Here is a 60,948-nt window from a genome sequence, read left to right as displayed (position 1 = left end):
GTATTTCTAACCGTATGCATTAATATTTTTAATGAAGACTTTGAAAGCATACTTAAACGCTATGAAGGACTAACCGCGTAAATCCTTTTTATCCTTCGAGGTAACACCAATCTTAGAAAGACGAGAGAAGGAAAGGAAAGCGTTTCACGGCGCTTCGACCCAATTTGCTTGCGTAAATCCTTCGAACCTGTAAGTCGCGGAATGGTTTTAATACACTCCACAGGAATAGAGATAGAGAATTTCGTCGTAACATGCGTCTCTTGAGAGAAACAGAGAGGGAAATGGCATTACGTTGTAAGTTATTCTCTCTCTCTGTACGTGTTAAAGATACACTCTCAGAAGGGCCAAGAAAATTTCCATAAAAGTATCGTTACCTGAACGTTTTACTGCCTGTTTACAAGCACTCGGAAAAGAATAACTCCGCGAGAATTTTTACATGAAAATTTTCAAATTTTCTTTCACCTACCCATATCTGGCTTTAAAATCGTAAGTAGTAGAAGATAAGTCGAATCGTTTCGAGGATAAACTATATTGGTTGTGTATGAAAGGCAAAGAAATCTTTGAGACATCAACTATGATAAAGTTTCTTTGGAAATTAAGGATGAGGGGGTTTTGTATATAAGGTACGTCGTAATATCAACGGCCAATGAGCCATGCTCGATAGAATTCTTGGTCATTAAAGTGCCATTAGCCTGTACATGTCCGTCATGAAAATTAATGGCAGTTTGTGCGTATCGGACGAGACCTCCACACCATACCACGATTCCTCTTTTCTCTTCCTCCCTCCCTCCCTCCCGTGTTTACGACTTGAGTTTTCCCCAAAACGAGGACACGTTCAGCGAAGCGTCCTTCTGGTATAACTTATTTCAAGCGAGAGTAGCCATGCAAGAGTTATAATACTACTTGCTGACGACAGTAGCAAGAAAAGATATAGATAAAGAACGACAATATAATTAAAGATATTCATTATATTTATATGAACTGATTCAAACGAGATTTTACTCTCTATATTTGATTTTTACACCAAGAAAAAAGGAAATATTCGTCGAGATTAAAAGATCAGTGGAAATAGAGAAAGAGAAAGATAAGGAGATACGAAAAGCTACGATGAGCTTTCGATGGGAACGACGATGAGTTCTCAAGATTCTTCGAGCGAGTCTTACGGTTAGTAAAACGGTTATAAGGGCAGTCGAGCATTTTGCTGGCGCATCGACGACAAGGTCAAGGGTAAAAGGTGTCTCCAAGATCCGGCGACGTGACGCTGCCGCTTTAAGGTCGCTCTCGGCCAAACTCTGTGACCTCTGATATATAACATACCATACTCGTGATAAGATATTGATAAGCCATATTGAAGCATTTTCAAATTCTCTCACAGCGGCTGAGAAATTTGAAAAATTCAGAGTCTATTTTACTTGGAAGAGTATAAACGTTTTAACGTCGAACGAATTAAAGGACGAGCGATCGAGGGAAATGTCGTCGAGAGGCGGTGTAGCAGGCGAGGAGCCGGCTACGTGCGTGTATATATATACATATATATATACATATATATATATGCACATGATGAACAATTAATACATCGGCACCTTAATACCAAAATACTCGCGAGAAAAAAGATGGAGTAGACCGATCTAAAAAAAGAACTTTAAGAATGACTCTTCTTGGAAAAATCTTCCTTGCTTCTCAAATAAATGTCTCACCCTGTATATGTCTAGGCGTCGCGACGCTTGCGCGAGTTTCAGCAACGATCAGCTGGCTGGAAGCTTCTAGCTGGCGAGGGAAAGCGAAAGAGAGAGAGAGAGAGAGAAGAAGAGAGCGGGAGAGAAAGAAAGAGAGAGAGAGAGGGAGAGAGAGAGAAAAAGATGGAGCTATATACGTAGGGGTAGAGAGAAAGAGAAAGAAGGGGGAAGAGAGAGAGAGAGAGAGCACGCGCGTACACCCATTTAAAACACATCAGTAGAGAAGCTGAGGGCAGACTAGTCGGGAGAGCTAGGCACGTTTTTGGCATTGTCCTCGAGCATTTTAACTCGTCTTCCTCCACTGGCAATACTCCTCTACAGTTAAAAGCGGTAAATCTTCTTTACAATGTTCGGTTGAACATCGTATTTATAAGTCTGGTTTACGTTCAACATAGATCGTGATCATCTCGTGGAAGTGGTAGTTGATCGTGCAGTGCTGCCGTGACGGTCGATCGAAACACGCCACAAGGTGGGTCGTATTCTTCAACGAACCCTGCTCACTTTGGGACACGATGCCGCAACGCCGACCTCGTCATCGTCGATATCTACCGTCCTTCTCTTATATCTCATCCTCTTTTTCGTCATCGTCACCGTCGTCGTTCTTCTACTACTCGTCGTCGTCGTCGTCGTCGTCGTCGTCGTCGTCGTCGTCGTCGTCGTCGTCGTCGTCGTCGCCGTGGTCGTCGCCGTCGTCGCCGTCGTCGTCGTGGTCGTCGCCGTCGTCGCCGTCGTCGCCGTCGTCGGCCATCTCAGCGCGACTCCCAGCATCTAAGAAAATTGTCTATCGGCCTGGACCGGCGTGAACCTGTCAAGATTTCCCTCGAAGATCATCGGCGAATTTTCTGACACGGCATTTATTTGGTGTATCGTTCGATTTCTTTCCTTTTTTCTTATTTATCCGTTGTGTTGATTCATTCATCCGTAAATTTTGTTCGAGTGCCTGAAGACAATCGTACGGATTCATACGTTAAGTGTTCATCGGTAGCCTTCCTTGAAGAACCTAGCATTATACCGTACCGGGAAAGGAGTGATTACTAGAGGTAAGATATTTTCTACCGCGTTCTCCTTGAACAATATACCGACTGCTTTAACTATATCGATCCTATTACAGTCTTACGAAAAACAAAATCGGAAGATGAGTATCACAGAGACAATGAAGTTCCTAAAGGTGTTCCTTCTCAAGTTTATCTCATCCGTTATTTTTTAATAAAAAGAGAAAGAAAATACAAAGTCTGGCTCGTCGTTTGCTTCTGATGGTAAAAGAACCGAGTGAAAAAAAGTACGCGGGCGGAAATAGTAGCGCGTCGACAGCATCAGGATCGACGTCGTTGGAAAAGAAACCATCAAAGGACCCATGGATTCGTCAAGAAGCCTATCGTTCGCTCGCCTCCTTGTCGCTCTTCTACTCCTTCTAAATTGTCCCGAGGAAAGTCAGGCTGGTCTTATAAATCTGGCCAAACGGGATGTACAAGATCAAAGGAGTAGAATACCGAACGATCGATACGCCATGCACGGACCGATCGTCGACGACGAGGAACTCCCGAGAAACCTGCACGAACCCTATCCTGGAAGTAGTTTCGGTCCAATGGGACCACTCTACGAGTTCTCGCCCGACGAAGTCTCAACAAGGAGTCTCTCGGTATCCAATACGGCCAATATCGACTCCTCTTCGCCTTCTGAAGACGATCGAGGAGTCGATAAACCAAAGTCTGAAGTAGAGTACCACATCATGTCGGTCGAGTTCCATCGCGTGGAGACACCCTTCGTTATTGGCATCTGGATATTTTTCGCTAGTATCGCGAAAATTGGTAAGAAAATAGACATCGATGAAAATCAATCTTTCGATCCTCTTTGGGTACCTATCGAACGTAGGGGGCTTGACCGTGTTCTATTTGACTCGGCGCGTCACATTATATTTTTAGTATACCTTCCTACGAATACAGTATGAACAAAAGCGATCGACTGAGCTGACTCTGCCAAGTAGAGACCGATGCCATTTATTTCCTTTGGAATTCCTTCAAATTCCTGAAAAACAAGTACGAATGAGTCTCGAACAAGTACGAACGTCGCGAATTAGTGACCTCTGTCCGCTTTGTTTTGTTTGCCGATTCGCAGAGTTCACTGATCGCTGAGCCGGCGTTAAGTAATAGCCAAGATATTATGCCAGTATGAATATAGAGGACCGTAAGTTCGTTGGCACGTTTTAAGGACCAATATATAATAAATAAATTTCTTTTTTCTCGGTGCAGGTTTTCACATGGCACCGAAACTGAACAAAATCTTTCCGGAGTCCTGTTTGTTGATCGTCGTTGGAGTCGTCGTCGGACTCCTCCTGTTCCAGGCCAGCAGCGTCCACGTATCGCCTCTGACACCCGATACCTTTTTTCTCTACATGCTGCCTCCGATCATCCTAGATGCTGGTTATTTTATGCCGAATCGATTATTTTTCGATCATCTCGGCACGATTCTCCTTTTTGCAGTAGTCGGAACCATTTTTAACACCCTCTCGATAGGTTGGTGCTACGAATAATTCTTTCTTATAAGCCGCACGAGAAGAAGAATTTAAAAATAAGCATCTCTGCGCGCATAATATCTAGAGAATAGAGAGGACCGTGAAAACACGTGTAAAAATAGACGCTCGCACGCGTGCGCACTTTCCTAGGGCGCCAAGAGACGAACGGCCTCTCAAGATATGACCTTTCTATGTCTATCCTTGTTATCTCACAAACTTAGCTCCGAACTTAGGCGAATCTTCGTAACCGACAATTGTTCCTGTTATAAATATAAACGAGATGAAACAAAATCATGTAGAAAAATATCGAAATCGTATATATTAATTAGATCTATGGGAGAACGTTTATGATTCGTGACAATTCTGGCTCTGGTCCATTAGTTCGACGTTGAAGCATCCGAAGAAACAATTAAGATGATTAACGAGACTTCAATTAGAGAAAGATGATAGGGCTCTTCCGAGAAGTCAACGATGTCGCATCTCGTTTTATTTATCCGAATGATTCGTGCGTTTCGATCGAACGTGAAGTAAGTGTCCTCGTCGATCATCGCACGTGTGATATTTTTGTAACAGGTGCATCCTTATGGGTCGCTGGGAAATTAAATATCTTCGGCTGCGAGACACCTCTCCTCGACATGTTTCTTTTTTCGGCATTGATCAGTGCCGTCGATCCTGTCGCCGTGTTGGCCGTCTTTGAGGAGATACACGTCAACGAGATACTCTACATCGTCGTCTTTGGGGAGAGCCTTCTCAACGATGCTGTCACTGTCGTAAGTATTCCTTATCTTGGAAATAGTGTATTTCGATTAATTTTCGAAAAATTATTACAATTGACACTTTGTTCGACTTCTAAGAGAGGAAAAACGCTTTAGGAAAACAATGAAAAGGAACGAATGCTTGAAAAGAAATTCGAAGAAAGTAGAGCGCGCAAACGATATATCTTCTACGGTCTAACTAACTCTTATTGCTTGAATTTCCTCGATATATTTCATTGACTCTCATCGAGGAGCAGAGTAACAGGAAATTTGCTCTTCTGTCTAGGTACTGTATCACATGTTCGAGACGTACAGCGAGATGGGACCTTCAAGAATCGTATATACGGACATACTTTCGGGTCTAGCCTCGTTTCTCGTCGTAGCGATCGGTGGCACGATAATAGGAGTTATATGGGGATTCGCCACAGGATTCGTTACTAGATTCACAAATCATGTCCGCGTGATCGAACCTATCTTCATATTCGTCATGGCTTACTTGGCTTACCTTAACGCCGAGATCTTTCACATGTCCGGGATATTGGCGTAAGTAAGAATGCTTTCTCGTTCGAATCTATTTATTTTTTGTTCTTTTTTCTTTTTTTTTTTTTGTTTAGCATCCTCAGTCATAACTCGTTAGAAAATTAAAGTGACTTACGATAAACATACCCAGTCGACACCCTGTCGATGCTATTAATGTTAATTTAATGTTAAACGGTGTCTTGAAGTAATTTCCGGAAATAATCCGTACTCGAGTAAATGATCGATCGGAAAGCCCTCTCCTGGTGTCCTGTTTTACTTTGAAATAGCTATTTTAAAAAGAAATTCTTTTGCTAAATATACGAGTGTCCGATACCGAATGACGCAATTAAATCCATACATATACATGTATACTTTAATCCATACTCCATAAATTGCGATCAAGGAGAACAATTCATTACAGGATCACCTTCTGCGGTATCACCATGAAGAATTACGTCGAGGCGAATATATCGCACAAGTCTCACACTACGGTGAAGTATACAATGAAAATGCTATCGAGCAGCTCGGAGACGATCATATTTATGTTCCTCGGTGTGGCTACGGTGAACAATAAACACAATTGGAACACATGGTTCGTCGTGATGACAATAGTCTTCTGTTCTGTCTACCGGATTGTGGGTGAGTTATGGCTTTAATGAAACAACCGATAGAGATTAGGACAGAACATTTCAAAATATTCAACTGTTTCAATGTTTTATCTTGCAAGATGATGCAACTAGTCCACTCTCTCTCTCTCTCTCTCTCTCTCTCTCTCTCTCTCTCTCTCTCTGCCAGCATGCCCATTAGAGTATATCAAATTCTCCATATAAAATCCAATGTTCCATATAACGTAATACGGAAACGATCGGTTGATGCTTAAATAGATAGTCCGATAGAAAAAGGTTTACGATAGTAATATTTAAGTCATTCTTTATTTTTTAAACATCATAAAAGCTCTACCATCTTGTATGACGTTAGTAAAAGTCACTTGCCCATGATATCGCGTTATAAAGGAAAATCAATCGAGTAGATCGTTTTTTCTTTTTTATACGCTGCAACATTGATCAACCAAGCTGAAATTCAATTTGAAAGAGATAACGAGCAAAGACGAGCGACGTGTTAACACTTACAGAAATGATCCGAGAGCTAAATAAAGAAAAATGCAGAACATAAAGAGAGAGAGAGAGAGAGAGAGAGAGAGAGAGAGAGAGAGAGAGAGAGAGAGAGAGAGAGATGGGCATTACGAAACGACATTTATTTCATTTCTTCCCTCTCGGTGAACGTTATGTCACTTTGGCTTAATGTCACGCGCTTACGGCTTCCCGTTTTAACGATAGCTTAACAGGTTCGATTGTTCGGAAATTCTAATCCATAATCGGCTCCTTATGCAACCAGTGTGTCAAACTGCGAGACTTTCCAAGCTCCACGAACAATTACGTGGAATTAGTTTAAACCGATTGGAGTCTTTTAAAGTTAATCGCTCGCTGCGTTCGATTAGTCGAGTCAAATTAAACCGAAATTTGTCTTAAAAAGAAAGGGCATCCAGCGTCGAAAACGTTAGACGTTCTCTCGTTGATATTTAGGGGTCATTGTCCTGACTGCACTGGCTAATCAGTTCCGTCTGCATAAACTGGACAAGGTGGAAAAATTCGTCATGTCCTATGGTGGATTGCGAGGTGCCGTGGCCTTTGCTCTTGTCTTACTAATAGATCCAAAACACGTGAAATTGCAACCAATGTTCGTTACGACCACTATCGCTGTCATATACTTCACCGTGTTCATACAGGTAAGTCTCTGTAAGGGAAGCACGAAGAGCTTATCACAAATTACAAAGCTTAGTACACGGGATTACCTTGATCATTCGTTTTTAGGGAATCACCATTAAACCCCTCGTTAAGATACTGAATGTGAAGAGAGCGGAGAGGAGGAAGCCTACGATGAACGAGAGAATCCATGAAAGGGTGAGGACGACATTGGGTTATATCAAAGAATTTTTTACGTTCCCTTAATAATAATAAGTAATATCATAAGAAATTGAAATTTGCTCGTTGGTTTCGCCCCATCGATCGATGTTCCTTTAGCCTTGAGCGAATTTCCACGCGAAGGTCGAGAGCCGACGGATCGTACTTTTAGATACGCGCCATAAAAATAATCCTTCAATTTTCAAACCTTCGTGAGTCATGTTCATTAGCTACACAAAAACGCGTGTCAATGCAAATATTCTGCCAAAGGATGACCAGCACAAACTTTTATCCTTCCTTTTACTGGCCTTTTTTATGCAGATAATGGATCACGTGATGGCTGGAATCGAGGACATCTTGGGGAAACACGGCAATTATCACGTGCGAGACAAGTAAGTGGAATGTGAAAGGCGAGTATATACGCAGGAGATTTTATTTTTAAAAGTGGCACGAGTCCAAATACATTTTTCTATAAAAAGGAGACATTAATCTTTCTTCATTCTTTTAAATTCGACTTCCAACGCTTTGAAAAATAAATTTGCTTCGATCGATTTACAAACACATGATCCAATCGATAAGCAAAGGGGGAAAAAAATGTATGATATTTTTTTAGATTCAAACGATTCGACAACAAATTTATTCGACCGTATCTCGTGCGAAATCATTATGGCGCCGAGCCGAAGATTTTGGAGACCTATTCAAAGCTAGCGATGAAGGATGCCATGGACTACATAAGACGAAACGCTTCGACGATCGGTAATATCAGTGGCACCGAGAGTATGTCCGCCATATTTCGAAATTACAGCAACACCGGACAATTCAACGGAAGGTAAAGGAATTGCCTGGGGAAAAAGGGAAAGAAAGAAAAAAAGAAAAGTAATAAATTCGATTCGTATCATCGTAGATGCGACATCGAAGCCCCAATTGTTGCTCATCGTAATCGAGGCAGCAGCAAGGGGTTGGGTATAATAGTATCTATCTCGAATTAGAAAGAACAGTTCGTAATCATAAAACGCAGTCTCGTTCTTCCTCGTTCCAGTCCGAGTTGCAGCCAGCTCGAGACCGGCTGGAATATCGATCTCCAGGAACTCGAGTACAATCCATCGAAGAAAGATTTGACAGACGCGAGGATACATCACCTTCTGGCGGAAGAACTCTGCAAGCCTTACAAACGGGTGAGCCTCGCGAAAAAGAAAGGCGCGTGCGCGAAAGATAGTGAAAAAATATAGAGACGAAAAAACGAAACGACCGCCTTGCGACGCTGTAGGGTAGCTGTAAGAAGGGATAGCCGATTTTAATTAAACTGTAAACCGTCTTACCGTCGCAGCACCGACGATTGAGTTACAGTAGACACGCGGTCAACGATCGGGATCTATCGACCCAAGTCAATTATAAAATGCACATGAATATACGACGTATGATGGGCGAGCACAAGCATCGGCACAAACGTAGCAAGAAGTTACTCAAGGTAAGTTGAAAGATTATATATACCAACTCCTTCATACTAAAGTATTAACATTTACCATGCACGCCTATTTCGATCCTCCTTCTTTCTCTCTCTCCTCTCTCTCTCTCTCTCTCTCTCTCTCTCTCTCTCTCTCTCTCTCTCTCTCTCTCTCTCTCTCTCTCTCTCTCTCTTCGTAATTTTCGCGCAGGACGGTAAGCAGAATCACGTGAGTTTCCCAGAGTTCCAACAAAACGGTTCGACAAAATTATTCACGCAAGGTACGTATGAAACACGATCGATAAACGACTTCCGAAGAAGTAACTTAAAGCTCCTCATACCTCCTTACAGACTACATGAATGGCGTGCTGTACGAATTGGAGAACGGGGACACCTCGAAACCTTCGAGTAAGGAAGACTGGGACTCAGCTATAACTTTCACGGCTCGTACTTCCGGTAAAAATATCATTCCTCCTTCATCGACCACTTTTTAATATTTCTACCGATGTTCCTTTCGATCATTGACTTCGTTACCTTGTTAGATTCGTCGAATGCTAATCCAGACGCGCATCATGCCACGGCTACTACCTCAATGGATACCATAAACACCGAAGATGCCGATATGAAATTCGCGCGTGACGGTAGGTAATTTGAAAAAAAAAAAAGACGAAAGAACAATTTCAAAGAAAGGTATTCCAAAAGGGTGTTCTTTTACGCCTAATAGGCGAAAGTTATAGGGTAACGACGCCAACGGCGACAGAAACCGTGTTACCTTGGAAGCGCGAGGACGATTATGATTCTGGACATCCATTGAAACAAAACGAATTTCCTGCTTGGTGCGCCAATAAGGAGTATCTCCCGTACAGTTCGCCATCCGCTACCTTCTTAGGTACGCTCTTCTTTTTTATCTCTCGAATATCTCTTCTCTATTATCGTCCTAGACGATATGGTGCGCGAAGAGAAAACAAACGAAAAACTTGATTCCCAAAGGTGCGATAGAGCAACCAAAAGTACAATCTGTGATCGGTCTGTTTCGACGCGAGAGCGTCGGTACGCCGGATCACATCGATCGTCAGGAAACGGTGTTGCCTTGGAAGCGCGACGACGACTATGAATCCGGACATCCGTTGAAACAAAACGAGTACCTCCCGTACAGCTCGCCTTCCGCCACCTTGCTTGGTACGTTTCCCGACGCAACCCCATTAAAAGCTCCCGATCTATTTGTCTACGATCTATAGGTTGACGAATAATCTTCAGGAAAAAATTTCATTCTCAAAGGTACGATAAAGCAGCCAAAAGTACAATCCGTGATCGGTCTGTTTCGACGCGAGAGCGTCGGTACGCCGGATCACATCGATCGTCAGGAAACTGTCGACGAGTGCGACGAGTACACGGTTACCGGGATGGAAGAGTTTTCCACGCCCACGAGAAACACAGGTAAAACGGAAGAATCGAAAAGTTAACACGTTCGAGCCAGGGACTGATGTTAGGCAAAAGGTAGGCAGTCGATTATCATTTTCGAGCACGACACTTTTAAATTCGTTCTTTTTTTTTTTTCTTTTTTTTTTTTTCCCCCTTCAATTAACGAGCTTTTCTCACCAAAACTTACTTTCTTTCTTTCTTTATTTCCTTCATTCCTTTAACTCTGACTATACTCATATTCATCTCTCGAATGATCTCTCGCAGATAGTAGCAGCAAAAGTTCTGTGCGAAGAGTGTCGATGATGGAATTAGGAACGATGGAAAGAACATTGGAGAGAAACGAGGATGGTTCTCGTTCGCTTCCAGAATGCTGGAATCCTCATAGACTAAGAATGTCGTCGTACATCTGTTCGGCCCAACTGCCAAGCCTCTCGACAGCCCTGATAACATCCTCTTCGGAATCTTCGGAGGAGATCGACGAGGAAGAAGAGAGAGCTTGACCCTTGCAGAGGGTCGAGAAATAGGCTTCGTCCTACGAAGACGTGCACCGTTGTTTACGTCGTCCTTGGCGACGACAAGCACGTCCTCGTTCCCTCCTGTCGTCTCTACTACGACGACCCAGCACACCGCTATGAGAAAAGAACGGAACCTCGGTCTAGATTTTATTTCATCGATTTGCCTTAGTTCGTCCAAACGCTATTGGACAAGTTTCTCCTGGGATGATTGCGAAAGAATTGAAAGAAACGAAATTATCGAGGAAGCTCTACGGGCTTCTTTCGAATGAAAAGAGAAATTAAATTTTCTTAGAAAAACTCGGTCCTACGAGATTTCGATACTTTTCCGTTAAGAAAACAAATATTCCTTTCGACGACATACTAAGGTTCCCATAGAACAGGGGAGAAGAATGATCTTCCAAATCTTCCGAGAGCAAATAAGTCGCGCTCGCTTATTGGTCTTATAGATCTCATGGATCTATAGACATCGATTAGGACCAGAGCAAGCGGTCCAGCTAATTACAAGGGATAAGCGTGTGTACAAAATTGCGATCTTTCGCACTCTGAACGCTGCTGTTGCTGCTCCTGCTGCTGCTGCTGCTGCTGTTGCTACACGAAGGATCGAAAAGGAAAATGCGTTTATCTTCTCGTGTAATGGCCTTAAACAATTCATGTTGATAGTGAGAGAAATAACCGTGAAAACCTCGTACGTGAGTTGGCACTTCGCCGTGGTATGTAAGTACTTGCACGAAGAATTATATCTTATATAATATCTGTGTGTGCGTGTGCGTGTGCGTGTACATAAGAAGAGTTAAAATAATTCTTAGGAATCAAAGTAGAAACGCTGTCGTTACGATCATATTATATCATATGAATGATGGAAGCTGTAAAATGGTTAAACAAACGAGCGAGGGGATTGTCCCTCGAATTGTCCGACATTCAGATATCTTCGGATTTCGAAGCAATGAGAGACGAACGATAACGACGATAGAATACGATGGCTATTATGGAATTGAATTTGAATTGGTTCGATTAGTTGTTTTTTCTTTTCACCATAATAATAAATGCGCCACGGTATATGAAATTTGTGAAATAAAACAAGAGCAAAATGTCTGTTAGTTAATATTTAAGGTTTCACGCATATAGAGACGATTGATCTCTGATAAAATCGAATATATCGTTCGTGCTTCGTTCACCCTTTAATATAAACCCGCAAGAACCTTTCGATAAGAGAAAATATATATATATATATATATATATATTAAGCGCAATAGCATATTTTATTCGCGTCGTGTGTTCCAAATGCCGACGCTTATCTTGCGTATCGTGTTTAGATTTTAGATTCAATGATCGAGCTGTTTCTGATCTTCTTATTCGCTAACCAAGAGGATGACTCTAGTCCAATTTTCATTGATGATAATTCGTAGAAAACGAATTCAGGACTTCCCCTCGCACGAAAAATTATTCCTCGCGGCCTCTAGCTCTCTAGACAAAAAAAAAAAAAAGGAACAAATACAAAGCGAAAACGTCGGAGACTACTTGTCTGTAGGCGTTAGTCTGTACGCTGTTGATTTGTTAATGGAAAAATAAAGTAAATGTTTATTTCGTAAAAATGTGAAAAAAAGAACTGACGCAACCTTTCCTCCTTCCATCCTCCTGTCCCTGTTTTCTAAACTGTTTTCTCGATCAAAAATCACGTTGTGATCACGTTCTGCAAACTCACAGATGTTCATTCTCTCCATTAAGATTCAAATAACAAAATGATTAACGTTAGGCTAATTAAGTTTGTACCTACGTCCGAGAAACTCAAATGTCTCCGTAGAGAAAGAGAGATTCTTTCGAACGGACGCAAAATTCGACTCTTAGTCGCGCGCACGAGATCGTACGCAATATCAAAATGCCCGGTGGTGTAGTATTTTTAGTGTGCATTCCTACTTTGAGTTACGAGCACGAGCTAGTTTTTGGTATCCCCGTGAAACCCCCGAAAAAATCTGAAGAACTTACTCCCTCTGTCGCCGGACCTAAAGTCGATTTACGATTGAAAGAAGTGAAAACTAAAGCACAGCTTCTCACGCTCGACAACGAAGACGACGACCATCTGGAGAACGAGATTGCGCTCGTTGGCGACGATGACACTGATTTGGACGTTTCATCGCGAAAATATTCACGTGCTCGGGCTGCTCTTCGTTCGAAGACACCTATCTTCGTTTCCATGGAAACGGTTAACTTTAGATATTTACTCTAATTACTAATTAATATATTTCTTTATAATATTTTTCTTAAATTCGTTCTGGCAGGTGTTGACAGAATTGCTGAAGAAACTGAAAGTGGAACACGTTGTATGGTGCAAAGACAAGGAGAACATGTACTACGAGGTAAAACAATGAATGTTCTTCTATTTATATTGAATTGCATCTCTATTTTCGTATCTATCGGATCAGGTCATATTCCCAGTTCCTGCTGGCGATGCATGTGAAAACTGTATACATTGTCTCACAGAGATGGGCATAGGAGTTAAAATGAACTCCATCGTCAGGTAAAATGCATCTACGGCGCAAAGAAAAAGAAAAGAAAAACATCAATGTTTTGGTGGTAAAATAAAATAGTGAATTGATATTTTCAGTGTAATACCGACTCAGTGTACCTATAATAGCGTGGGATCTAACGGATCGGCAATGATCAAGGACGAAATAGCTCGCAGGTAATTTCGAATTGACGAGTCCTCTTTATTACTTCATTACCGTCGTAGCTCGTCTGCGTTTCAGGAAAAAAGAAGCTCAGGATCGGAAGGATGCTTGGACTGATTTCGTAGATTCTATACGTTCAAAGTTGACGGTCAAGCAAGTGGTGGATGGTGTTCGAAGTGGCGGCGATCTTTCTTTCGATTACGTTCTACTGGTGTTAACGGCAGAGTAAGTAAAAGTATTTCGTATTATTGTACGATACAATGAATTTTTTCTTTTTTTTTTTTTTTTTATCTAGTAATAAAAAGTACAAAATCTTTAGTTGTTTAGCTGCGTTGGGTCTTGTTGAAAACAGTGCAACCAATGTGGTAGCAGCCATGTTGGTATCACCTTTGATGGTAAGAGAGATTCGTTGTTTGACGAATACACAACGCGCACAAAGTACACATTTAGTTTCTTTCAATCCCTTGACTTTATTTGAATAAAGGGACCCGTTATGTCTTTGACCTTTGGCACGATAATAGCAGATAGAAGTCTTCAATTGATTGGATTGAAGAGTCTCTTGTTAGGTATATTCTTGTCTATACTTTTTGGATTTATATTTGGCCTTATCCTTGGCACGACAGAAATGCCTTGGGGTTCCAACGATTGGCCGACCGACGAAATGAAAGGCAGGTAAGCTGTCATTGATAGAATGAAATGAAGTTACTCGAGTGAGAAAGCAATCTTTAGTCTAAATTACGAAATATCTTCCATAGAGGTAACTACAGATCTCTTTGGATGGGTGTACTGTGGGCACTTCCTTCGGGTACAGGCGTAGCCGTAGCCTTGTTGCAAGGTAGTAATGGTCCTTTGATCGGTGTTGCTATATCCGCTTCGTTGTTACCACCGGTTGTTAATTGCGTAAGTCGATAATCCAACGAAATACGATATAATCGAATTGCATATTAACGTAAGTCGTCACCTATCATAGGGCTTGTTTTGGGCTCTTGGATGCATCTGGTTGATATATCGGCCTATCAAAATGCCACACATAAAAGGAGAATCTTATACCGATTTCAACAGTTCTTACGTATACGTTTATACAGATTATCTGCCCGTGGAGTTCTTTTGCAATGGGATTATCAGTGCATGCTTGACCTTTATTAATGTAATGTGTATTTTCATCACGGCGATAATAGTCCTCAAGGTAATCCATTCGAAGGCCCATCTTCGTATTATTCTTCATATTATCTATCTTTTATGAAGTGTTATTTTAGATTAAGGAAGTAGCCGCGCCGTACACTTCTACACCGGAATTAAGACGATTCTGGGAACATGATATACGTTTGGTTCGTGATAAAAATATTTCCAGAGATAACAGTTCTCTGGATTCAAGGTGAGTGAGCGTGTAATCAAATGATACAGACAGATAACATTATATAAATGAATAATGATGTAACAGCTATTACGACGGGTTGAGTAAAAATAAACAAAAAGTATTAGAACGAACTCTAAACGAAGCCGTACGCGAGGCAATCGACGACGAGACCTTTAGAAAAGTTCAAAGAATGAGTTATGGGCATGGGGCAGAAGAGGTGAATGATGAAAATTTGTTAAAAAATATAATTAAACGTCAGTAGATCGCGGTGCAACGAATCAAAAAGATGAGAAATTTTATTAATTTATAGATCACTCCGAAACTTGGTCTTCCTATGCACGTTGGCGTCAATAACGGAGATGAAAGGTCAAGCGACGAAATAATTGATCGTTCCACGAGCATTGATCGTCCGCCAAACGGTTTACCAGATTCTACAAGTACCAACGAAGATCTCGAGGCTCTTGATAGACTGATCACATATCTTCTGGGTCAACCAATTAGTACTGCTAACAATAATTTGGATACATGGCGCCGATCGCGTCAAGCGAGCGCTAGAGGTTACAGACAACTACATGGAACTGGTGCAGCCGCTGAAGTTGTTAACATTGGTACAACAACCTTCTAAACAATTCAATAAAGTGTATATGTGTGTGCGTTTATGCACACACACACACCCACGCATGCACGCACGCACGCACACACATCATAAAAGATAAAATACCAATGTGATTAGAATTTATTACAAACTTATCTTCGACAAAAGAAATCACGTAACAAGAAGATGATTAAGAAATCACTGTAACTGTACAACTCTCCGAACGGGGGAGAAATTGAAAACTTAAATAATAAGTTGTACGAGAGAAATGATTGTACGCGCTATCACAATAACAGAGGCAAGAAACCAGTAAGATTACAAACGATCGGTTGTAATAACATAAAATTCGTTAATCGTCTATGGAAGATGGCTCGGTACCGAAATATCTATCACCAAAATTACCGATACCTGGTAGTACGTAAAATTTATTATTTATCTCTGGATCCAAAGCGGAAGTAACTATTTTCACTTTTGGAAAAGCATAGGCGATAGAATGGACACCTGATTCCGCCATAAGTAAAGAGACTAGTAAAACATTTTCTTCCGCTACGTCGTGATCGAGAAGAATTCTAATGGCCATCATAGCAGCAGCACCGGTTGCTACCGTAGCATCCATTAATATGACTCTGTAATCCTTGATATCTTTCGGAAGACGCAAATAATACAGCTATGAAAGAAGGAATTGCATCAAAATAATATTTAAGAACAGCTTCGAAATGACGTTTACTAATATAATAAATACCTCAGGTTCACCAGTCTGTTGATTCGTTTGTATTAAAATTTTTCCTATCCTTATGTCTTTACATACATCTCGAACCGCCTGTTCCATCGTTTCTCCAGCTCGTAATATAGACACGCCACAGATCTTGTCTGTCGCACCACGTTTCCCTTGATAAGGTATTCCTTGTGGTGTCTCCACCGTGACTTCCTTCGTTATTAAACGATTTGGACAAATTATTACTCTTTCCCTTTTACCTAATATCTTTATTTATTTAAATTTTCTTTCGTCGCCTTACCTCGAATGGTAACAGAGACAATGCGTACTCTATCACCAACCGTATCAAACGTTTCGAATAAAATATAAATTCATCTCTATAGGTATCCTTGTTTCTTATAAACGTATGTAGACCTTTAATTTGTGGTGTATCAGGTAGTAAATACAAAGACGTTGGCAATGGTTGACCTATGTAAGAATGGGCTAATTGTTCTCTAAGCTTAAATCCTCTCTAAAATCAAGAGAATATAATTGCGCTTAAAGAATTTGATATTCAGATCACGACAATAATGACATATACAAATGCATACCAATTGCAATTGCGTATGCACATGTTGTACAATAAGTTCTATAGCAACTTCATTTTCTCCACCGCGAGGTACAATAATATCGGCATGGACCATAAGCGGTGCTATGTAATAATAAAAGGCAGGTTGTACCATAGTACAATATTGTTTCAAGACACCTTCCAGGTCTCTTCCTCTTTGCGATATATCTCTACGTAATCTTCGTGCAAGTCGTACGTCGGCATCGGTATCAACGAATATCTTCATATCGCACATCTTTGCGATGATTATGGAAATAAAAAAAAGAAAAAAAGAAGAACAAAAAAAAAGAAAAAGAAAAGGAAAAATTCAACATACGGACTCTTACTTTCTGTTTCAAGATTTAAGATATTTTGACATCTCCTAATTAAACACTTCATTAATTACTTACCTTCAATACGTCCACATTATAAAAGGTAAATATTCCCTCAAATATAATGACATTGGCGCCATACATTGTTTTCTTATAAAAAGAAAACAAAGAGCATGTTACACTATAGGAAGTAGCACTGAAGAACGGGTTCGCATACTAGTCCTATTTAATTTAACAACTTACAGTCCTACTCTCTCTACGATGCGTTACAAAATTATAAATAGGAACTTCCACCATTCTTCCCTCTTTTAATCGTTGCAACGTAGTCTTAAGAAGTTCTATATCAAACGCATCCGGATGATCGAAATTATATTCGTTGCGTGCCGCCATTTCATGCTGTTTCTCATTTAATACCTACACATCATGTGGCAATTTAATTTAAATACTTTTCCTTTAATTAAAAATGAAAATATTAATTGTATACTGCATACTTTGTAAAACGAATCCATACTGAGGAGAGTAACCCATTGTACGCTTAACGATTCTATTATTTTCGTAGCTACTGTAGTTTTTCCCGAAGCACTACCTCCGCATATTCCTAAAACACATTTATCGCCTTTTTTGTATGGACTTTAGTTAGGGCCTAAATTCCACTCGGGCAGAAAAATTCCTTACCAATTACGAAGGGTTCTACCTGCTGTCCCGCGGAATTATACCAAGGCGGTCTACCAGCCGTATATATGGTTCCTCTCTTACTTCTAATGATAGATTCCGCGGATGTCTTTTTACTAGATTGCGTCATACTTGTAGTACGTTGCCTTCTCGAGCGTGGTGATTTTTGCAAATCTGTTGTATCAAATATCGTACGATTTACATCGATACAGGTTTGTGTCCTTAATAAGTAGAGAAATTACTAATGATAATCATTTTATAATCGTACGGTAAATAAGGAAAGAGGAAAATAATAGAGGGGGAGGGGAAAGAGGAAGGAAGGCATTAGTACTTGTAGTGGAAAAAGCTGTCTTCTTCGAGAAAGTAAAGATATCTGTTTGAAATAAATGATCATCTGATTGTTGCCATATGCGAGTACTCCATATTTCTTTGAAGCAAACTCTTTCGCAACCTTAAACATTAAAAAATAAACGAGATAACGAGATCACACGGATAAATCGGAGACATACTGTTGAGGGAGAGCGGATAGAAGAAGTATAACTTACAATGGAAGAAAATGAATTCATCGTAAAGACTTTATCTTTGAAAGAAGATATATAAAAAAAAAAAAAAAATACGAAAAAATACGTTCGTACCAGTGGAAGGTGGTCTTGGCGATTGGGACGTGGGTGTTGCTTCGTCGCAAATTTCATCGACGAGACATTCACAATCGTCCGAATAAATTTCTTCATCCTCGCTAGATAAACGAAGGAAAGATCGAAAAAAAAGATAAACAACGTTAGTTGATTCGAAGACATGGAAGAAAGGAATTAAAAAGGAACATTTGAAGAATTTACCTCTCTGAACTCGCCGAGCTGAAGGGGTCGTAATGTTTTACCTTCGCAGCCATGTTCTCTCGTCACGTGTCGTCTTAAACCACGGTGCCCGGTGCAAAAGAGAAAGACGATATTTTTCAACGTATCCGTTGGAAATCCATCGACGATAAAACCCCCATACAGCTCGAGGAAACTGCATACTACGTTGTTGCGAGACAACAAATGACGACTAGCGTTCATAGCGCCGTCTTACGACGACATTCCGAAGCTTCTGCCCTTGTCCCTCGCTTGCGAGAAGAGAGACACGCAAAAAAAAGTCGTACACGTATTTCTTACGTCCTGTGCGACATTCGTATGCGTTCTTCGTCGATTACACCGTACTATATACTATAGGCTATAGAGGAGAACGATGGATGAAATTCAACGCGAAATCGATCGTTTCTATAGTATAGTATAGTATAGTATCGTGGTTATAAAGTTAGCGTGCATTTGCAACAAAGGCGTAATATACTTTCCTATCGCGTTCCTTCGTCGCGAATCCCCATTCTCCTCGAATCTCTACAAGAATATAAACGAGAAAAATTTCAAAAAGTAACATAATTGATCTGCGATTAAATCGAATGACGCAAAATTAGAGACGACGACGACGACGACGACGACGACGACGACAACGACGACAACGACGACAACGACGACAACGTTGATGTTACTGGCAAAAGAAAACGAAGGAAAAACTCGACTCTATTTTTACGCTTTTTCTATGTAATTGTCAAACATGTGGATCGAACGAACGGGGTGACAAAAAAAGAACACAGATCGCTTTGTGCTCGGGAGGAGAGAGAGAGAGAGAGAGAGAGAGAGAGAGAGAGAGAGAGAGAGAGGGGGGAGAAGACCGTTGTTTAAGTTCCAAGATAAAAAAGATGAATAGTATGAGAATTGCTAGTGACATCCCGTGGTAACCAAAAGGATCTTTCTACGAACGATCATTGAGACGCATCATTCGTACTTATACACATAGATAATACATAAATATGATAGGGGAAGTTGTATAATGCGTTAAAAAACATACACGTCGTCGTGGTCGTTGTTGTCGTCGTCGTCGTCATCGTCGACGAAACATGTCGCTTGAAAAGACGATATAGATATAATCGTATTCCGACGATCTTAGGAAAAGCAAATTCGTCATCGTTTCGCGAGCGCAAAGCACGAAGTCACCCCAATGCCTTTCATTGGGCGCCGCATCATCGTGCGTCGTCGCGTCGTCTTTTAATAGTTCTCCCTGTGACCGGTTTTCCCGTCGTACCGAGACACTCGTTTTACCTCGAAGACGCGCCCTCGTTCGACCTTGAAATTCTTCTATATCGGCACGTAAGCGTTCGATGTTCGAAACATCCTCGATCCTCAGGATATCCTCTTCCTTTTGTGCACTATCACGAGCAGTCGTTCTTTTTCCCTCTTCAATTCGAAGTATCCTTAACGAGAAGCAGCTCCGTGAAATGGCGAAAAAGACGTACGACCTGTTGTTCAAGTTACTCCTCATCGGTGATTCCGGAGTCGGCAAGACTTGTATACTCTTCAGATTTTCCGATGACGCTTTCTCTACGACCTTCATATCTACCATAGGTGAGATTTAAAGCGATTAATCACCTTCGATCGGTCGTTTTTTTTTCCATTCGATTGTTTCCCAGAACGATTTTCCTTCGATCATTTAGGTTAGACTTTAATCGTCATATTTTTACAGGTATTGATTTCAAAATCAAGACCGTCGAGTTGAAAGGGAAAAAGATCAAATTACAGATATGGTAAGAAACGTCGTAACTTGTTATACAATCCCTTGATACAATCCCTTTTAAATGGAGATCTCTTTGTAGGGATACCGCTGGCCAAGAAAGATTTCATACTATCACGACGTCCTATTACAGAGGTGCCATGGGTATAATGCTTGTTTATGACATAACAAATGAAAAAACATTTGAGAATATAGTTAAATGGTTAAGAAATATCGATGAGGTAAATATTCTTTTCCAAAGTTTTTTTTTTTTTTTTTTTTTTTTTTTTTTTTTTTTTTTTTTTTCTTTATAACGCAACATCAATTATTTCTCAATCCTGTCATATTTCATAATCAATACTCTTGCAGCATGCAAATGAAGATGTAGAAAAAATGATACTTGGTAACAAAAGTGATATGGAAGATAAACGTGTTGTTAGTACTGAGAAAGGGGAAGCAGTAAGATAAATATTATATACTTTAATCAATACCAATAGCATTCTAACAGTCATGTTGCTAATAAAAAAAAAATTGTTCCTTTTAGATAGCAAGAGAGCATGGTATTAGATTTATGGAAACATCAGCGAAAGCTAACATTAATATTGATCGGGCATTCAGTGAATTAGCAGAAGCAATTTTGGAAAAAATTCAGGGAAAAGAACCGCAGGATGCTCCGGATAGAGTAACTGTCGATAGAAGGGTGGAGAGAAGTTCCAATCGGTGCTGCTAATTTTATATTATTTATTTAATGGCGCATAATAAACTATCTATATCTATCTATCTCTATACATATACATATATATATATATATATATATATATATATATATATATACATGTATATATGTATGTATATATATATATATATACACACACACAAACACACACACAGACATACACATAAATATATATATATATAAACGCGTGCCACTTGAAATAGATTTGTGGATAGATATAGAACATAATTTAAAATATAATAGCATAATTAAACTCTTTGTGACACTGCCTGATCAAAACTGATTCAGTTAATTGGATGTCAATTGTGGTAATAACATTGAGTACAATTTAATGAAAGGTTGTCTACAAATTATCCAACTTTATTTTTCAATGTAAAATTCTTTCATTATAATCCACAGGCTTCGGAGAATGAACTGTAAATGCTATTTTATGCATACATAAATATATTTGTAAGTGTGTCTAATGCACGTATACAGACTGAACCACCGTTGATGAAGAAAGCTAATATAAAATATCTATAAATATTAGCTTTATCGATAAGGCTTCATTTTTTCATACGAAAATATGCATTAGTGGTCGAACAAAGTTATATCATATCGTTTGTTACAAAGCAAAAATTTGTTACCATAAGAAGCATGAGAATGAATGCTAACATTTTAAACATTTTTATCTATTATCTATGTAAACTTTAATGCTTTTTCATATGAATGTTGCACATCATATGGCTTCTTTACAATTAAGTTCCAATTGGATCCTTTTTAAGTTTAAATTAAACCAAAAGCTTTTATCCTATTTGTGTAAGAATAATTTACTATAAATATAAATATTCAAGATTTCGAAATTATTCTATTATTGCTCTATGATCCTTTCAGTACTAATATCATATACTATATTTCGATAAATCGAATTATGCGCGTTTTTACGAAATATTTTACAAATACGAATGAAGTCTTTTTACCATATACAAATACAATGAGAAATAAAATAATTATTTTGTATCTGTAACTTTTATTATTCAAACATGAACAAAGATTAAACATATTGAGAAATATCTATATAAATACATAAAGAGTCTAGAATTTTCTATTAATCGCTAGACTGCATATAATACTTACATATAATATATAATATTTTCCTTATTAAAGTAAGAAGTAATAGTATTAATAGCATCAGCAATTGTATCATTCAATTATAAGGTACAATTCAATTATAAGTCCTATATAAGGTGCATAACAATAATGTTACGAGTACCCGAAGGAACGGGCCGTGAAGGTAACTTATAACTTGGTATCGGGGGGGAGGGGGAGGGGGGAGCAGGGGAGGGAGAAAAGAAAATATAAGTAGAGATAGTTTCTAATTAAAATTTTTAACGGGAAAAATGAATTGTCAGAGATGAAAGTCGTCCCTGAGAAATGACAGTTCTCACTTTGCAAGAGGATAAATAATCGGGGGGCGTGAAAAAAAAAACAAAAAGAAAGAGTAATCGAAACGAATTAATTAATAAAAATGAAAATTATTTGCATGCTTTATACGAAATGATCTCATCTAAATAATCTTTATCTTTAACTTGATTGAAATTATAATAATGATTGAATGCGCAACAACTAAATTAACGAGGATAAAATGATTATCGATGATATTCATATTAAAGATCGAGAAGAATTATATAATACACATAATTTCAAAGTAACAACAAGATAATAAGAAATATTTTTCACTAAAGTGAAAGACTTTAAAACATAAAAAAAATTCAGTCAGATGGTAACCAATCTTTGTGTTCTTTCTGTTGTCCATGAATAGGAAAATATGTAAAAGTTAATTCTCTTTAGACAATAAAGATTTGCTTTACACTTCTCCCTTCCCTCACCTGTGGATGTACTCTCTAAGAAAAGGTATAGAGAGTCAAAGCGAGGTGACGATAAATTAAAGCCTACTAGCCGCATTTAGTAGAAAAGTTTAATACAGCGGAATGCTCAAGTATTTTCTTTACATTAATCCCGAGACGCGCCAATGATAGTAAGAATGTCCAAGAAAATGTTAATAACATCTAGATACAAATTCAATGCCGCAAAAATGTACTCTTCGGGAGAAGTCGAATACTTGTGTTTACCTCCAATTATCATTTGAGTATCATAAATCAAATAGAATGAAAAAATAAGCGCACCTAACGATGCGTAAACAAGCTGCATGATCTTACTAGGCCAGATCATTGCAATAATACCGAATATGAGTAAGACGACAACGGCTATGAATAAAATGGTATGACAGCTGGTAAAATCGTATTTCGTTTGAAACGCAAAAATTGTTAGCGCTAAACAAATAGCTGCCGTTATTCCGACTGCCATCAATACCTGAGAAGAGAAAGGATCGCATATTAATAATACTAAACTAGTTCTATGATAAAGGATAATTTCCTTCTTAAAATGTAACTTACTTCTTCTGATTTGTAAGTAGATGCAGCCATCGCTAATAAGACTCCCTCCGCTAACGTAAATAAGAAAAGAAAGATGAAATTCATCGGAGCCTTACGTCTAACAGTGGTACAACAAGCCATACAAATGATCAAAATTATTGTCGCGGCAAAACAAATCCAAAATATTTCTCGATGTTGCATCGCCCATCTCTGTGTTGGTTTATGATACAGAAATGTAGCTATCAATGATAAAGTAATCAATAGCTGAATCATTAAAATGGAATATACTTTTCTGTAAATAAAGAAAAAAGTAATTATTTCATTCCATGAATAATGACCGACAAGAACGCTGATTAATGTTTTAAATATTAAAATTAATACCTAATAAACCCATTTCGTATTGTTTTGTCACTAAATTCAAATCCCTTTACATCGTCTTGTAAAGGATCTTCTGCATAACTTGAACCATACATTCCTGGCTGTGGAGTTACACCAAATGGTGTTCCAGTGGTAGGTGGAACGTGACCGTAAGGTGGTACCCCTGGTGGTGGTACAAATCCTGGCGCTAAAATAAAAGAAAATATAATGTAACCAATATAAACGTTTAGACAACTTGTCTATTAAACGAATTTTCTTTACGTGGCGGAACGTTTCCTCCAGAATACGGAGGTGGATATCCTTCCTGTGGCGGTGGATAACCAGGATTTTGTGGTGGGAAAGGAAAACCTGTACAACAAATATTGAAAAACATGAATGAAAATATTCCAATAATATCCTCTATATTATAATATAAGCATGCATTATTGTGAAGAATTATTATTACACGATTGTGATAAACATTAATACATTGCCTGCCACATTATACAAAAGATATGAATGACATATTTCTTTCTTGCAGGACCACGTTAGTCATATATCTATGATAAATGTCGTTTACTAATCGCCCAAAATACTATGCTTTACAGAGAAACTGTATTTGACTATATTGATACGGAGAAACTTTTGGCACATATTGCATTAATATCTTTAATCTATATTTCCTACAGGGTCACAAGATGCTGGCATATTTTATATGCACATATATACATATATACATATATACATATATATATATATGCATATATATATATATATATATATACAGATTATGAGTAATAAAAAACAAATGTAACAATTTCTTTAATGACATTAGTTAATCTTAATGAATACGGGTTTATATATATAAATATCATAAAGATGAGATGAAACGACAAATGCCGCTTGAAGCATTATTGTAGTGCATTCTGCAGGTTGTGCTTATATGCTGTATTAATACATCAAATTAATATAAAAAAGAAGTATAATTTTTGTTAACGTAAAAAAAATATTAAGACCTTGTTGCCCTGGATAGTATCCTGCACCTGGTGTGTTCCAAGTGGTCATCTTTTCGTTTGTATTAACTGAAAAAGAATCTATCATTATAACCAGTTGATATTGTGTAATATAATAAGAAAACGGCAGCATAAGAATGTATCAGCAACCTTAAAGACGTAAGGTAATAACACGCTAATAATATATAAACATATATATCGTCTTACATTATAATCGTGTGTGTGTGTGTGTGTGTGTGTGTGTGTGTGTGTGCAAGCTGAATAATACAGAGTTAAAAAAACGATGAATACAGCTAAATTCTTCGAATAATGTACATCTATCTTATCTCTAATAAAATCTTTTGTTATTATTTGATGGAGATAACAATTACTAAGAAATATACGATAGAATACCTAAGGCTTATTATTACTATAGATGCATTATAACCGTTAATTATAACAATTCGATGTTACGAAGAAAATACGTTCGTCGAAATGTTAAAAGAGAAAAAATAATTAATTAATTATTCGCAAATAAACAACGAAGAAGAATTTGTAAATAAGCGAGTACAACGACAATTATCCAAATATTTAGCATTCAAATCGATATTTACAAATCGTAGACAAATCTATGTATAAGAGATATAAGACGTAGTTTTTTAATAATTAAAACGAAGCTTAAGGTAAGACGTCAATCCCAGATATTTTCTGGTTATTTCGGCTTTTCCGTGAAATTGTCGAGATAAGTCGAATCAGATACGGAAACAGTACGAGATAAGTATATTATGTGTACCGCTCGATCGTTGCGACACTTTGAGCAATAATATACTTTTGTAAAATTCGATAAATATATTATAAAATGTTGATCGAACGCATACGTTAGTAAAATGATAGCAAGTACATGCCAATTGGATGTATCAGATTCTAGAAGGTACCTTCTAGAAATAGTTATAATCAATAATAAGGCACGTACGTGCGACGAATGCAATTTGTATTTATTTACCTTATTATTTTGGTTTTGACAACTCTTTCCCGTGAAAGAATAAGATGTAAAAGATCGAAAACTCGTAACTTGTAAGAAGAAAAGTCTTCGACTCGACGAAAAGCCAATTTTAAACTGTTCTCACGCAATTCAATTGTTAATATATATATATGTGTGTGTGTGTGTGTGTATATATATATATATATATATATATATATATATATATATCTTCCAACGTAGCAGAATGAACAACGCACTTCGGCAAGTTTTAATGCTTTTCTAACCAAAAGTAATTGATATCAAGTAGGATGAACTACAGGGGCGTGACGTTGCTTTCTTTTAGGTTAGGCGCCTGCGCGAAATGCATTTACCAACAAGAGAAAGGATACCTATCTTATTATATTTAGGTCATATATCCATAGAATGGAAGATTAACAATTAAAGAGTTTTCGAGCTGAAGGGTCTTCATCTTTAATAAAAAAGAAAATCGATAAGAAGAAGTATTTCCAAATATTTCCAAGTAGCGACAATCTCTTTCTGTAATAGCTCTGTTCTCATTGGCTAACGAGTCGCGTCGAACTATTGGCACAATTATTCGTTTAATATATCGTTTATGTTCGATCGATATCTCGCCGATCAATTAATTATTAAATATTATTATCATTAATTAATTGTCATTTCGTTTTGTTAAAATAAATCAATGATAAAAATGAAGAGAAAAAATCTTGCTTTTCATTGGTTCTTCGGATGAAGAATCTTACACTACGCTAGTAATAACACCATTGTACATTGGCGTAATAGTTCGAATACCACGTGTGTCTGATATTTTGTTTGAATTTAAAATCTTTTTATAAATGAATGAAAAGTAAGATATTTTAATGAAACATGACAACGTTTAAAATACATAATGTTAGATTTTATAATCTTGAACCTAAATCTGCTACTTGCTTGTGTCACGAGCCAAAAACGAAGAAATTAGCACTTGCCAGGTTAGTTTGTTATATAGTTAAATGTCGTATGAAAATGTTTCTTACATATATTATTCTCTTGTTATTCGTAGAAACGATAATTCGATAGAGGTATGGAACGTTGGAAATGCACCGTTTGTCGAGTGTACAATCCTTGGTCATTCTGAAAATTCTGTGGAAAGCATTCTTTGGATCGGTTCAAGACTTTTCTCGACTGGTCTTCATGGTCTAATCGTGGAATATAATTTAATCACATTGGGAATGAAATATAAGGTAGCGGTCACAGGTGGAGCAGCATGGTGTATGGACGTTAATCAGCAAAAAACACTTATTGCCGTTGGTACAGAGGATGGATACATTAATACGTTTTCCATCGCAGAAGATACGTTAATTTATGAACGGATATTTGACAAACAAAAAGGTAGAATTCTATGTATTAAATGGGATAACACAGGAGAAATGATATATACTGGATCGACGGATACCATTAGAGTTTGGAGCGCTGTTTCAGGCCATGCAATTCATAAAATGACTACTTCTAGGACGGAAGCGAAAAAAGAAACTATCGTATGGTGTCTCGCAGTGACAGACGATAATTTAATTATTTCTGGGGACTCTCGTGGTTATTTGTGCTTTTGGGATCCTCATATGGGTACTTTAATCGAGTCCCATGAAAGTCATACCGCTGACATATTGGCAGTCACATTGTCTCATGAAAAAAATGTTGTTTATTGTGCGGGAGTTGATCCTGTCGTACGAAGTTTCTGTAAAGTTACTTTAAAATCTAGTGGAAAACCACAGTGGGTAAAGGGTATCGAAAGGAGATTACATTCTCATGACGTTAGAGCATTGGTAGAGGCAGATGGTAAATTATACTCTGCCGGAGTAGATGGATATTTAGCACAGTCGAGTTATCCTCCAAAAATATTAGTTAAATATCCACCTTTACTTCAGCCACCTTCCGTTATTCTATGTAAAAGGTCTAGATGTGTATTGTTGTGTTATACCAATTATCTTGAATTATGGAGACTCGGATCGTCGGTCAAAGCATCTTCAGAATCTGTAAAAGTGGGCACGTTACATCAATTAGATGAAGAACCTATAAAATTATTAGAACTTAAAACAAAAGGAGTTGAAAGTATTTTATCTTGTGCCATTAGTAAAGATTCAAAAACAATTGTCTATTCAACGGATACCCATGTCAGAGTATTCAATTTTGATGTAGTAGAGGGAGACGCTTTGTTATTAAAAAATGATACCGATATATCTGCTAACAGAATACAGAAAATGTTGTTCAGCCACAATGGTAAACTATTGGCGACAATTAACAACGATGGGAAAGAGAACGTAATAACACTATACAAGTTGAATAAGAAAAGTTTGAGGCACATTGGATCATTCCAAACGACGAATGAATCTATTGTAAATGTTAGCCTTGTATGTTTTTCACCAGATAGTAAATATTTAATATGTGCGGATCGTCGAAGCAGTATTGCAGTATATAAAGTCGATGGAGATCTTACGCAAGAATCTCTTCAACCGTGGCAACTACCTAAGTATAGTTGTCCACCAACGGCTATGGCCGTGCAAAAAGGTACATTAAACCTCGTCATTGTATACTCCGATCATAAGGTAAGAAAAATAAATTATAAAATGTGACACAGGATTATAGTCCTATTATTATATACATGGCTACAAGCTTTATATGACATATAAATTTAACTTTAATATATCGTGTTATATTTTTAGATCGTCGAATATAATATACCCAGAAAACAGTACACCCAATTTTCAAATTACTTGCAAAGTCGTATTCCGAAACAATGGTTGGCACGTCCGTTTCCGATAATAAATATTTGTTTTGATCCATACAATGAGAACATTATAATAATGCATGATGATTCTACGGTATATATAATAAATAAAGCAAATGAATTGCCAGAAAAAGAAGCGAAAATACCAAAATGTGAAAATGGCGATATCACGGAAGATAGCAGCTCTGCATTAAGTTTGCAATCGCAACATGCTTTCAAAGTTGCCAAAAAGTATAAGGTAATTTTTAATATCCATCCCCAATTTATATCTCTTATCATTTATTCTTTTACAAGAAATTATATTATGTGGATTCTATAGCACCTTGTCTATTTGAGCTGGTTGAACAATGAAGAAATGGTCGCGGTCGAAGTTAATCCAATTGCATTGACAGAGAAATTACCACCGACTTTAAAACAGAAGTGGTTCAGCGTATAAACGGGGAAAAAACCAACGATATAGTACAATTGAAAACGTCATTTTTTATAAGGTTTTTCGACATTTTAAAATGCATTTACAAATTAAACGAATCGTGAGAGTCGTACTCGCATTTAAAATCCTATCTCATTATATCTGTAATACTTACCGTTACATCTTCATTTTAATTGATATTAATTGAAATTTATGTGTGTATGTAATACGCACATATACAGATATGTATATACGTGTATATATATATATACACATACACACACACATACATTCAACCGAGAAAAATGAATCTCTGTTGGGCCAGATAATTTTCTATATCCGTGGACGAACGAACGGTCAATTTTGGTGAAATATATATAGGGCCGGTGAACTCTAGATTGTATTCCATGCGAGAAGATCTCCAGCCGACCATTGCGGACGCCGTTCTGGGAACGGTCGGCGAAGGTTTCAAGGGAATTGGTGAACATTTAGTCGGGTCTTCCGGCGGTTTTCGCTTGAAAGTATCCGCCGGAAGTGCTGCTTTTCTGCATTCTTCGGCCAGCACCTGCGGTCAGTGGCATTGGAACTCGTTGAAATTCGTGACCGGTCGGCCGCACGATTGTACGCACGAGTATTTTTATGGTACCTTTTGAAAATATTCTCTGGACAAACATTCGTATCTCGCCAACCATTTCCGTTCTGCCTCTCGTTCGGCTTTTATCACCTCTTTACTAAAATTCACAAAAATGTCAAGATGTTTTATGTATTTATTTATTTCTCCTTTAAAAAAGAAAAAAAAAAAAAAAAAAGAAAAAAAGAAAAAAAAGTACAATCTAAACACGTCAACGTACCTAATCCTGTCGAAAATCACTGGATTTTTTATGTTATTATAACGTTTTATGCCAAGCGTTCTATCGACTTTCTTGCTCTCCTTGTAGTCTTGATTTAACTCCATTATTTTTTATTTTTTAAAATGTCTCATTAATTAATTAATTATTAAAGCGACTCTCGTTCTAACTCACCAACGAACATATTCTATCTTGTTTGTTCAATATAGTTACCACGTTAGGCGTTGCCAACGTATTTGTCACAAGATTTAAATCCTATTCTTAATATTTTATACCAGGTCGAGTAATCGATGAAAAAAAGAAAAAGAAGAAATTTTTATGTTCTCTTTTCACAAAGAAAATATCTTTTTTTCTCTCTGGGAAGCACGAAGACATCAGTTGTTTACATCGAATATCGACCAATAGCGAGAGCTAAATATAGATGAATCAAGCCATGTTCCTTAAGAAAAGCCGAAGGCTAAGGGATACCGCGGACTCGTAAATCGAGAAAGCGTTTAATCTTCGCCGCGGTTGTAACCCGTTGATAGCAGCGAGGCGAGCGAGGGCGTAGACTTGGCTTAAGCCTCTAGGAAATAATCAAAGCGGCGATATAAGCACCGACTAAGCTGGGTATGTGTATGTGTTGGAAGTTACGAGACTCGGTGTTATATCGGTGCGACTTCGTCGTGTAACACACGAAGGAAGCACGAGGAAGGTCGCAAAGGAGGAGAAGGAGACGTCGATAGAGTTCTCTCTCTCTCTCTCTCTCTCTCTCTCTCTCTCTCTCTCTCTCTCTCTCTCTCTCTTTCTCACGACGAACATAAATGGTGAGAGGAAGAGAGAGGAAGAGGAGAAGTGGATCTGCAGAGTGCAATGCGCCGAGATTACGACTAATCTGCGCCCGAGACCGCTCGGAAGCGTAGTTTCTGTAAGTTACATTGCTTAAAGCGTCAGCTCGTTGAACCCCTCGAACTTCGACGACGGCTACAACCTCCGAGCTTCCTCCTTTAACTCTCTTCTTCTTCTTAGTAAGTATAACTTTCTCTCTCTCTCTCTCTCTTGCTCTCTTACTCTCTTCTCTGTTCGACTTTATGGTCGCCATGGCATTAACGAGGACCGATTCCTCTGGGAAAATTGCGTTCTCGAAACTCACCAAGTTCGACGTCGTACGCACCTGACTCGTGTTCTTCCTTCCTACCTTTCTTCCTTAATTCTTGCCTCTCTCGAGTCCCGGCCGGAGAAACTTTGTGTTCTCTCCCTTTCTTACTCTAGGTACTTGGAGGTGGACAAGAGAGTTTCTTTGAAGGTCGAGTCTAAGGCGATTCGGTCGGTTTAATCTCGTAACGATACCGTCTGAGAAAGTGCGTGCTCTTTTCGTGGTCCCCAAGAGCTAAAAGTTACGATCCTGTTAACAAACACCATCCCAGAGTGAAATTTTCCAAGGAATTCAATTATTTTCTAAAACGATCAAATGGGACCGAGCTCTAATTAAATTTAAAGAAACGACGACTAAAATTTCTCATCAAGAGCATTGCATAAAAGATTTATTTATTACAATTTGAATCAATTCAAACTGACCACGATTGGTGGTTGCATCTTAGCGTGATAACAACAAAGTTGTATAACTATATCTTGTGGGGCGAGTTTACACAGGAAGACTAGCTAGATAGGAGAGAGTGTAACGAGACGGACCAAGATGGAGAAGAAGAGAAGGAGAGGAAGTTGGTAGGTTAGAGCGAGCGTAGAAAGACACGGTGGGGCTTGCTGTAAATTACAAGCAGTACGCCAAGCTGCCTACAGTCTATCTCTCTCTCCCTCTCTCTCTCTCTCTCTCTCTCTCTCTCTCTCTCTCTCTCTCTCTCTTTTCTCTGGTGTGGCGCAGGGGTGTCTAGACGTATAGATAATGCCGAGTTTGTGCGGGGCAGCGCAAGCTAGACGGTCCCTGGTTCATCCAGCCAGCCGAGCCAGCCAGCCAGCCAGCCAGCCAGCCAGCCAGCCAACCGGGCTAGGCTAGACACATCGACCATGCTCCGTTTCTCTCTCCTCTTTCTCTCTCACACATATACGCATTCTAGCTCTATCTTTCCTCCCTCTTCCTCCTTCTCCTTTCGTTCCATCTCTTTTCCCTCCACGAGAGCTCGTCGTATTCGCGCATCCGCGAATATATGCCCAACCGGATTTACCATCGTCCTCGTTGCACCAGCACTACTAGCAGCAGCAGCAGCAACACGAACCAAGTTCCTCTGGCATTCGGCACAGACAGGAGATGTAAATCCTCCAATAGCATCGCCCGGGAGATCCGAGATCCCATTGGCAGCGATCGTGACGTGGATGATTCACGAGCCTTTCGTCTCTCACTCTTTCTACTTCCTTACTCTTCGTTTCTTCTTCTTCTCTTTAAGTATTCACCGAACGATTTGTTGCTATATCACTTTTTACCAGATTATTCTACTCTTTCTACGGCACACGAGATGCTAAAGAAAAATGTGAAAATTACTAATTAGACAGAAAAACAATTCATTGATACCTGCCGATGATCAGATTCTACGGAATAGTGCCTATATGTATATAATCGGTTTGAGGATTTTTACGAGTCCCGAGTTTCCAGTCGTGGTGAAAAAGATGGGAAGGGTGAGGGAGTAGACTGTTTATCAGAGCAAGCTATTATGAAGGATTAAGGGTATCGTGCACTCCGCCAACCCTCTCATCCTTGTCGGCTCTAGTCGCCACCGCTTCTCTCTCTCTCTCTCTCTCTCTCTCTCTCTTTCCCTCTCTGTTTCCCTCTCCATTTCTATCTCACTTCCACTCATAGCACCCAAACCTCATCGCCACCCTTTCGCTTGGTCCTCTACCACGCTCTCCCTACCCCCCTCTCCCTAACCACCGTAGTGTTTTAATCGGCAGACTGCAATGCATAAATCCCCGTTAAATAATACGGCAGTTAACAGTGCCATTAAGCCGTTCGAGATACCGCAAAACCGGTAGGGCGCCGCTATGCGCGAAGTCTGTATTTATCGGCGACCGGCGCGACGGTGCTAGGAAATATTGTTCACCGTTCGTTTTCCACGTTCGTTTTCTATGGTACTCGATTCGTTTTCCGCGATTGGGTTTAAAGAGAACGCAAAAATTTGATCCCATGTGTACAAGGATGTTTGTCTATAGGAGATAAGTCTAGCCATCGTCTAATCTATTCTTTTTTCTATTTTTCTATCGTCTAGTCTACCTAGACACATACCATGTATGTGTCTGTGTATGCTCTAAGAAGACCTGGCGTACGCTGTAGACATTCTCTCCTTCTTCCTTTTTTTTTCTTCCTTCAACGAAGAAAGTCACCGAATTTAAGCACCTCTTTTACAACTTCGCAACCTCGCTTTATATGTTTCAAAGCGGAAAGGGGAAAGTATGTGTAATGAGCGCGAGGATTCCTTTGATACGCGTAACCAGGGCTTTGGAATATTTCAGAGAAATCTCTTAAGGCTTCAGACGGGATACAAATAAAAGAACGCGAAGGAGAGAGAGAGAGAGAGAGAGAGAGAGAGAGGAAGAGGGAAATATATTTCCAATCTTCAAGTTTGCTGAGAAATAAAGAAGAAAAAACAAAAAAGTTAATTGGAAATTTGTGGTAACGACTGTAGAAAATCAGTCGGTATTTTAATCACTGGAACCTTAATTTACGTTTTTTAATTAAACTTCCTGTTAATTTTCGATATGTTTAAAATACAGGTACGTTCACTGTACGTGCGCATAAGAGAGAGAGAAGAAGAAAGAATTTAAACGTTAAGTTCGATCTATGCGCGCTAATGGAAGTATCCAATCATTGTCCGAAACGCATCAAGAAGGGTGCATACAAATGGAAAGCCATGCAGAATGCGTTTTTCTCTGACTAAACTCTGACGCAGCGTATTCGATTTGACGTTTACATTTCTAACATATTTTATTTATACTTTCAATTAGAGAATTCTCTCTCTCTCTCTCTCTCTCTTCTTTTTACTTACTTTTGATTAGGTAAGAAATAACACCAGTCTTTGTTTTCTTTGCCTCTTCCCAAGGCTCTTTCTCTAGTCTTGCCTCTGTTTACTCGGCGCTCCTCTCAGACGCCGGCGGGTACACGTGCTAATTGCTACGGTATTCGGCCTACTAAATCACTTAATTAAGCAAATTTCTAATTAATTAACTGGCGCCGTGATGATACTTTGATTTAATCATCGACTACTATACTTGGAATTCCTCGATTTAAGACGAAAGCACTTTGTCGCTATCGTTGTTGTTGTATTGGTAATTATCGACGACAGAGAGACAGCAATTCACTCGATTGGTGCACGTAATGCCGGTATGCTTGTCGGCTCTTAAATCCCTCTAATTAACTCATGCGCCTATTACGATGCTCCTAACGGTTATCTATCGCCCACGCGTTACCTCGACGACTTTCATTGCTTTCTCTTTTCTCCCACCCAGTAAACAAAAAAAATTGCCAAGTGAAATCGTAATCGTAAATTATTAGATACAAAAAGAGAGATCCCTTTGAACGTCTGCTTCGTGACAATAAATGAAATATCCATTGAAAAGATCTAAATTTTTATTTGTTTATTTGTTTTTTTCAATAATCAAGTTCACGACCGTGTGTCATAAATCGTTCAAGTCATAAGCGCTGAAATACTAAATTAAATCGTTAATACAATTTTCAAAAGCAAAAATGATTTCAAGTAATTATAAGACGTTTTATTAAACACATCTAATTAGTCAATTTCTATTTAGGTATTCAATGTTTCTACCTAGGTTCGAATACTTTTCCTCCTTTTAACGAGCGTAAAGACGAGTAGACGCAGCGATATATCGTCGCGAGTACTCATCTCACGACCCAATCTCGAAGAAGAAACTTTTTACGAGGAGAGAAACGCGGAGACGGCGAGTGTCTCTTTCACTGCAAATTACGTAGAAATGGCAGCTCCTTTCCAGGGACATTTTTCTCGTTGTGGGGTATCACGAAATGAATCACTATTTCCTTCGAGCTCCTACTGTGAAACGTAACTGCTCGTGGTCCATTACTCTTATTTAGAGATGCGTTAGAAAAAGTATAACAGATCGGTATACTTAATCCAACTTGGCCAGGGAACGATCAAGATCAATCTTTGAGAAAATCACATAAAACGTAAAGTTTTGAAAAAAAAGCGAGCGAGGAAATTTCAAACAAGCTGTGTCTTTTATTTACCAAGCAGCGTGAAGGAAAAACCTAGACTTTACACTACGAGTACCTCTATCTCTTTCTGCAAGCTTTGTGGTACACACGAAACACGAGCAAACACACTTACACAAAGTGTAAGTATACACGTGCTCGAGGTTGCGACAAAACCTCATGGCACGCACGTTGCAGTATCGAGTCTGGATATATGGAGTATAGACGCGACTGTGTGCGAATGCATGTAGGGACCTGTATCTGTGTACAAGTTTGAGAGAGAGAGAGAGAGAGAGAGAGAGAGAGGAGCGTGCAGACGGGTCGAGCCGATGGTAGCGAAGCAAACAAGGCATCCAGGTCAGACCGTCTGCTCGCTGGCTGTGTCATCGACTGCTATGAAGCGCCTTCCGCGGGTACACATATCGACGTCTCGGTGTTTTGTCAACACCGGCTGCTACTACCTTTGGATATATCGTCTCGTCAACAACGTCTTTCTACGCTTTCCTTCGACTCCGACCAACCGCTTTGCATCTCCTTCTCTTTCTTCTCCTCTCTCTCTTTCTCACCCTGTCTGAAGGCGTTGTAAAGTGTACACGTTGTTCGCACTGCCAAGAAACGTCAGAGCGTTTCTCCTCCTGCAAACTCAAACACCTATCTCTCGAGAGTTTTACATTGACGTTATGCAAAGACATGATTCATCTAAAAACTAATTCTATATGAAATCAATCCTTTCTATTTCGTTACACCATTATTCCACTTGTGTCTTTTAATCGACAGTTACAATGAACCCATGACGTTTCTGTTTTTCCACGAGTCTTTAAATGAGTTTAGATTCGTTACTTTATATATATTTTCCCTATGTTGGTAATTGCGAGACACTGTAAGACACTTAACGTTTTTACCTCCTGGTTTTAATGAGAATTTGTACAGGGAGGAATAACGGAATCGTAAGAAACACGATAGAAACGAAGCGGCTGCTTCGTCTGGTAAAACATACCGAAGAAAGAGAAAGAGACGGTCTCTTCCGTTTGTTCTTTCTTTTTCGTTCGTTCGTTCGTTCGTTCGTTCGTTCGTTCGTTCGTTCGTTCGTTCGTTCGTTCGTTCGTTCGTTCGTTCGTTCGTTCGTTCGTGCTACGATAAAAATTTCTTGGTAGGTACGGACAAGATCGTAATTTGTAGCTCGTTTTTCTTTCCACATTCGCATTTGAATTTTTTAATCCAACGTAGATACGCAAAGCTCCTCGCCATTGTCATCATCGTTATCCGTGTCAAACGACCCTTGTTGTTTCTGCAACAGAGTAAAATAGAAATGATAAAGAACGAGGTGAAAAAATGAAAAATGTTTAAAATGACGGGAGAATCGTAGACGCAACCTGGGCGTGATTTCATTCTCGAAGCGAGTCGAGCGCGATGAAAGGGTGGTTGGGGGCGGAGGGAGGATGGGTAGAAAAGTTTTCCACGGTAACGCAATGAGAGAAACTGGTAGAATACGTGGGAGGAAAGATAAAAAAAAAGGGGGAAGATAGGTGAGGACTGGAAGGGAGAAGGAAGAAGGAATGGATAACGCAGGCAGCAGACGGGCGCGGTCATGGCGAACGGCATTTTAATAGGTTCCTGTGGTTTCGACGAAAAAGTTGGGAAACAAAATAAAATCGGCGAAAGCGACGGTACCTCCTGGCTCGACTTCGTTCTTCGTTCGTACGTAGTTACGACGTTGGCTGGCTAGCTCCGCTAGCTAGTTCGGCTGGCCAAGCCAGTCGGGTCATGCATATTCACGCGTGCCATTCGTACGCACGGAATTAAGCGTCCAGGGAATTAAAACGCTTTTTGGTTCGCGAGCGTAACATCCCGTTTGCCTCCCTCTCCAACCGCCAACCTATTCCACGGCCGATTACGTTGGGGACTTTTCTGCAAGGACGGAACTTTTCTGCATTCATAAAGAGGACAAAATTCTCATGGATTTCCACAGTCATTTCCCTTTTCTCCGAGATTTGCGAGACCAGTGATATTCCTCGATGAATTTACGAGTTGTCAATAAAAACGATGGGAAAGGGCATTGGAATCGCGAATTGGCAACGCGAGAGAGAGGTCTCAACGCGAACGTTTTGAATGTATCGCTATTAAGTAGAAAGCTGGACATTGTTTTTAGATCGTATTTTGTTATCTTTCAAAATTACTTCTTTTTCTCTGCATCGATATATAGATTGGCTAGGCGAGAGGAGAAGAAGACGAGAAAAGGAGACGTCGGAATAAAGGCCGCGAAACCTCAAACCTCTAGGAATCTCCAGCAGCGTAGTATCGCGCGTCTGTTCCCTTCGGCACCGCACCCTCTGTCAGTGCAGGACCGTAACGACACCCCTTCCATCCCTCTCCGAACCCAGCTACCGTTTTCATCTCTCCTTTCACCCTTCCTCCTACTCTTCCTTTTCCTCCCGTCTCGTCTCCAACTCTCCTCCTCCCTCTCTTCCTCGTCTCCAGCCCTACGAAGCCAGCATTCGCCTATCCACCCTTCTCTCCTTCCCTACTTCCCTCACACACCCCCCCAATTGCGTCTCCTGAAACTCGTCGGCACTCCAGACGACGGCGGCTCCGGTAACGGAGACCCCTTGAAAAGCCGAACGAGCGCGTTACGCCCGTTTTCTCCTAGACGATCGCATTAAGCTATATACTCGTCGCCGACCGCTGGACGAGAGTTTGACCTTTCGATCCCTTTTACTCACTTTCCCACCTTGCAATTTTCATTTCTGAAAGAAAAGAATATGTGGCCTCTCTGCAAAGGAAAAATAAATAAAACGCAAGATGGGGTAGCTACCTGACACGAGTGAATGGAGATGAAACTTTATGCAGTAGGATGGATGGCGGGTCGATTCGAGTTGACGCGCAACCATGACATTGAAACGTTACGTCAAAGTCTGCGTGCACTCTCTTTGGTACAACGTCGACCGTCACCGTTGTCGTCGTCGTCATCGTCGTCGTTGCCGTCGTCGGACAGACGGCTGAACGATTAGACAAGAGGGCTGACGTCATGACTCTTCGCTGCTTCCCCTCCCTACGGTCGGCGAGGTTCACTCCCTTCTGCCCCTCGGCAGCTTTACTCTCGACGACAGAGCGCTACAACTCGCGGACCCCTTCGTTTTTGATGCACGACGATGGCCCTTCAGAATGCAACTTTATTCACCGTATCGAGAATCGAACAATGAACGAATTCTAAGTGTTAACGTTGCCCCTCGAGGCGTCGAAAACGTACAACAGAGTTACTCTTTTCTCAATTTTTCAAAATCAGTCTTCAAGTTTGATAAAAAAGAAAAAAAAAAAGAAAATATTAAAAAGGATGAACGAGTTCTGGATTCGGTCAGAAGGAAACGAAAACGCGCGAAAACTCTTGCATGATCCGTCCTATCTTGGACCGATGGAACCAGTCCAAGTGGAACGTTTCCAATTCATGCCCTCGCACGGTACCGCTTTGCAGGAAAATATCGCATAAATTATTCTCCAGTCGCATAGTTTTCCGCTTGCTCGAATCGATCCTTGAATGTCTTCCTTCCTTTCTTCTCTCGCATTCCGAGAGCTTGCTCGACCAAGAGATATTCATCTTTTAGATCTACATCCTGCTGTAGGATAAACGGTGCGTTAAATGATCTTCTTGGAGCGCAAACTGATCAACTAGATGAAATGAAAACTAGCTAAAATTCAAATAATTACATGTTAATGCTGATGAGATAGAGAGGGAGGTAGAGAGAGCATTATTCAGTTACATCTCGTAGACGAGGTGTTACGCCTTGAGACAAGGGGTCAGCAGCTCGCTCGCGTTATATTCCTCCCGGATCTCGGGAATGTTCACTTTCGTATGCGAAAAGGGGGAGGAACAATGGCGTAAGTGGCATGCACGACCGCACAAGCGGACAGACGGCTCTGCGGGAAATTGCATTGCACGCATCGGGCGAACACGAAACTGTACCCTCTCTCTCTCTCTCTCTCTCTCTCTCTCTCTCTCTCTCTCTCTCTCTCTCTCTGACTTGTAAGCGAACAAGCTAGTCCATCCGTCTGTCTCTCGCCCCTCGTCAGAGCCCGGGTGTCCTTCCTGCCCACTTAGGATCGTCGAAGAGCCACCTGTCCCTGCGTATCCTATCCATCCGTCCAACCATCCGTTCGTTCGTTCGCCAGACAGCCGACGCTTCGCACTTCCGGAGACTCGAGTAGCGTTCTCGCGATGCTTCGAATCGACGATATTGAGTTGACGCCATTGGCAAATCGGTTAAATTCACTTCAAGAAGTTCGAAACGAGCGATTAAACATCTTGATCTATCTGATCTATCAATTCTATCCATGATTCTGAAACAAGGTAAAACGGTATAACAAAAATCAAGGAAGTTTATAGATAGTATTCTGAATAAGGTAGACACGTTAGACGTGTTTCCAAGTCGGTCCTTGTCTTGACAAAGACCGAGAGAAAGAGAGAAATAGGTTGCTTTTATTCGTCGTGCTTCCGCGTAATCGGTGCCAAAGATGGTTTCAGGGTCCGTAACTGATACTAGGTATCGAGGCAGTTTTAACGAGAAAAAAGACATGTCCTTCTGTGGTGGTAAAGACGAGAACGCAAGCGAAAAAGGAGGGAGAGAGAGGGAGAGCCACGTAAGGCGGTGGCAAAGCAACGAAGGAGTCGGCAGGACTTATCTATAAGGAGGCAAAGAGAACGGCAGACGCCCTCTCGTCTAGACTCGCCTCGACTCGACTCGACTCGACTCGATTCGACTCGACTCGACTCGACTCGACTCGACTCAACTCTCTGCAGTCACTCGATAAAAAACAGTCCGCCGCTTTCCTGGCCGTCCAATCCATTGGCGTAAAGTATAGTGGCACCCTATACCTCTTTTTTTTCAACTTTCACATATATTGAATCCTATATATCAATTTGAAAGAAATTGTCATTGAAAATTTTTTAAGAAAATTTTCTTGGAAATTTTTTTAATATTTCTTAACTGCAATGATTATCTGCAACGATGAAATTGTCGGGACAATATTTTCCAGGACTTTTGCGCATAGATGAAATAAAAAGGATAAGAAAGAAGATGAAAAAAAATGAACTAGAAATGTAGTAAGTAATGGAAAATTATTTTGACCAACAGATACAAGGTTTGAGTCACTTTCTCACGGTCCGTTCGCGATCGACGTCAAAGAAGCGAGGAGACGGAAGGTGGTCTCTATCGGTCGTTTTCTTGTTCGCATCGAGCACGTAATCGGTACACGTGCGCGTCTGGCTAGTCGTCGGCAGGTGCCAGCTGTGGTAGGGCTTGCTCGATGACCTTTCCGAAAAGAGGGAGAGAGAGAGAGAGAGAGAGAAATATATATATATATATATATATATATATATATATAGATTCTCTCTGTATTCCCCCACCTTTGGAAAAGAGCTTCACGCGCACGATCCAGCAGCTGCAAGTAGAATCGCAAAGTTTCCTCTTTGGTGTCGACGCCAATGCAGAAATTACCCCCTGCGACCCCCTGGACCGTCTGAGCGGTGTCTAGCCAGCGCCCCCTACCTCGAACACCGTGGTAGGAGTCTCCGCCCTCTCTCGCTCCGGTCTGCATCCCTTCTCACCCCTCCGAGCCAAGCCTCGAACCACGTCGACCTTCCCCCTCCGCCTACACTCGACGGGGGTGCAGTCTAGCCAGTGACTATAGTCCTCCAACCATGCCAACGTTATATCGTGCGTCAGACCGAAGACTACACGGCATTCTCCCTCGAACCTGGACTATATAGCGTTTTAGCGAAAGCCCGAAAGCTCATCGACGAGACGTCGTCGTCGTCGTCGTCGTCGTACTCCTCTTCGTCGCCAAGCAAGAGAAGCAGGAAGAAGGTAGAAAGGTGAAAATTTTCTATATCATCTTCCTCGAATTTCTCAAAGATGTCTGGAATACTGTTGGTATATGCAAATTATTGGAGACTTGTAGCTTCGAGAATGTTCCTTGCTCGACAATTTTCTTTCTTTTTCTTCCTACCAGTCAATTGCATTTGAATAAAAGTTTTTCTAATGTTTTGAGATTGTTATAAAAATTTGACTACTTTAATGCGTTGATATCGTGTGACTCTATTTGTCCTTTCCACTCGTTCTCTTCCTATAGCTCCTCGTAGCGTGACTGAAAGCGATTAGAGCGAGCTCTACCATGGGAGAGGGAAGAAGTTTAGTCTCGATTTGATTGGGGTAGGTCCCAGACGTATAGTCGACGCTATAATATGGCTACTTCCACAAAGAGTGGTGGCAAGGTCAGTGACGAGGGACTTGCCGTTAATTAACGTCTTGCCATTAAATCATTTCGAAGAATCTTCAGGGAGATGACCAACCATGAAGAGACGATTCTATGCTCCCCGTTCATCTTCGTCTCTTTCTCGCCATCGTCATTAGCTAGCCCTTATCAAGAAACTCAATATTTTATGATCAGCTTCACGATGAACTCTATTAACGCATTTACATGCATTTCTGGGACAACTGAATAACGACCGTCTGTTATGCTTCTTGATTTAAGAAGAAAATTTAACGGATTTAAGACGAGACCCAAAGAGCCAACGGTAAAATGTCAACAATAAATTTCTCAACAAGATGTCTTGATACGTCAGCTTCGTGTTTTCCAACGATTGAGCTATTTAGATATTGCTAAGCGCGATGTCGCTTGAAAAGTTCTTTTCCGGTTTTTATCGTATCTACTAGAATCTTGACTTATCGGGGCTATTACGAGTGCCTATCATACCTCGATAAGATAAAAATGAGATAAAATATTTTTTTTCTTCCGATCATGATTCCTTCCTTTTTTTACATTTTTTTTCTTGACTTGAAAATTTGCTGAAAAATATCGGAACAAACGAATGAAATAATAACCGTAATAGGCGAGACACGCCTGGCGATAACAATTATTCGCATTGAAATGGCGTACGGATATCTAAAGTAATTACTATTCATTTTGCGTTGAAAAGGATCGAAAGTACAACGAACCGACGGTGAAGCTTATGGAAAATCCCACAGGAGCACCATGGTGACACAATGTTCCAGACATCGCGTTGTATTTCCAAATCCTCGCGATGCCGATATCGAATTCATTTAGTTATCCAGCGATCTGTGAAAAATACATCGTCGTTAATCAAATTTCTATCGTATCTTGCTCGATATCATAAATGAACGTACGATCGAACGTACGTTCGAAAACGAAAAAACTGAGAAGGACGCGAGCTGGCAAAGGCTGGTCCTGGTTAACAAAGTGGACAAGGGAAAACTTACGTTCTCGGGAGACTTTGGAATCGAGCTCCACCCCTATTACGTGTGCCACGATTAGTCGAGGGCCAGACCGGGCCAGATGGTTGTCGTAGGTTAGTAATCGATAAAAACTTATTTTCCGCCTACGTGAACGATGTAGCCGAGCTCGAGGACGATACGCTGCTTCTCCTACGAGCCATTCGAATGAATCACGTTTTTTTATCGAAAATGCATACTAATTTAATTTAAATCCTTTTCATAAGCTAAAACGTGACATTAGATTTTTGGAATTTCCGTCATTTAGAAATTGTCGCGCCTTGGCGTTCCCTCCAACCATTCCGCAAGTAGTAATACGCAAATTTGTGACGTCATTCGCTCGTACTCATCCGTAATCACGTGCACGCGTGCACGTGAAAACGTAAACTTATTTCCCTTACGCACGCGCTTCTCTTCGTTTCTCTTTCTCGCTTGCTTCGTGGTATGCGCAGCCGAACGAACGAAAACATGCCACTTTCCAAAAATAACGGCCGCGTGAGTCAACCGTGGAGTCTAAATAGGAGCTCCGCCACATTTAGAGCTCCTATCTGAATTGTATACGGTGCTCAACGCGCCAAATAATCCCGATAATACGCATTCGTCCGAGCACGACGAGGAAAAAAGCGCGCGCAAGAGAGAGAGAGAGAGAGAGAGAGAGAGAGAGAGTCGTCACCATTTCAATACAATTCATCGATCGAACATATTCTATCGTCAACGAGCAACTCTTCTCCTTTTTTCCATGTCGATCCTTTGGAAGAACGTAGAAAAGAAAGAAAAAGAGATGAAAAAAGAAAATCCGTGCGACCTTGTACGTACGAGGTATACGCTCGAGTCACGTCACAATATCGTTTAGGTTTATGAGATACTAATATGCAAAAAACGCGTCACGGCATGTCGCCGTTTTTTGAAGGTTATTGCATCTTTCCATGAAAGACATGATTATCGTGTTATCATGAGATATTGTACGGTACCTATGAATTTTCCACGCTTTCGTAGGCATCAATTGGTAAAGTCGGCTGTCCATAGAAATTTGAGGTTAACAATATATCGATGCGTTTGTACTTCGTACCTGATGAATTTCGTACTGATCGGCACGTGCCTGGCTGTACCACCGACAGACCAATGAGAGAGAGGAATAGGCTCAAGAACGCAATTTGGAACAGCTTCCTTCCGTTACATAAGAATTCGATATTAAAGTCGTGTTTATATGTATGTATGCATCTTTGAAAATAACCACGAAAAGATATTTTCTAAAATTCTTGGATGATGGCCAATAATGAATATTATTGCAAAACAACAAACGCCCGAAGCTTACGTGGTAAAATGTGAAAAGATTTCCCGTGCTATAAAGTAAGAAAGAAACAGAGATAAAACAAATATATATATATATACGTATACAGGGCAAGGAGGAAGAAAAACATACAAATAAAAAGGAAGAGTAGTAGGAAGGAATAGAAAAGGGAGATAAAGAAGGAGAAAGAGAAAGAGAGAGTTATACCTGTCCCTGAGGAAAACTCAATTCGCGGCCACTTTGACGCACCCTCCCATTTGGATGGATACGCACTATTACAAGTATACAAGGTATATATTCCTCTGCATTCTCTCTCTCTCTCTCTCTCGTCTTTGTCTCTCCTTCCTTCCCAGACTCTCTCTCTCTTTCTCTCTCTCTCTCTCTCTCTCTCTCTCTCTGTCTGTCTGTCTGCCTTTTCTGTCTCTCTTGCACTCTACGAAGATACACGAGCAAGCGACACGAACACAGGGAAAGTCTGGCGCACACAGACAGGCGGATATCGCGACGGTAGTGGCGGCAGCAGACACGTGCGCGTGGGACCGGCAACAATTCCTGACCAAAAAGCCGGAGTCACCCTCGCTGGCCCCCCCTCGTCCTCCTCTTTCCCCGGCACGCAGGAGTGTCTGGCTCCGACGACCGTCATCAGCGTGGCATCGACGGAACCGAGGGGCTCGGAACACCCGGCGCATTGGCGTGCGCGCACCGCATCGGGGGAACGCCGCCGACATTACAGGGAGGAGAGGACAGAGAAAGAGAGAGAGAAGCGGCCTGGACGAGGCTACGTACTCGTGACGTTGCGTCTAGACGCCCCCTCTACCTCAACCCGAAACGACGCCCACACAACGAACCCAGCGCCGAGGGAACTTTTCTCTCTCTCTCTCTCTCTCTCTGTCTCCCTCTCTCTGTCGTGCAGCATGCACGTAAATCACCGACCGTCGGACCTCTTTGTTTCCAACTCATCTCCACAGATGGCGACACAGGCGTTCGGCGCTCTTTCCAAGTAAACGCGCGAATTTGCCTCGAGCAATGTAATGTTCTCCCACTTGATTTTCCACCGTTTCTTCGACGATCCTTCTAATCATACGTATATTTTTTTATTTCCCCTCAGACGACGTAGTGACAGAGGAACAAAAAAGCAAAGAATGGGACAAGTAAAATGAAAACATATATATGATGCAGGTAAACAGATTAGTTAGCATTTTTGGTTAACTTTGCATCGCCAGATCGATGCAAAGTTAATCTTTTATACGAAGATTAATGTCTATTTTATTAAGACGATAGTGGTACGCCTTAACGAGTCGATCTTTATTAGCGACGTCGTTTGCTTTTATGCTCGATTTTGCTATTAAGGGCGATCTCGTTAGAAGGTTAGAATGCTCGATATCGAGTGTCATTTTCGTTAAACGTTTTTATCGCTCTCTTTATGGCAATGCTTCTAAATGCACTAAATCACGACATATATATATGTATATATATATATGTATATATATATATGTATATATATATATGTATATATATATATATATATATATATGAATATATATATATATATATATGTATATATATATATATATATGTATGTATGTTGTATGTATGTATGTATGTATGCGTAACGACCGACCCTTGAGGACGAGTCGTTAATAATAAAGCACTTTTTGTAAATGTTTTTCATGTAGACAATGCCATGCAACAAGCTAATAGGCGATAAGATGAACAAGTATTTGAAAATATTATTGAAAGTATTAGAATAGAAATCCGTTGGACCGGTATCGATCGTAATCAGGTAAGATTGATCATAGACAATAGAAATAACCTCAACTTGATTAGTTTGCGACGTGTCGCTTTTCAACGCAAAATTTGTTCACCCTCGAGAGCCAGAAAAGGAAGAAAGGAAGGATGGATGGATGGAAGAAAGGAAAAAAAGGAAGAAATTTGCGACGCATTTTCAGCGACCTTGAAGATTGCCAACGGGCGGTCCTTCCTTTCGAGGAAAGTAATTTTGCTCGAAGGTGAAGTAAAGTTTGGTAAGGGGAAGTGCGTAGTTTCCTCAGCGGTAAGCGCGCGGGCTAATTAAATTTCATCGAGCTTGGCTCGATACGCTACCACCAGCACGGCAGTTCGTCGTGGAAAACAGGAAAGGAGTTTTAAATACCCTTTGTCATTAAAGCGCAAGGTAAAGTTCGTAATGGGAACTCGTGAAACGAGGATTACGAGATTACCAGATAGACTTGTCGAAAGAACGACCATCGAACGGTATGCCGTTTCAAAATTATTTCTCTTTTATGCACACCATTTCTATAGAACTTAGCGACTTCGAGAGAAAAAACTAATTTTCTATTTGAATTTACTTTTCCTATCGAAGCGAGTTTTTTCCCATTTTAGCTCGAAATACAAGGTGCCATAAAACGCTTGGCTTAACGATCGTCAGTCTTGTAATTCGATGATCGGTTCGTTCGACGTACACATATCCGAAGCATCAGCCACGAAGGATACTGGCACGAACACGAGACAAAGTGTCTCATGAGCTTTGTTGACTTCGTCTTCCTCCTTCTCTTCTTCTTCTTCGTAGTCTTTTCCTGTTCGTCTGATCTTGCTTCAACTATGTTGTCTAATAACGATCGAATCAATGTCGTCGAGCGCGTATTTATGACGATCTCTCGCGGTGTGCATGCTCGTAAAAGAACGACCGTCCTCCAAAGGCCACGTCTCACCCTCTCTTTCCTCTTCCTTTTGCTCCTCTAAATGCTTCTCCTTCGTTCTCCTTAATAAATAAGACGACGTCGAGAGCTCGTACTCTTCCTTTCCTTCATCCTTTTTTTTTAGCGAGAGAAAAGTGTGTGCATCTTGTGAGACGCGCGGTCGGTACATGTCTTTTCTTTCTATTTATTTATCTCGTACTCATGATCGTTCAAACGAACGTTAATAATAAATTTTTTTACTTTTCGCCAACGAGTTCAAAAATGATCATCTCCTTTCCGCAAGACGATAAGCAGCAAATGTTCAATCTTCGTCTACCTATGTAGTATGATCTCAAAGCGACAACTTGAAAACATGTAATGTTCTTACTTTATCTCTTCTTTATATATATATATATATATATATATTCAGAGATGAGCTACGCAGTGTCGTTTCACGAGTGCTGCGGTGAAACACGTATTTTGATGATCTCACTTAAAAACACAGCTCGAAGGAATCCTTCTCGAGGGTGAAGAATTGGAAGATTTCGAAAAGGAAAAGGGAAACTCTTGTCCGAAGAACGGAGAGAGAGAGAGGTACTTTTGAACGGTGAGGAATAGAAAGACCGGTGCAAAGGAGGGACGAGCAAACTTTCTTCGTTTTTTTGATTAATTTTAGTCGACGACCAAAAGGCACGTTTCTAAACTGGTCCCCATTATTAGTTTTCCGTGTATATAACGCGCGAGTTTATGTCGGGAGCATGGCGACAGTACACGCGCCTCTTAATGGATACGTTGGAAAAATTTGCAAATTATTTTAATAAAAGTAAGGCTCGACAGTTTTCCAGAAGCACGCGATTATTTTCTTTGCTGGTTGACATTAAGCCAAGATGCTTATTATCCCTCCTGAGTCGTACGACGCAACCCTTGCTTCACCCTTCGTCTTCCCACCTCTCTCTCTCCCCCTCCCCTCTCTCTCTCTCTCTCTCTCTCTCTCTCTTTACGTTACAAAGAAAAAGAAAAAAATGTAACCAGATGGCTTTTGTTTAGTCTGGATCCGTAGCCCTCCTAACGTGGTTTATATGTAGTTGCACGAGTCTCTCCGTGTACGGAGTGTGAAACCGCCTCTTGAAACGCTATTATTTTACATCCTGTATTCCAATTCTCTCTCTTTTCCTTCTTATTTTCTGTTGATTGACAAAAAGCTTGATCGACTTTTTTAGCCGAACGAACCGTATTATCTTAACCGCTCCTACCCTCTTTTTCAGGCCATTCAAATGCGAAACTTGACAATGAAATGCCCTCGTAGTTCGGGAGAAGCAACGTTATATTTCCAAGCTTCTTCTTCTTTCTCTTCTTAAGTCAGAAGAAAAAGTAAAAGCTTCGGTTTTCCTGCTAAATTTCATCGAGCGGATTGTGAGATGCGCAACCCAAATGAAAAAATGAAGTCAAGTTATTCGGCACGAAGGCATCATACATCACAGTTTTGCACCAACTAGAGAAGAAGGGATATTAGTCACCAGAATATTAGACACATTACACCGATGAAGGTGAACGAATTTCTTTCTTTTCTTCTTTTCTCCTAGATTATATTTGTCCTTTCGATTTATGGATAAACGCGATGCATCAAAATGAACCTTTTGTGGAAAGAATAGTACTTACTATTCTCTTTGAAATGAAAAAGAAAATCGAAATTCGATGCTTTAAAAAATGGAGAAAGATCGTGGATTAAATCATACGATTGGTGATGACAGCGATCCACGTGTCAGAGAATAGTAGAATCATACTCATGAATATACAAACGTTGGCTAGATGGCCAGCAAACGGCAACAGCCGTGCAACAACAACGAGCAAGCGCGTTGAACTTGGTATAAAACGCGATTAACATTAACTCGACAATAATTTTGTCGCATTAACAATTTATATCTCGTTCCCAGTTACTCGTCGCAATGCGGGTACGACAAATTATTGCGAGAAAGGAGCCACGTGACGATCTGGCCTTTTGTTCGGCTCGCCGGTCACTATCTTTTTTTCTTATTCCCCGGCTTCTTTCTCCGACACGATTATCTTTATTATTATTAATCGAAATCGAAAGAGATAATGAAGGGAGAGAGAGAGAGAGAGAGCAATCGTAGAATTCTTCTTGAGAAGCTATCGGTAAGCGCGCGACATCTGTAATGGCAGATCTCAATGGTTCGGTCTTTCGCCTAGCATAAAGTGAAAAAAAAAAAGAAGAAAAAGGAAAACCGTAACAAAAATGTCTTTGTCAGGTCCCCGCGCATTCTTCGTCAGGCCGACAATTACATTCCACGCATCGCTTTGAGCTCGCTGTCCACCCCGCCCGCATATGTTTCTCCCTCTTTCTCTCTCTTGCTCTTTCTCTCTCTTGCTATTTCATTCTCACTCGTTCTCTCCGTTTGTTCCTCTCTGCCTTCCTACCGACCACGCATCGTCACGTTTTGCTCTTGCAAAATTTCAATACGCTTTACAAGGTGCCGGACAGTCGGATGGCAACATCAAAGAGATCCCGCGCGTATTTTGCGTTTTACTACCTTGAGAGAATTTGTCTTTTCGATACCTGACGCATTGCTCTCACCTTTGATTCGGCGGAAATGAAAAACGAACTTAAAAAAATGGACGAGAAAGAGGAAAAGAGGAATTTTGAAATATTTCATTTTTAGTTCCTTCGTTTCCACGATAATTTTATCGAAACTTTTCTTCAACATGTTTTTTTTTTCTTTCAAATATTTAAAAAACGATATGGTATTTCGTTTGCAATAGTCATTCCACGTGAATTTAGCAATAACGGCATCATGCTTTCGACGAGAAGCAAATCGCAATTTATCTAAACGACGAGCGCTGCGTTGGTCATCTTGAGGTCGTTGCACCATTGTTTACTCATATACGTTTATTGCTGTATTTTGTTCTCTCTCTCTCTCTCTCTCTCTCTCTCTCTCTCTCTCTCTCTCTCTCTCTCTCTCTCTCTCTCTCTCTCTCTCTGTCTCCTACATAGCGAAACAATGAATCGTTTATGCACACTCGTACCTAGACTAAAAGAAGATTCGAAGAGATGAAATGTTTTCTATCAAACATGTTGTCTTGTAGCATCGTGCTATGGTATTAATATCAATTGTTTCTAGAAGAAATTTCAAATAAGAAAGAAACACTATATGCATACTTTGTATACGTTGAAAATAATTTCTTATTGAAATTTGATGATAATTATCAAAGAATCTTTATAGACAAATTTAAACTTCTTAGCAGTATCTTTACGCTCATCGTCCTTTTCGTTTGCTCGTATTTTTTTTACTGCCACTCGTAGGATCGAGCGTGGAAGAACGATGAAGAAAAGAGGGGACGGTTAAGAGATTTTGGACGAGTGCATCGGCGAACTCATAGAGTGGGAGTTCGCTACGACATTGGTTGCAACTTGTCTGCTCGCAGTCTGAGTGCTGCTACTGCTGCTGCTGCTGGTGATGGTGGTGGCGGCAATGCTTCTCTCTCTCTCTCTCTCTCTCTCTCTCTCTCTCTCTCTCTCTCTCTGGGGTTGGAGAAGCACAAGGGGAAAGAGAGAGAGAGAGAGGGCGGCAAAGGGGTTGGGGTGACTCCGTCTAGACTAACCCCCGATTCACCCCAGCAGACAAGCCAACCAAACTGTTCGAGTGAACTGCTCCGTTCTCTCTCTCTCTCTTTCTCTCTTACTGTTCTGCTCGCACCCCCTTAAAAAGTTAAAATACTCTGTCCTCGTAGCTCTGCCACCCTCCTGCCGGGAATCCAGCAGCCCTAGCACCCCCTCTCCACTCCTTCAGATATTATTATTACCATTTCTAGTAGACACCTCTTTTCGTTTCTTCTCCTTTTTCTTCCTCTTCTTCTTCTACTACTCATCTTACTCCTACCGTCTTCTCTTTACCTCTCATTCTTATTCTTCCTCTATTCTTTCCTTTCACCCTCTTTTCTCTTCCCAACTCTTTTTCCCTTCAACCTCGTCCATCTTGGAATTTATTTCGCGACGACGTGGCGTGACTGAGTGCACCGTCTTTCAAATTGTTTTAAAGGTAAATGCATTGTGTCCTTCCTTTTCTCTTTTTCTTCGAACGAAAAATCTGTCATCGTCTTATCGACGTAAAGAAGAGATTCTTGATACGTTTTCAAAATGTACTCTCTCAATCCTTAGAATAATTTTATTGTCATTTGCATGCTCGAACGAATCATCATTTGGCTCCATTTAAGACGAATTAATTCTTTGCAAGTAGATCCTCTTTTTATTGCCGATGTCATCGTCTCGAGAATGCATACAGGTCTCTATCTCTGTCTGGCTAAAACGAGTCTCCTTATATGCGACGATTCTTATATTTAACGATTCGACTCATTCGTTGAACGAATTAGAATCTAATTTATCTCCCTTTACAAAATTATAATCTTTACGAAGTGATACTTAGGAGAGTTACTCGCGTCAAGGTTCCTCTATCCGTATTCCAAAAAGCCCTCTTGACCTATCACGCGACTCCTTTTTATTACGATACTCAAAAGTGCGAGCTATAAAACGGATTCTATTTTATCGAGTCAAGCTTTAGAATCAAGGAATATTTATTCGAATGATGTACTCTCTCTTACTAAAGTAAAACTTTGTCCTTAGGAAGGAAGTAAAAATTTGGACCCATTCGAGTATGAAAGGAGTCGTCCTAATCTCTACGTAAAAAGCAAAAGAAATAAGAAGAAGAAACGTGAAGGACGCGATTAGAACAGCAAGCCTGGTCACTTCTCTGCATCTGTATCCGAGTCCATGAGCTCGAAGCAGAAAAGAGAGATAGAAAGAGGTGCGTGTGCAGCCGCGAAGCAGAGAGACCGCGCAGCGTTGCATTTAAACGACGATAAGTCTCTCGAGGCTTTGAAGACACCGGTCGAGAGTGACGAGAGGGGCAAGGGGGGGTTCAACGACCCGTTGACAGCCAGACAGGCGGACGCAGGCCAGACCGGTGCATCACCCCGCTCGTTCGAGGAAGGAGGGATCTAAAGTGCAAAAGAGAGACAGAGAGAGAGAGAGAGAGAGAGAGAGAGAGAGAGAGAGAATGAGAGATAAAGAGGAGGATGGCTAACGAAGGAGGGCCGGAGGGCGGAGTATATCGTCGTTATTATCGCCATCGACTTTTATCGCCAGACGATAACTCCCGACTCCTGCCGGTTACCTAGCTTCTGACGATGCCTTTTTCTCCTGCTCCTTTTTATTTTTTTCTTCTACTCTCTCTCTCTCTCTCTTTCCCCCTCATTCCTTCCTTTACCATCTTTCTATCCGCTTGTTTTCTTCTTTTGCGATCCCCTCGCTTGGCCGTCGTTAACACTGCCTTCTTTCCCTCCCTCCCTTCCTCGCTCTCTCTCTCTCTCTCTCTCTCTCTCTCTCTCTCTCTCTCTCTCTCTCTCTCTCTCTCTTGCTCTTTAATATATCTCTCTGGGTGCTTTCTCGATAGCTTATCGTGACTGTCGAAACGTAGAAAAGAAACGGAAGAGTGAAAAAAATATCCACCGATCCCTTCGAAATGATTTTATTCGGATGTGGCGTTAATGTATCCGTCCAAACAAGGCAGGTTTCTTTTCTTTTTTTCTATTTATTCGCGTGGTTCTTTTACACTCATATGTAGATATACATAAAAGAATAAGTATAAAGCTATAGAAACGGCTTTGAACCGATAAAGATGAAGGATGAAGCCCCTTCCAAACGATTTGATCGGATTCCGTGTTTGATCGTCGATAATCCAATTTGCGCTCGACGTTCTCGCTGAGCTTTCGCACATAGAGGGTGGAATCGTGAAAGAGGTACGAAGGGGGTGTGCTAGGCAGCTTGGCGATGGTGCATGTATTTTTCAACGATCTCCTTGCTGTGTCTGCTTCGTACAACTGAGTCAAATAGATGCTCCCTGTCATGGGGGAAAACCCGTCCAATTTTCTGAAATCATGCAAACCACCACCACCACCATCCCCGTCGTCGTCCTCGCCATCGTCTTCGTTTTAGCATGACAGGGATAAAGAAAGGAGCTGGAATTTCTTCTTTTCACTGTAATGTCTCGTCGTACCTCTCGTAAGACAGAAAATGAAAAAAACCAAGATGGAAACCGATTTTTCTTTACCTTCTTGGAAAACTTGTCAGTTTTCTCCCTTTGACTATGTGTTTCTTGAGATCCGGTATTTTGTTTTATGTCATCTAAGATTTGATAGGGTTTTTTTATGTCTTTTTTCTTCTCGATGGCTTGATACTAAATGCATTCTCGATCTGCAGGATTAGGATCGTAAAGGGGTGCTTTATTGGGTGCTTACTCGCATCGATACGGTATCGTTCAACAGGTGCACTTATCGCATGTGCGAAACTATAGCCGGTAAGAATAAAGGTGGGTGCGCGATCGCACGAAACGGCCCGTTATTCGCTCGCTATAGAGAGAAAGAGAAAGAGACAAAGAGAGAGAGAGAGAGAGAGAGAAAGAGAGACAGACTCAATGCTTTCGTGCTATGCTCGATCGTGGGGATAACGTGAGAGAGATAGAATTTGGTGATCGTTACCTCTTCGTTAATTGCCGCTACGATAACGCTTTATTAATTATTTCTCGAGTGCACCTACTTCTGGTTCTCGAATAAAATAACAAATTGTCTTCTTTGTTTTGTTCTCTCTCTCTCTCTCTCTCTCTCCCTCCCTCTCTTTTTAATTCGTATATGAGGCACATCAGTTATACTCAGACGCATTGAGAAGATATGAAAGCAGACTCGTGCGTGACGATTACGATCGGCAGGTGCAAATGCAAAAAAAGTAGCCACAAAAATTCGAATTGACTTGAAAGAGGAGCCATCTTTGCGTTACGTTTGCTATTTTTTTATTCCTCTTCTTTTTCAGATAGCCTCCGGTATTCGATGGAATAATAACAGGAGAATCCGATCCAACGACTTGGGAGACTCGTTACCGCAGGTATTATACGATGTTGGATCCGTAGGGGTAAAAGCTAATACACGTATAAAAGGGACTCGAATGTATATGTAGGACCAGTAACTTTTCATATAAAGATGAAATACAATTTTCGGATATTAGATGGATGGAAAGAAAAGCCTCCTTTTCCTGTCGCTTTTCCTCTGATCGGATCTTCGTATGCAGCCATCTTCGTGTAATGAGTCCCGAGGTAATCGATATTATTTGTGAATTAATATCTATGTAAATATTCGTCTAATTATTATCCTTATTTAATATTATATCTCTCTTTCATTTGCTTAAAAAATTCTACAAGATTTTCACTCGAAGCAACCTTGATATTCTTCGCATGCGGTACGATCAAGGCTATTTGGTCTTAAGGCCCTCCGAGCAGTTTCAGAAAGACAGAAAGGGGAAGAGAGACGATGCACGCTGAGTCGATGGCCAAGCACGATGGCCAAGCACGATGCCCTTAAGTTGCCTCCTTCTTTGCCTCTTCCTTCTCCTTCTCTTTCTACGTAAGTACGTTCATACGAGTGGATGGACGAAGGAACAGTGACTGTGACTGACAGAGTTGAACGCGCGAGCGCATTCGGCCACGGACGGAAAAAGAATGAGTCGAGCACGCGAGCCCGAGTCGAATGGCTTCGTTGAATGGGTTTAAACGGGCGCGTCGCGTCCCGTGAGAAATGAAAATCACCGACGGTGACGAGGCTCGTGTCTCGCTTTCAGCCGCTCGCATATTACCCGGGTATCCGCTTTATTATTTATGAAATATGGCCAGCTATATGAGAGAGTGAGAAAGAAGAAGATAAACGTACGTGGTTGTACGATGAGGAACTAGTCGTTGTCGACTGAACGACTTTGGTAAAACCGGAGAAGAAAGAGGAGGAAGATAAATAGGAGAGATCGTGCTTGAAAAAGAGCTAACACAAATTTGCCGATTCTTTTATTTACTTATTTATTTATTTTTTTTTTCTTTTTTCTATATATCTTTCAACTCAGATCATTTTTCCTTTCTAAAGAAAAATAATTCTAAACAGCAGGTCAACGAGATAGAAAAATCGAAGAAAATGAAATGCCAATTTCAGGAAAGTAAAGGAAGAATTCACATTAGGAAGGAGCATACCTTACATATTTAAAGCTAACATTAAGCTACTTCACAGAACAACGAGTCGAGTTCGATTCTTCGTGTCACGATCAAAGTTCAAGTCGAGACTTACACGTCGATTGTGTCTCGGGACCATCCCTGTTCTTTCTCATACATATGTATATACATACATACGTACGTCTGTTCGTTGTCTGTTGCCCCAGCGCACTCGAAGAGAACGCATAGCCGTCTGGCCCCGGTAAAGGGTCTCTGACCGATTATCACTTGGTCTTTATGGTCTTTGAGGTTCTTTTAAACCTCCGTCCCGTTTCTCCGCTCCTTAACCCTCCCCTCCCCCTTTCTCTTCATCTTTGTCCCTTCATCCTTGTCGGCCTTCTCTCGCTCTCTCACATGCACACATACACACGCACGCACGCACGCACGCACGCACGCACGCACGCATGCATGTCAGCTCGCGTACGCTTCGCGTTTTTGTCTTTGTTCTTTCATCGACCGATTCTCCTTTCCCTTCGTCTCGTGATCCAGCGGCAGTTTCTTTTTTGTTTTTCTTTTTGTTAACCACGACCCACAGTGACTGTCTTTTACGTTCGGCATTGCGAAACGCGTTCTTTCGCTTTTATAATTTTTTAATTCTATTTGAAATTTTTCAATGGTTTCCAAATGTGTCTGTAAACATTTTTTAAAGCTTCGATATAACACAAATCTTACACAAAATTTATTTACCATAGTTAAAAGAAGCTATTCGGTTGTTCAAGCAGCGAACTAATGCTTTTGTGATAGATAGTTAAAGAATTTAGAAGAATATTATAAATGATCGATGTAAAAAAAAGTCCTTTTTACGCGATTAAAGTTACATAGTTTGTTATGAATGGTTGGTAACTCATGTGCCTGGTATTCATGTACATGTGTGCAATGTGGAAGCAAGCAAGAGAGTTTTTGTCGCCTACCTTGGTATTTAAAGCAGGTCTTTTCCAAGATATTATATAGGTTAGTTTGTCGACTTATATAGGTCAGTAGTATCCGTGCGTATGTAGGTTAAAGCATTCATCGTCGAGCTCGATTCGAGGTATTCCTGTGGAATTGTTCTGGAAAATTTGTGCGCAAATGAGCGATAGAGATTTTTTTCCCTCTATTTTCGTACTAAAAGGAGCTTTTCCCCAAGAAATTATATAAGTAAATAGACCAATTCCTTTTCTCATGATTTATATAGGTTAATAGTATATAGGTTAGGATCTCGTTTCTCATCATATTCTTTTCTTCTTCGAGAAACTGATAGAATCCATAATAAATATTCCAAATTATTTACGAAACAATATACTTTTGAAACCATTACAAGAGTATATGGATTTACCATTAATAAATTAAATATATTTTTTTTATTCGAGATTAATTGGGAATCTTTTTGACTCGCGAGGTTTAAAAGATAGAAGAAGGTCTACGTTCGTATATCGCGATAATTAAAAGCGCATATATTTTAATTATTTTCATAGAAGTAATAATAGTCGTGCGTACTCCATCGTCATAATTCGAATTAATAAAATTATTTAAGATCGTTTCTCTATTAAATTTCATATTACAAAAGGCTGATTTTTAATAAAAGCTTGAGAAAGTAATAATTTACTTATTGGAACGTAATTATCGAAAGTGGACGTAGTGCGCATGCCCGGCGTAGTGTTATCGTTTCGCCGGTAAAAACTACGCCATCGGTTGGTTTGTGCTACAGGTAAATTAGCATATTTTTTCTAAATATCTTTTTCTAAATGTATCTACGCACTATACAACTTATATTACGCGCTATTAATTATACTTCAAGAAATATAATATTTCTTTAAATCGAAATTCGGTCGAAGTATTTACTATTCCAATTAAATTCAGGATTCATCTAGAGGATTTAGAGGAGAAAGTGAGCGATGAATAATCGTAAGAATTGTTATTGTTATTGGTGTAGGTATCAACCGTGAAATTTTATCCAGTGACCTCGAAGAGGATGACGCGTGGACCGGCTCGAAAGGTCGTCGAAGGTTGATAATAACGGGAATCGGTTGGACGGTCCTCTCACCACTTAACTGCTGCCTACGTTTCTTTAAATAGAGCGTAGTTCTCGGGTGACCGTGTCGGTTCCGCGAACTCGCCGGCCGATTCCAAGTACGTCGCTATGGAATGTCGCTGGCTTTGCTAATACATTTTTGCATTTGCTATCTCTACCAGCACTGAACGAGAAAAGGAAGAGGAAGTGGAAGAGGAAGACTGCTCTCCCACCTTCAACGAGCCGATTTGCCTCAGGCGTTTCTATCAACGCAAATACTTACCGTCGTTGCATGAGTTGCTTCTCTCCCTCCCTCTTGCTCTCTCTCTCTCTCTCTCTCTCTCTCTCTCTCTCTCTCTCTCTCTCTTTCTCTCTCTCTCCTCACTCTTCTAAAGATGACCCCACGAATGGAAACGTAGACTCGAGACGGAGGTGATCCTCCTCTTCTTACGATTACGAGTCCGTACAGCAAGGTCAAAGTACGTTTATCGGCAAGAGATAGGATTTCCTGCTGTCGTCTGGCCAGACGAGGATTGTATTGCCAATATTTATTGCATACAGAGTGTGAACCGTGTAATACGATCAATTGGGAATTGTTTTTCCTGAGGAATTTGCATCGTCGGTAAAAATCTTAGGTAACTTATAGATGATTTCTTTTTTCACAATTATCAACCAAGTCAAGATATTCATATTATACGATTTGTTTTTTATATATTTTAACGATTGTCTCATTTCAATGAAATCTGTCGTTTTATCTTGATGATGAATTTTTTTTAACATTCGCTCAACGTCGAAACTAATGATTGCATTGATATTTTTTTAGAGACTCGCCAAAAGAGAGAAAACCGATGGAATCCTTCAATAAGCAAGAAGTTATCGGGACATGATACTTCTCGTCCGGTTGAATTCTCTCTCTCTCTCTCTCTCTGTCTCTTAGTCGCAGTGACGTTCTCGTTTTCTAAAGAAGGAATAATAGGAGCTATGACGTCGATACCACCGGCTCTTAGAAAGGGTAGTAAGGGAGAGGGAGGGAAGCATTCGAGGGGTGAGAAACAAAGATTTTCATCCGTCGAGACCCATAACCTAGTACGCATATCGTGTCATGCGACTCCTGATATATTCCACAATTAACCTTACTAATAAATTATTGCTCTAGCGACTTCTCGTTGGTAAGAAACCAATGAGTACAATCATATCACGTGACCCCAAGCCACGTTGGATTATCCGACAGTTCGCAGTGCCCTTGAAAGCAGTCATTTATAATATTTTCTTAGATAGACGCGTTAGCTGGTCATGTGTTTCGATCAATGAACTTTCCTTAATGCCTTCTATGCGTGTAAATAGTAAGACATACAGGAATCGAGTAAAGAAACTTGGCGAAGTAAATAATGAATATATATATATATATATATATATATATATAGAGAGAGAGAGAGAGAGAGAGAGAGTGAAAACAAGAAAGAAACTAAGGAAGGAAAGAAGGAAGGAAAAACGAATCGGGTCGCGTTGGGTCGTTCGCCAGGAAATCAGTCAACCGGTTTCGTCGCCGTCGTTGAGAGGGAAAGAGACGACGTAGATGAAGAGATTGAAACATAGAGTAAGCATAGAGAAAGAAGATGGAGAGGAAGGAGAAGAGAGGAGAGAATAGGTATCGGCGTGAGTACTTCTCCCCTCTTTTCGCGTAGCGTCTTTTTTCCTCCTTTTCTCCCTGACTCTTCTCTTTTCTGTTGTTAGTTCCCTTGTCGAAGGAACGAAAAAGAGCGAAAAGCTACGAGAGTTGCCGAGTAAAGACGAGAAGCAACGAGAAGATACGAGGAAGGCCGAGGAGAGTCGCGCACCGCGGCGCTGAACGCAGTGCCATCCGATAGGCAGCACCGCTTGCTCCGTGGATCCTTCGCTTCGCTCGCTCGTACGGAAGCCCTGGTTCTCTCTTCGTGCTCTCCCACCTTTTTTCTCTTTCCCTCTCTCTCTTTTTTTCCTTCCTTCTCTCTCTCTCTGTTTTTATCAGAGAGAGAGGGAGAGAGAGACGAGCAAGCTTCCTCATTTCTCGCGTCTCTTTCTCTTTCGATAGTCGAAGTAATATTATTGTGGGCCTTGGTGCGCCTTTTTGTTGTCGTTCGTTCGTTCGTTGCTCACACGCACGCTCGCACGCACGCACGCACCCACGCACGCACGCATGCACGCACGCAGCGTGAACGATTTCGCACGATATACACAAACATATACATATGTATAGGAGTAATACATAGACGCAGTGAATCTTACGCGACGCACGTCTCTCTCTCTCGTCCCTCTCTCTCTCTCTCTCTCTCTCTCTCTCTCTCTCTCTCTTTCTCTGTCTTTCTCTCTCTCTTTGATCTCTCTTTCGTGGCCTGAAAAACACGGAGATTCACATGGTGTGGACGTCATCGTTGTCATCGTCGTCAACGTCATCATCGTTACCGTCAGCGTCATCGTCGCAATCTATCTTCCATCATCGTGCTGTGATTGTCGCTGTGTATCGTTGTTGATGATCATCGCCGTTGTACCGTTGCGTACACGCACACACATGTATTACGCATCGTCGACGTGAGCAGAAGCACCCCCTCCCCTTGCAGCTCATCAAGGAGCGGACGCGTGCTGGTCAACACGGTGCGTGTACCTACCTCTCTTTCTCTCTTGCATGCTCACATCGCACATATCTCATTCTCTTTCTCTCTCTTTTCCACAACGTAAATCATGATTCACCTTTAGAGAGCCTGTTTGAAAACCTTTCTTGCGTTAGGAGTTTAAACTTTGGTTGGTTCGTTCGTTCTTTCGTCGAACAGAAAGAGACACCGCTTCTTTTCTCGGAACTCTTGTCGGAACGCGAGGGAGACCGAGCATGGCCGCCTAACGCGAAGCGAGTCACTCTTCGATGTCCATCATGCTAGCTAGTTCGGTGTCTTTTTCTCTCTCTTTTCTTTCCCCTCGTTTGCTATCACTCTCTCTTGTTGCGCGCTTGTGCACACGCATTACGCACTCTATTCATCTCCCTCTACGTTAACGCGCGCGCGCGCACGCTCTTTTTCTCTCTCTCTCTCTCTCTCTGCTTTGTCTCCCTCTCGAGTTCAGTCTGTCTCTCTTCCGCCAAGATGCATTCAGTCGGTTCGTCTATCTCTCTCAATCTCGACGAAGCCGTTCGTTCCTCTTCCTCTCTCGTACCGTTACCCTCCGTCGTATTCCTTCTCTTTCTCTCCTTCTCTCTTCCTCTCCTCGAGGCTCGTTCTTGTCCCCTGATCGCGCGTTTCATTCGAAAATAGAACGTCAGCGCGCGTGCCGCGCACATTTTTCCCTGTGAAAACAGCAAATTCCCTCTAGCTGGCACGTACTCTCTCTCTCTCTCTCTCTCCCCCCTCCCTCCCTCCTTCCCTCCCTCCCTCCCTCCCTCCCTCCCCCCTCCCTCTCACTATCTTTCGTTTTCCGCGAAGAACGTTGCAGCCACCTTCCTTGAGAATCCTGTCACGCGCGACTCGAAACACTCGACGAGCCCTTTGTTGGCCCTCCCCTTCTTTCCCCGTTACATTCTCTTCCTTTGCTCTCCTCCTCGAAGAAAATTATCTTCAACGAACGAGCCACGTGTAAAAGGTTAGAGCAAAGTTCGAGGAGATACGCAATGAATAATAACAATTTTGATGTTTTTTCTTCTTTTTCTTTTGACAAACTTTGTCTTTTATTCCATTTTTTTTTATCTAGAATATTTCGGTATCTTCGTATAATATCTATTTTATATTAATAGAATTCTCCGCAACATTCCTATTAAAAACGAAAACATCTTTTTTTTACTCTTTGAGAAATAAGAGAAGTTTCAGGCGAAATAAACGTGTTCTCTCTTCGTTATCGTCGAGGTTAGATCGACGACTCGCGTTTTCCCTCGCGACAAAAATTGGAGGTCCTGCTAGGTAACGCGAATACATGACTTTTGCATTAAGAGAATAGCAGCCCGATGAAAACGGAGCAGTTTCTTTCTCTCTCTCTCTCTCTCTCTCTCTCTCTCTCTCTCTCTCTCTCGCCCTCTCCTTATTCTCATTCTCATACATAAACTGTCGACGAGTCACGACGAGTAAGTACGGTTCCCCAACGCAACAATGTTTCTGCTCGTGCACGAGCGTACGCGCGCGCGCTACGTGCCGTTTGTAAAAATAGGTTTTTCATGATTTCTCGCTCCCTGCGAGTCGTCTATACTTAGAGTCGTTCCTCGTGTCTCCGTGTAGTAAACAAATTTCGGAAGGAAGGCATGGACCTCGCGTAACCCACACCTCTTCTCTCACTTCAGTCTCTCTTTTCCACGGGAGAATCTAAATTTATTACCCGAGTCTTCGCTCTTGCGAAGAGATATGGAGACCTCGCGGAGTATGGAGAGAAAGAGAGATCGTGGAATCCATAAGACTGTTTACGTGAAAATAGAACTAATGGTTCGAGCTAATAAACATCATTAATAACGGTTGTACGTACGATAGAAAACAAGTATATAACTTAGCCCAGTTTGACGACGAAGAAAGAGAAAGAGAGATTGATGAGAATTGTAAAAAAGAAGAAAAAAAAAGAAAAGA

At 40.6% G+C, this 60,948-nt stretch overlaps 8 protein-coding genes and 1 long non-coding RNA gene across 22 annotated transcripts in view; 5 read left to right on the top strand and 4 right to left on the bottom strand.

The window, feature by feature from the left end:
• Nucleotides 1–1,924: 1,924 nt before the first annotated feature.
• Nucleotides 1,925–12,372, top strand: Nhe2 (Na[+]/H[+] hydrogen exchanger 2). 7 transcript variants are annotated; one of them, XM_085660771.1, is made up of 20 exons: nucleotides 1,925–2,066; nucleotides 2,132–2,776; nucleotides 2,848–3,544; nucleotides 3,986–4,249; nucleotides 4,822–5,018; nucleotides 5,290–5,546; nucleotides 5,944–6,161; nucleotides 7,106–7,308; nucleotides 7,394–7,483; nucleotides 7,805–7,875; nucleotides 8,097–8,312; nucleotides 8,502–8,658; nucleotides 8,811–8,951; nucleotides 9,151–9,208; nucleotides 9,279–9,383; nucleotides 9,470–9,568; nucleotides 9,652–9,816; nucleotides 9,918–10,106; nucleotides 10,185–10,364; nucleotides 10,614–12,372. In XM_085660771.1, the coding sequence occupies exons 3-20, from the start codon at nucleotides 3,091–3,093 to the stop codon at nucleotides 10,847–10,849; spliced, it is 3,300 nt and encodes a 1,099-aa protein (XP_085516897.1). In that variant the 5' UTR covers nucleotides 1,925–2,066; nucleotides 2,132–2,776; nucleotides 2,848–3,090; the 3' UTR covers nucleotides 10,850–12,372. The 7 variants fall into 7 exon arrangements, with proteins under 7 accessions (XP_085516897.1, XP_085516899.1, XP_085516896.1 ...); XM_085660773.1 differs by having other exon boundaries at nucleotides 1,926–2,066; nucleotides 9,139–9,208; nucleotides 9,491–9,568; nucleotides 10,614–12,371; XM_085660770.1 differs by having other exon boundaries at nucleotides 1,926–2,066; nucleotides 9,139–9,208; nucleotides 10,614–12,118.
• A 368-nt stretch (nucleotides 12,373–12,740) lies between these two features.
• On the top strand, nucleotides 12,741–15,512 carry LOC118448852 (uncharacterized). 2 transcript variants are annotated; one of them, XM_035882688.2, is made up of 12 exons: nucleotides 12,741–13,064; nucleotides 13,141–13,218; nucleotides 13,285–13,379; nucleotides 13,467–13,544; nucleotides 13,609–13,755; nucleotides 13,850–13,925; nucleotides 14,015–14,202; nucleotides 14,286–14,430; nucleotides 14,501–14,716; nucleotides 14,787–14,905; nucleotides 14,972–15,104; nucleotides 15,198–15,512. In XM_035882688.2, exons 1-12 carry the CDS (start codon nucleotides 12,741–12,743, stop codon nucleotides 15,510–15,512), a joined length of 1,914 nt encoding a protein of 637 aa, XP_035738581.2. The 2 variants fall into 2 exon arrangements, with proteins under 2 accessions (XP_035738581.2, XP_085516901.1); XM_085660775.1 differs by having other exon boundaries at nucleotides 13,826–13,925.
• Nucleotides 15,513–15,607: 95 nt separating this feature from the next.
• Nucleotides 15,608–19,454, bottom strand: LOC118448859 (uridine-cytidine kinase-like 1). 3 transcript variants are annotated; one of them, XM_085660778.1, is made up of 11 exons: nucleotides 18,624–19,454; nucleotides 18,423–18,523; nucleotides 18,119–18,238; nucleotides 17,791–17,961; nucleotides 17,607–17,713; nucleotides 17,359–17,529; nucleotides 17,194–17,265; nucleotides 16,788–17,039; nucleotides 16,499–16,708; nucleotides 16,225–16,410; nucleotides 15,608–16,149 (listed from the first exon to the last, which is right to left on the bottom strand). In XM_085660778.1, exons 1-11 carry the CDS (start codon nucleotides 18,674–18,676, stop codon nucleotides 15,832–15,834), a joined length of 1,761 nt encoding a protein of 586 aa, XP_085516904.1. In that variant the 5' UTR covers nucleotides 18,677–19,454; the 3' UTR covers nucleotides 15,608–15,831. The 3 variants fall into 3 exon arrangements, with proteins under 3 accessions (XP_085516904.1, XP_085516903.1, XP_035738606.1); XM_085660777.1 differs by lacking the exon at nucleotides 18,119–18,238 and having other exon boundaries at nucleotides 17,607–17,731; nucleotides 18,624–19,440; XM_035882713.2 differs by lacking the exon at nucleotides 18,119–18,238 and having other exon boundaries at nucleotides 18,624–19,427.
• A 47-nt stretch (nucleotides 19,455–19,501) lies between these two features.
• Nucleotides 19,502–21,916, top strand: Rab10 (RAS oncogene family member Rab10). Its single transcript, XM_035882824.2, has 5 exons — nucleotides 19,502–20,225; nucleotides 20,344–20,404; nucleotides 20,474–20,612; nucleotides 20,740–20,829; nucleotides 20,915–21,916. The coding sequence occupies exons 1-5, from the start codon at nucleotides 19,982–19,984 to the stop codon at nucleotides 21,098–21,100; spliced, it is 720 nt and encodes a 239-aa protein (XP_035738717.1). The 5' UTR covers nucleotides 19,502–19,981; the 3' UTR covers nucleotides 21,101–21,916.
• A 179-nt stretch (nucleotides 21,917–22,095) lies between these two features.
• Nucleotides 22,096–26,055, bottom strand: Lfg (Glutamate NMDA receptor-associated protein 1 lifeguard). The gene is made up of 6 exons (XM_035882803.2): nucleotides 25,873–26,055; nucleotides 24,894–24,959; nucleotides 24,160–24,246; nucleotides 23,902–24,085; nucleotides 23,542–23,812; nucleotides 22,096–23,458 (listed from the first exon to the last, which is right to left on the bottom strand). Exons 2-6 carry the CDS (start codon nucleotides 24,940–24,942, stop codon nucleotides 23,099–23,101), a joined length of 951 nt encoding a protein of 316 aa, XP_035738696.1. The 5' UTR covers nucleotides 24,943–24,959; nucleotides 25,873–26,055; the 3' UTR covers nucleotides 22,096–23,098.
• Nucleotides 26,056–26,186: 131 nt separating this feature from the next.
• On the top strand, nucleotides 26,187–29,215 carry l(3)72Dn (UTP4 small subunit processome component l(3)72Dn). The gene is made up of 4 exons (XM_035882683.2): nucleotides 26,187–26,840; nucleotides 26,912–28,451; nucleotides 28,569–28,871; nucleotides 28,953–29,215. The coding sequence occupies exons 1-4, from the start codon at nucleotides 26,737–26,739 to the stop codon at nucleotides 29,067–29,069; spliced, it is 2,064 nt and encodes a 687-aa protein (XP_035738576.2). The 5' UTR covers nucleotides 26,187–26,736; the 3' UTR covers nucleotides 29,070–29,215.
• A 74-nt stretch (nucleotides 29,216–29,289) lies between these two features.
• LOC118448914 (uncharacterized) lies at nucleotides 29,290–44,336 on the bottom strand. 5 transcript variants are annotated; one of them, XM_085660783.1, is made up of 8 exons: nucleotides 43,824–44,336; nucleotides 43,297–43,668; nucleotides 42,314–42,478; nucleotides 42,032–42,152; nucleotides 31,448–36,330; nucleotides 29,894–31,274; nucleotides 29,689–29,773; nucleotides 29,290–29,607 (listed from the first exon to the last, which is right to left on the bottom strand). In XM_085660783.1, the coding sequence occupies exons 6-8, from the start codon at nucleotides 29,995–29,997 to the stop codon at nucleotides 29,335–29,337; spliced, it is 462 nt and encodes a 153-aa protein (XP_085516909.1). In that variant the 5' UTR covers nucleotides 29,998–31,274; nucleotides 31,448–36,330; nucleotides 42,032–42,152; nucleotides 42,314–42,478; nucleotides 43,297–43,668; nucleotides 43,824–44,336; the 3' UTR covers nucleotides 29,290–29,334. The 5 variants fall into 5 exon arrangements, 1 of the variants encoding a protein (XP_085516909.1); XR_014982851.1 differs by lacking the exons at nucleotides 29,290–29,607; nucleotides 29,689–29,773; nucleotides 29,894–31,274 and having other exon boundaries at nucleotides 31,435–34,014; nucleotides 34,088–36,330; XR_014982852.1 differs by lacking the exons at nucleotides 29,290–29,607; nucleotides 29,689–29,773; nucleotides 29,894–31,274 and having other exon boundaries at nucleotides 31,440–32,343; nucleotides 33,865–36,330.
• A 9,840-nt stretch (nucleotides 44,337–54,176) lies between these two features.
• On the bottom strand, nucleotides 54,177–56,654 carry LOC118448920 (uncharacterized). The gene is made up of 2 exons (XR_004840270.2): nucleotides 55,299–56,654; nucleotides 54,177–55,017 (listed from the first exon to the last, which is right to left on the bottom strand). It is a non-coding gene; the product is annotated as an uncharacterized LOC118448920 (long non-coding RNA).
• A 4,078-nt stretch (nucleotides 56,655–60,732) lies between these two features.
• LOC118448873 (uncharacterized) overlaps nucleotides 60,733–60,948 on the top strand; it is a 51,877-nt gene continuing 51,661 nt past the window's right edge. Inside the window, exon 1 of the mRNA XM_035882762.2 lies at nucleotides 60,733–60,810. Coding sequence (XP_035738655.2) covers nucleotides 60,733–60,810 — 78 coding nt within the window. The remainder of the gene's footprint in view (nucleotides 60,811–60,948) is intronic.

Source organism: Vespa mandarinia, chromosome 12 (genome assembly GCF_050613455.1).
Source record: "Vespa mandarinia isolate Hongniang chromosome 12, ASM5061345v1, whole genome shotgun sequence".
NCBI classification, from domain to species: Eukaryota; Metazoa; Arthropoda; class Insecta; order Hymenoptera; family Vespidae; genus Vespa; species Vespa mandarinia.
This window is presented reverse-complemented; position numbering and strand designations above follow the sequence as displayed.

Excerpts from the sequence above, each read along its gene's own strand:
- LOC118448852 (XM_085660775.1), top strand. The coding sequence starts at position 12,741 with ATGCCCGGTGGTGTAGTATTTTTAGTGTGCATTCCTACTTTGAGTTAC. Across the intron at positions 13,756-13,825 it reads CTACTGGTGTTAACGGCAGA|TAATAAAAAGTACAAAATCT; the intron begins GTAAGTAAAAGT and ends TTTTTTATCTAG. Across the intron at positions 14,906-14,971 it reads AACAGTTCTCTGGATTCAAG|CTATTACGACGGGTTGAGTA; the intron begins GTGAGTGAGCGT and ends ATGATGTAACAG.
- LOC118448859 (XM_085660778.1), bottom strand. The coding sequence starts at position 18,676 with ATGGCTGCGAAGGTAAAACATTACGACCCCTTCAGCTCGGCGAGTTCA. Across the intron at positions 18,524-18,623 it reads AGCTCGGCGAGTTCAGAGAG|CGAGGATGAAGAAATTTATT; the intron begins GTAAATTCTTCA and ends TCGTTTATCTAG. Across the intron at positions 16,150-16,224 it reads AACAGACTGGTGAACCTGAG|CTGTATTATTTGCGTCTTCC; the intron begins GTATTTATTATA and ends CTTCTTTCATAG.
- LOC118448914 (XM_085660783.1), bottom strand. The coding sequence starts at position 29,997 with ATGGAGTTAAATCAAGACTACAAGGAGAGCAAGAAAGTCGATAGAACG. Across the intron at positions 29,774-29,893 it reads GTGATTTTCGACAGGATTAG|TAAAGAGGTGATAAAAGCCG; the intron begins GTACGTTGACGT and ends TGTGAATTTTAG. Across the intron at positions 29,608-29,688 it reads CCAGAGAATATTTTCAAAAG|GTGCTGGCCGAAGAATGCAG; the intron begins GTACCATAAAAA and ends CACTGACCGCAG.
- Lfg (XM_035882803.2), bottom strand. The coding sequence starts at position 24,942 with ATGACCACTTGGAACACACCAGGTGCAGGATACTATCCAGGGCAACAA. Across the intron at positions 24,247-24,893 it reads ATACTATCCAGGGCAACAAG|GTTTTCCTTTCCCACCACAA; the intron begins GTCTTAATATTT and ends TTTGTTGTACAG. Across the intron at positions 23,459-23,541 it reads CTACTTACAAATCAGAAGAA|GTATTGATGGCAGTCGGAAT; the intron begins GTAAGTTACATT and ends TTCTCTTCTCAG.
- Nhe2 (XM_085660770.1), top strand. The coding sequence starts at position 3,091 with ATGGATTCGTCAAGAAGCCTATCGTTCGCTCGCCTCCTTGTCGCTCTT. Across the intron at positions 8,659-8,810 it reads TCTGCAAGCCTTACAAACGG|CACCGACGATTGAGTTACAG; the intron begins GTGAGCCTCGCG and ends TTACCGTCGCAG. Across the intron at positions 9,817-9,917 it reads GCCATCCGCTACCTTCTTAG|GTGCGATAGAGCAACCAAAA; the intron begins GTACGCTCTTCT and ends TGATTCCCAAAG.
- Rab10 (XM_035882824.2), top strand. The coding sequence starts at position 19,982 with ATGTTCGAAACATCCTCGATCCTCAGGATATCCTCTTCCTTTTGTGCA. Across the intron at positions 20,613-20,739 it reads GGTTAAGAAATATCGATGAG|CATGCAAATGAAGATGTAGA; the intron begins GTAAATATTCTT and ends ATACTCTTGCAG. Across the intron at positions 20,830-20,914 it reads GTACTGAGAAAGGGGAAGCA|ATAGCAAGAGAGCATGGTAT; the intron begins GTAAGATAAATA and ends TGTTCCTTTTAG.